Below are 72,089 nucleotides of genomic sequence, written 5' to 3'. Positions count from 1 at the left end.
GAAGAGAAATTACCTTGATACTTAGTTCTACTTTTCCTACAGAGGCTGAACTTAACTGTCCCTACCCATGGGAGGTGCAGCTAGAACAGGCACCTACTTGCTGATAACTACTAGGTCCGTGTACACGTCCTACAAACAGGACGTATGGAGAGAATAAGCCAGGAGTGCATCACCTTGGTTAAAACACTGCTAGCACTCATTAAGGAATGAGAAAGCTTCACTTACATGAGTTCAGAGATCCACTGCCCACTCTCAATTCAGCCTTACTTACCCATCGTCATCTCTGATGATGAGGGTCTTGTGCTTGGGCAGCTGTCTGAGCCTAAAAGATATTTGTGCACAGCCACATGCCTGATAGATTTATAGAAGTTCACTCAGCAAGGCAAGCAAGCCATCAAAAATCCTGAGAAAGGTTATTTAAAAAAATTTAAAAGATAAATAAATAACATTTCAGTAGAAGCCTGTTTCATATTCCCATGAGCTCTTCTCCAACATTACTTTGCAGTAATAAATAAAAGAAGCCAAATAAGTTGTCAAAAAGCTATTTATTCCTACCTGCAAGTACATCTGTCCAACTAATCAAAACATCACCTAAGCCTCTGACCTTGTAAGCCTTGTCCTAGGAAGGAACACAGGGAAATCATACATAAATCATAATCTTCTGTCTCTGAAACCTCTTTCGCATTCTGAAAGACCATTATTAAGGTCAAAAAGCAAGTATGGAAATATGATGTGATTTAGGGTTGGAAAAGTTATGGGTGAATACAAATGGTGGCTTCTTTTATGAGTCTTGGGTGCAAAAGACATACCAGCTCTTCCTGTACTCCACTGCCAGCTGATTGCATTCCTACATACACTTTCTCATTCCTTAGGCAATGTAAGTGCTCCATGCAAAAGCTCCATGTCTTGTCTCAGTGGAACCATAAGCAATAAAACCCCAAAGTAATAAATAACAAAAATCTACTCTATGTCTTCCTAAAGGTATGCTTCTGGAATGGAAACAAGTTTTAGAAATTCTGCAATCAGCTTTATTATATTTTTATTGTAAACCCTCTGCCAAAGGCAATGCTAAGTTGTCATGCAGTCTACATACAGGATGAATACGACCTTGCAATCAGGATTTTCTGATCCTAAGGTTGGGATGAGCCTTGCCTACTTAAGACTTCTTATTACTGCAGACTAAATAAGAATGCAACTTACAGCATATTTTTTAATAACTTTGCACCAAGTCCCCATGTGGATTGTTACCTAATGATGTATGCAGTATATATTAGCCTATGGTAAGAATTACATTTCTTTTCCTATCATCAAGTGAAAGACAGATTCACCTAATGCTGAAGCAATGATGTTCTAAGATGTTGCTGAACCTTAGGAGCACTAATATTGCAGTCAGTAAAAATTACTGCAAGTCCTAGAACAGCTAGGAATTTGTTTGTTAAAGTATTTCTACAAGATACACTTGTTGTGAAGATCTCATGCCTTTGACAGCCAAGGAAATTGTTTGGGTATTTAACACTTACCAAGAATGGTAAAAAAAATATGTCAAGTATAAAGGATAAAGTCTTTTATATATCTACTATTGCCTCTACTATGGGAGAAACTCCTAAGGCCATACAGCAGATGAAAACTGGCAAGGCAGCTGGGGTTGATGGAATCCCACCTGAAGTCTGGAATCGTGGGGGCCTTGCACTCCATGCTAAATTTCACAAATTTTTGGTGCGCTGTGGGGAAGTAGATGAACTACCATCAGACCTTTGTGATGCAGCCATCATCACTTTGTATAAGAAGAAAGGAAATAAATCAGACTGTTCAAATTACTGTGGAATTACTCTGCTCTCCATTGCTGGTAAAATCATTGCAAGAATACTTTTGAACAGACTAATATCCACTATAGCAGAAGACCTTCTACCTGAAAGCCAATGTGGTTTCAGAGCCAACAGGAGTACCACAGACATGGTATTTGTTCTCTGACAACTGCAAGAGAAGTGTAGGGAAGAGAACAAAGGTCTCTATGTAACCTTTGTTTTTCTTACCAAGGCTTTTGATACTGTGAGCAGAAAAGGTCTGTGGCAGATTTTGGAACATTTAGGATGTCCCCCAAATTCCTTAAAACGATCATCTCACTTCATGAGGATCAGCACGGCCAAGTCAGATATGGCAATGCACTTTCTGAGCCCTTTCTAATAACCAATGGTGTGAAACAAGGCTGAATTCTTACACCAACCCTATTCACAGTCTTTTTCAGCATGATGCTCCAAAGGGCCATGGCAGACCTTGATGAAGAAGATGGTATCTACATTTGATATCATACTGATGGAAGCCTATTCAACCTAAGGCGACTGAAGGCCCACACTAAGACCTTAAACCATCTTGTCTGGGAGCTGCTTTACGCTGACAATGACACCCTCGTCGCTCACACAGAAGCAGCTCTGCAGCGTTTAACATCCTGCTTTGCTGAGGCTGCTGAGCTTTTTGGACTGGAAGTCAGCTTGAAGAAGACAGAAGTTTTCTATCAGGCTGCACCTCAGGAAGTCTTCCATCATCCCCATATCACCATTGGTGAATCAGAGCTCAAATCAGTCCAGCAGTTTAATTACCTAGGTAGCCTCATCTCCTCGGATGGTAAGATTGATGGAGAGATAGACAACAGGTTAACAAAGGCATATAGAGCTTTTGGAAAACTCCATAAAGTACAAAGATCAGTGTTTACAGAGCCATTGTGCTGTCTACTCTCTTATATGGTTCCAAATCATGGGTCATCTACCCCCACCACCTGCGACTCAGAATGCTTCCATCAACGCTGCATCCGGACAATCCTAAACATCCACTGGTCAGATTATGTGTCTAATACATCTGTTTTAGAACAGGCAGCAGTTATGAGTATTGAGGCCATGTTGCTGAGAACACAGCTGTGTTGAGCAGGACACGTCTCAAGGATGAAGGACCACCACCTCCCTAAGATCGTGAACTTGCCACTGGCTACCGCAAGAGAGGAGCCCCAAATAGGAGATACAAGGATTCCCTGAAACAACATCTCAGCCTTGGCCATATTGATCATCATCACTCGTCTACTCTGGCCTCTGACTGGGAGGTCTGCAGACATATTATCTATAACGCTGCTGCTTCTTTTGGGAATGCACTCAGGATCACTCTCGAGGAGAAAAGACAACGCAGAAAGAACTGTGTCTTGTCGATACCATCCAAGGAGTCTTTGTGCTGTGCCTTTTGCAACCGGACTTGTCTATCTCGCATTGGCCTTTTTAGCTGCCAGCGTGCTTGTAGCAATGTGAGTAGAGTCCTTCCCAAATCTTTGTTCACGAAGCCTAGCCATGATGATGATGTCTTCATTAGGACTATTGCAGCTCCACAGCTCACCTAAAATTTAATTATGGTCTTAATTATAATGAACAAATTGACCTTGGCAAACTTTTTTCCTTCAAACTTCAAGTCCTGTCAAGGATAGTAGCCAATAGGACGCTGAGCACTGACATTTTCAAGGCATTTTACAAGATACCATAATAATAATGTTTTATCGGGTATGTTGCTCCCACAGACATAGGACAATGCTTTCCTGCACTTGATGTGTACTTATGATCCACACAATGAATCAGCAAAGACCAGTTATGGATTTGTAAGTTAACACTGCAGCTTGTGCACTAAAATCTTTATATTGTCAAGTCCCAAGATTCCAGATGAGGTACACAGAACAACTGCAGCACAGCTGTAAAATGCAGAGGGATCCCTTTAAACTAGTCAGCCTCAGTCATGATATGAAAAATGTCTATATGTAGTGAAGAGGTGAAAATTTGCCTTGTTGATGTATCATATAAGCCTGGTTTGATTTTCAGATGAATCATTCGCCACGGGGAATATCCAAAAGACAGATCACCACTAATGAGGCTAAGAATTTGTTAAAGAAAGAGCTTACTCAAAGTATATACTGCTAAAAAGATCTGCGTACTATTTCTTTTATTGCTTTCCAGAGTGCTTTAAATTATGAAGTTCAATTACTTTTCCAGAAAAAAAATCAGAAACTGAAAATAATTTATCTGTGCGACAGGTTATTTTGTCTTTGTGTAGCTGACAGCACAAAAGGGTCCTTTGATGTTTAGACTGATTGTTTAAAAAAGACAAATCTTATTTACCACCCCTACCCCTAGTGTATTTAAGAGAGAAGGGGACATGACAGGCATTAAAGACAAGATGAAAGTGATTTACTGTAGAAGCTACCATATGTAGGAAAGCGTTGCTGTGAAGAATGTTTGAGTACTCTGAATGCCACAGAAATATTTAAATTCTGAAAGAAAGTAGCATTTCCATGGCAGAAATACAGGTTTATAAACAGGTTAGCTATTTACTAACCCCCTCTATCAAAATACAAATCCATTTTATGGCTTTGTGGTACAGGGTCACTTGTTCAGCTCTTGATGTTAGAAGAGACATTATTCACTACATACAAGGAAAACCACAGTAATGCATAAGATCAAGCTGAAAAATGTTACTCACATAATAAAGCCATCCAAGGTCAATTCAATGTCAACAATTCAGAATGGAAAAAAATCGGTCAGATGAGGAGTTACAGAAAAATAATAGCAGAATAAATATTGTGCCATTGTCACAAAAATTATGTATTGTCTCTTCAAAGATGATGAGATATGGCATTACATTTATTCCAAAGCTGCTGCTGTACAACATGTACTTCCATCCTTCTTTTTTGAAGGGGAATGAGCAACCAATTGCAGAGATCCTCAGCATGAGGACCTGAAGTTACCTGAAGGTGCCTTGTGTTATGATTAGATGTTTAGCAAAGAAAAGTTAAATGCAATATTCTTACTTTAAAAATATACAGCAAGAAGGTGTCTGACATCTTGGCTGCCAGAGTCAATGAAAGGATGATGAACTGAGTCATATTAATAAATGAGTATAGGATTTGCCTAATCAAAACTGCACAGATTGACTTCATGCTGATGATGATGTCTGGTCTCTTTCTTCACCAAAAAAAAAAAAAAAAGGTAGGATGTCCTTCTCTCTGTATCTGTTGAACTTTTTCTGCTCTCTTCTTCATCCTGGGTCAGACAGAAAAATCAGAGGTGTTGGTGAGCTGCACATCTGACCTCTAGCGAAGCAGACAGCTTCCTGCTTCAGCTCATCCTTAGACCCCCAACAGTGACACATCCCTAAGTCATAATGAACAGAGGTGAAGGGATGTCCCTTTTCCCTGCTTCTCCCAGGAAGATGAATACATGGGAACACAGCCATGTACCTGGGAAAAGGCAATATGAAAATGAGTTTAAAAGGAAAGACAGAAGCTAGGAGTGCCACTGAAGCCAGTGAGCCTTCTAGGGTAGTTGAGAGTGAAAAATGGCAGGCTTATGTGAAATCATCATGGAAATACTGGGTTCAGCAGACATGGCTAGGCGCTATGCCTGTACTGATGTACCTTGAACCCAAGGGAAGACAGTTTTTCCAGAGACTGAAAGCCACATTGTTGCAGTGATGATAGTTACAAATGGCAGGACAGAAAAATATCCGGCTGATGTCTCTGCTTCCTTCTTCACATCTCAGGTTGTAGCTATGTTCAACTCAAAGGGGCATTTCTATATTAAAAAGATGTTGGAAGTGATATGATAGAGTTCAAGTAGCTCTGATGCATTTTCTGTGGATGAAAAAACAGTTTCCTGCAGTTACAGTGTGGACAGTGAAGTTGTTCAATGGTGTTGCTACTTTGCAAGCCATAGCTTGAGAGGCCATGCTAATACAGAGATAGTGTTCCCCTTCATCAACAGAAATCTATGAGGTCTCCATAAATCAATGATAGTTAGGACAAAATGTATTTCATTCTGGCAGTGAAGAGAATTTACAATAATGCATAAAAATATCAGTGGTGATATCTATATTATTTGAGGCTCTTCAAGTAAGTTTCTTTGATGAAGGGTGCTGAGAAACAAGCTGAGGCTGGAGGACAGGCAGCAATGCTAAACGCTGATATATACTGTGGCAATATAGATATCATTTATTCTGTTCTCAACTCTGCAACAGAAATAACACTCTACATAATTTCAAATGTTGTGGACAGCTTACAAGATATATATGGACAGTTTACAACAGTTTGGTTCAAATTTTCTGGAAAAGGTTGATTTGCGTCACAAGACATTCTCTATTTTATTGCACCCAATAGCTTTAAAAATCATTTAAATTATTTTGAAGCTGATAAATTTCAAAAACTTATATATAAATTACATATACATGTGTATAAGTAGAAAATACTCTATCATTAAATCTGTCAACAGCTTATAAAAGGAGAAAAATAGTTATGTATTACTAACAGTAGACTATTCTTGTCAAACATATACTCTTAATAACTCCTTAGAGAGTTGTTGCTAACTGAACCTTCAAAAGACCTTCAAAGGACATTGGATATTCCACAAAATAAAAGTAGGAGGATCTTGTGCAGCAAATGCAAAAAGAAATACCATGCAAAAAAGACACATTTTTGTGAAAATAGAGTATATTTGCTTCTGTGTCTTTTCATCATGATTCTATGAAAATAAGATCAAATTAGTGTCAAATATACAACTACAACCCTAAATTGTTTTATATTTGCATTACCTAAATAATGCTAAAACAATCTATTATTAAGTGGAGGAGTTCATAGAAAAATGCTGTATGCTGTAGAAAGGATGACAAGAAGCTTCATTTTCCTTTGAAATAGAAAATGTGTTTATTCAAATCAATTCAGTATCAGAGGCCAGTAGCAGAAATGAAACTCAACTCTTGCACAGTACAATTGTAGTAAGAAACAAGCACAGCTCAATATCACCTCTCATTTCCATTGAAGACCAGGTGGGTTACAGCATTTTCTTGCTAGCAGATGTATTTCTTCCTAACCTAACCATCCCTGCAGTCAAGACACATTGGCATTTGATCAGTCTCTTGGATAAAACCAAAGCTATTAGGAACCAAAGATTACCTTAGCTGCATCTCACATTGATTACCATTTTGGCTTTGTATGCTTTGGCTTTCTAACCTGCACATCAGCTGATGGATCTCTTTGTCTGACACCATACAATGTGTTAATTACTCTTCATTTCTCAGGCCAGTGTTTCTGCTCCAAAACTGGCTGACTTGCTGTTGTGGGTGGGAACTGACACCCACGTTGCTGTTGCCTTGGAGGAGCAGGGGGCTCTGAGACTGAGGACTCCCTGAGACCTGTGCCATGGATCCACACTGCCAGTTTGCAGCCCACCTTGCACCACCCTAGGTGACCCTGAGTGCACCTGTGCTGGGAAGAGCCCAGTGAGGGCCAGAGGCCAAGCAAGGGGTGGTACAGCAAAGCATTGATGGATCACCCCCACAGTGGTGGAGAAGGGCTGTGGTGCATGCTTAAATGGGTACCAGGGACAAGGAGTTTTCCCATGTGGTGCACGCTTAAATGGGTACCAGGGACAAGGAGTTTTCCCATGTTGTGCTTTGGTGGGGATTCAAGACTCAGGCCCCTTTCATGTGTTTAATTTGGATAAGATGTACTTAGGATAACACTGACAAATAGATCCATCAGAGGATGTTTTGACCAGTATGACCGGTTTCTTGCCAAATGTAACATCCAGCTTATTTAATTTCTTTCATAAATACATCAGCTTCATTCTAACACTGCTTGGTTACCTTACAAAGGTTGCTTCAGGATCTTAGCTCTCTGATACATGAACACTTTCCTCTCATATCAGGTCCACTGGTGTCTTTTTCTCCATTACTTAACTGTGCTTCATTATACTTAAGTTAACTTTTTCCTTTGGCTTAAATAAGTCTCCACCCTCCATGATACACTATATTCACCTCTCTAGTCACAGGTTATACATCTCACTACCAATACCAGCAGCCTATCTCTGCCGTCCCTCCTCCAGACTTTTCATTGCTATATCCTTTTCTACAAGTTTTTCCTCTTCCTGTACTCCAAGACAGTAAGTGGAGGTCATTTATAGAAGAAATCCTCTTCACCTGAGACCTTCCTCTTGGAGAAACACACCCCAACTTGATGTCATGAGTTTTTGAAACAGAGGGAACGTGTGGAGCCAGGGACATGGGTGATGTGAGTGTGGCGTTGTCCACAGAAAGGCAGGCCCTCCCTCCTCAGACTACAGCAGCACAACAGGCTGAAGTCCAGATGTGGGACAAATGAATTAGAGTCACTCAACCTGCAAAATGCAACCCCACAGAGGGAGGAGATGGTGGCAAGTGCAGCATCAGGTGCACAGGTAGCAGAGCACAGACTTTCAATCATGAGCTCATTTTGGTGCCCTTAGCCACCTGCTTATATGGTGATTCCCTACTCTGTCTAAAACATCTTCTGACTACAGACAGAAAGTTCAGAAAAACAACTCTGACCCACAGAGAACAAGTACTTGTTGCCTTCTTATCAAGGACAAATTGTTTAGGACTTTCCTATTCTGTGCTCTCTGTTTACTGACCTTTCAGGTCACTATGTCTTCTTTTTAATATCCACAATGACTGTAATATTATTCATCATACCCCTGGGTCCTCCCACAATGTCTAGAGCTACTCACATATCCCACAAAAGAGCTTTGCCACAGATTTAGTATCAGTCATTTTTGTAACTACTACTGCATATAAATCATACCTGATCCCGGCAACAGTTTTCCTTTCTCCTCATAGCAGTATAATATTTTCATTAGGGAATGTAAATCTAGATGACACATGGCCTTGATCTCCCATCCTGCTGCTGTTCTTATACTATAAAAGCTCTTACTTTTATTGGATATGCCAGAGTTCTCGTTTAGTATTTTTTATTGAGGCTGATTCAGTATTCACTGAGCAGGAGACAACCTGATTTTTACATGTTCCCCGGAAAGTCAGATCTTTTGAACCCATGCCATGTACTCAAATCCTCACTTAGTAGACAACTATACAGTCATCCTCTGTTCTTCTTGTCTGCCTTTTCCCAGATGAAGATACCAATCATTTCACTATCAGTTTTCACCACCACCTCAAAGTCCTGGGATTTCCCATTTCCAAATTTTCACCTGCATCTTAACAAGGAAGCACAGATGCAGCTGACAAGTTAGCTCTTGCAAGTAACCATGCAGCTATGCTGTCCTACACAAAATAAAATTTCCACATTTCAGCTGGCACAAAATACTTCATTTCCACCTGAGACGGCATCTTCCAGTTCCTTCTACTTGCCCACTGATTTCCATACATGCGGATTTGCAAGTTGTGGCTGTGCTCATCAGTTTGAGGCATTAACACTGAAATCTGTGCACTCCAGAGAAACTATACACCATTGATAAAAGGACAGTATTAAATGCCTCCTTGGTAAAAAAAACCAAAACCAAACCAAACCAAAAAAACACAAACAAAACCAAAACCCCAAAGCCTACCCCTTCTCACATTTGTTTAACTTCTGTTTAACAGGATGCATAGTGATCTTGTGATGTCACTGCTGTGACTGTGTAAAACCTGTCATCCAGCTCCACATTTAGCGAGGCATTCTTAAAGCATTCCCACAACATAAGCAGCAGCTTAGCACACACCAAATCACATCAACCTCAGTGTGATTTCCATCACCTGTTCTAAATAGCCAAGAGGAGTCCCTACACAATTTTGCAAGCAATTTTCTGCTGAATTATTCTTGAACAAAGCTTCAAGGAATGGTGAGAGCACATGTGGAAATCTGTTTCCGTTGTTTTTGGGGTGACAGAGGTCCTTCTCCCAAACATCTCCCATGAAATTCATGTTTAATTGAAATATCCTGCTGAGCGACGTGCAATTTTGTTGAACACCGTGGTGATCCAAACAAGATCAGATCAGTGGATCGCAAAGATCATCCTGGAAGGCACTATGACAGGTGCAACAGGACTCTTGAAAGGACGGTACCCTAGTTCTATTGGCTATATCATTATTTCTTGTTATTCTGTGGGTAGAGTCTTTCTTTCACTGCTGCAAAAGGAGGACGTATTTTCCCATAAAATCCCATTAAATTCCTGAAATCTAAAAACAATCCATAGACTTTGATATTTACATTGTTGCAAGGAAATTCTGCTTTTTTAAGCTGCCACTGTCCAATAAAACTCTAAAGACATAGTGAGGGGGTTTTTTTAAAGTAATGTTAAAGGTAGGAGCATAGGACAAGGTGAATATTCAGAATAAAGAGAAATCTAGAAATGGCATTTATTTCAACTATGCTTGTTTCCTCCCAAAAGGAAAAAAATCAGCGCCTGCTGTATATTTATGGCAGTTACTAACTATGCAGTTGCTGGGACTGCATTAACCTTGGCTCTGTTTCTGTTGCCAAGGGGAAATGGATGTCTAAATGTTTGATGTTTGTCTCGCCTCTTGCATTCAGAATGTTTCCATAAAATGCCCAGTTCTATCTTTGTCTAACAAAATCCTCAATGCTTCTGATTATTCATGATTAGTCTTCCAGTTACAGAAGTTGCCAAAGTTTATTATTATTTATAGGATATTTTAAATAATTCATCCAGGTTTTGTAACAAGTGGGAAAATGTCACCTGGGTGTAAAACAAGATGTGTTGCCCGAATTGCTGAATTTGTCTTTGGATATATTCAATATTTTGATAGTGACTGAATGTAATGGGTATTCTTGTGTAATTTTCCAAATGGAAAAGAGAGATATTTTGGTATTTGTTAAGATTAAAAAAAAAATAAAAAAATAAAAAAATGTGATTTTTTTAATAATTAAAACAATTAAAAAAAAAAAGTTGAGCCCAAATTTACACAACTTAGAAGTAACATAGCTTTTTGCCAGCAATACAATTTTTTTTCTACTGAACTGTCTGCATCTGGATTTGTAGAATGAATATGAAATTCTCCAACATTTATAAATGTATGGTTTAGACCAGGCATTTTTTTAAGAACAAATCTGATGTGGTTGGGTCGAAAGGGGTAAAGTATTTCCTTCTTAATCATAGCCAAAATTTTACAAATATATTAATATTGATTAATATTAATAGTTTTGTTTAAAAGTCCAAGGTTGCTTATTTGCTTTTTTTTTCAGTTTATAAATAGAAAAACTAAATTTCCTTCCAGTCAAAATGTGAAATGGCTTTCTATATGTCTCCTTTATCCTCACACTGTAATTTAAAGACCAGGGATTCTATAAAAGAAAAGCCCTATAAATAATCTTCAAGAAAAGATAAAGTTTACATTGCCATATTTTTGTAAGTTTTATGGAAGGTTTTACTTATTTGGTACTTCGTTTCTTGGCAAATGGTGATTCTTCATTGCACAGCTTGGTAGTATTTCAGAAATTGCTCAGGAATTCAAAATATTCTTTTTTTAAAAAGAAATTCAGAACCTTGTCCTTCTCACTTTAACCTTTATGGAGGAAGTGTATTTCACTGCTCCATGAGGATTCGGCTTCCTGGGTGCTGGGGGATACTGTCTGCCAGTGGAGAAAACACGGCCAAGCACTTTGGGGAGCAACAGACTCTGACTTCTGCGATGTGCAGGCTTCACCAAGAGCAGAAAGGCAGGAGTTTGCTGGTGAGAAATAGGCTTCCTTGATACTTAAGTTTTAATGAAGTAAAGAACGATATAAGTGTTAAAAATCCCGGTGGTCTTCTCTTTTTTTTTTTTCATTTTTTATTTCTCACTCTTCCTTTAGGGTCAAAAAGAAACTGTCGTGCATTATTTAAATAGCCCTTCTCTACTGCTTGTATGTTCTTCCCATCTTCTTGGCAAGACATTAATTTTTGAATTCTTCCTGTTTTGGATATCAAATCTTTCAATCTAGATACTTCTCAATTTTTATGAGGTAATACGTTACATATTTTTAAATCGTCTTAAAATCTCTGTCATTGGATATTTCCTCAGTGCTTGTCTGATGTTTAATGGCTATGGTTTTCTCTCTATGACAACTGCAAGATCTGTACCCAGCCACTTAGTTGTATAAGAGGTGATTGCAGATTTACCTCCCTTACATTTTTGTAAGGGATTCAAAGGAGGAGATGATATGATAATTAAATTCCCTAATTTCAAGTTTCCCATAACTCTTTGTGGAATATCATATCTTGAATGACAGGTGAAGCTAAAAGCTGTTAATGATATCAGAATTGGGGCACAAGTTTTAATACCTTACTACTGACAAATTTCCTGTGGTTTCTAGAGACAGTTTTCTTGAGGACTTGAAAAAGTTCAGGATAGATAAGCTATTTTTAGCTAACTCTATTGGGGAGAAAAAAAGAAAATGGAAACCATAAAATTAATATATTATTAATAATGGTTTGGGTAATATAAATTCATAAATTGAATTGGTGTGATTTAAAGAGTTGTTGAGGCATCTATGAGCAGGGGAGAGGATGAAATCTCAATCCTTTTGCAATGGATTGAGTATTGCAAAACCTGTACTGGCTTCAGCAGAAGAAAGAATTCACATCCGTCTCAGCAGGTGTTTTGCAAACAACAATTAAGACTCACCTCTTTGAAATAAATGAATGCATCTCATTTTACAGATGGGAAAACTAAGCCACAGAGAAGCTGTAGGATTTGCTTACTGTTGCTTGAAAAGTTGAGTTGAAACCAGGCACTATGTCTCGTAATCTGTTTCCTTAATAACTGGACCACACTTCCTTCCTAAATAGAGTTGCATGAAAAATGTCGTCTGGACTTTTTGCAGAGACATATGTGCCTGGTAAGTCATACGCTGGTGAAAATTCTTCTATGGCACACATACCTTGAAATACTTCTGAAGTCAAAGTAGAATTTATAATACAGATTTGTTTTATTCACTGAATTCTTAGGTTTTAAGGAAAGAATTTTTAATAAGTAAAAGTCAGATATAAACAATGGTGGTGACTGGGTGAAAGGTGTCTGCCTTTAGGGGCTCAGAGGGTACACGTATAAACTCACAGTGTTTGAAGAAAAATTCCCTACCTTACATCACCACACAAAATGACATGGGGCATGACACTGCCATTTGTTAGATGCTGTTTCCCTGCCTGCTTTAGACACCGAAAGATACCATTCACAGCCCACAGCTAGTAGTGACCACTCTAGAATTCAACATCTATGAAATAGACTATGAGTTGACTGGCTCAAATGTCTCATCCTGTGCAAATGTCTACCAATGAATATTACTATTAGAGATTTGCTTTGAACCTTTGATTTGCTACAGTCTGGCCTGCTGGACACAAATCCTAACCTCTTAAGCAATTTCCAGGCCTACTTACTCATGGCTATTGGGGTGGGATCGACCTGGCCACACTGCCAGATGGTGATGCTTGATCCTCCTTGCTTGGATGCAGCGTGTTTTCTGCAAACTTGCAACCAGCAGACAAAAGTAGGAATATCTAGTTTGGGACCAGTCTTATCTCATAGACTATTAAGGGCCATTATCCTAAGTCAATTTAAATAGGACAAATGAATCACACAATAAGGTGTTCCTACATCTCTGTTTGCAATTCAGGAAGCTGAGTGTGCATAGCTCATTTTGCCAGGTGAGAGGGACCGCAGCCCTGGCAGCTTTGATGACTTATGACCATCCCTCTTCACTTGTTTTTAATTCCTGGAAAATATCATGAAGTCCTGATAAACAGTTGATTTTTACCTTCTCCCATGTAGAGAACTGCCATACTAGCTCTTGGAAATCTGTAACTCTCTCCTCTGCTAACCACTAATGGCAGTTGCTACACAAGTGACCCATTCCTGAATAATAATTCTATTTTATTCTCTCCCAGAAGGACAACCTCTTTGCACTTTCATGTGAAGAAAGAGAGATAAAGAGTGAGTCAGAAAGATGGGGACAGGAGCAGAAAAAGGAGTGATAGATAGACCAGAATCATCTTGCAAGCACTGAACTTCAGCAAGGCTGATACAACTTCGGTGGGATGTATTTTGAGGAACTCAGCAGCAGCCAATTCAGTGTGTAGCACAGAACATCCTGGCATTGACAACCCCGAAGTGTGCCCTCCTCCTTTGACATGTTGCAAGTAGACTTATTTCTGCTGATGACCTGGTTAAAGAAGTTGAGACATCTGTCATTCCCAATATAGTACCATTTCATTCATTTTGGTGACTTTTACCAAGGGTGGTTTGTCAGAGTAGAACATCTAAGTTTTCTAAGTTAAGAATCAGCATTTTTTTCCCACTTGACCAATTTCAGGTGTCTTTCTGATTAGATCTGGCAGGAAAGCAAACTTGCCAATCTGCAGGGAATGACATTTAAAAGAAAATATAAGGGCTTTTGAGCTAATGCAAGCCAAAGCCCTTATCTTTTCCTATTGTTTCTTACAAAAAAAGAAGATTGAGAAAATGTGATTTGAGAATCACTGAAACTGTCGTGTTACCTGAAAGAGAGATGTTCCCTTGTTGTTTGTGCTTTGTAACCATAGAGCCACCTTGTCAGCTCTGCCTGGCAGCCTGCTACAGAACCACTGGTCTCAGAAGCCTGTCCAGCACCCTTGGGTGCTTTCTTATTCTTTCTGCAAGGGACCACAGGAAGCTCTGACAGACAGATTATTTAGACTGTTCAGCAGAGACCAGACAAAGTTGTTGCTGAATGACCCTTAACTGTGCTCAAGCAGCAGTTCAATCAATTGCTGCTGGGGAAGTTGTTTTAATGATATCTCTGTTTTGCCCACAAAAGTCTGCAGCACCTCTGATACATGGTGCATTAGCAAGGTAACTAACAAAATCGGAAAGAAATAAAATTGCTTTGTACTTTTGGTCCAGTTTCCTTCTCTGAAATCAACAAGAGGTTTGTCATGACTTCAAAGGGAGCAGAAACAGGTCCTATGTTTGAAGTTTAGCTTGCACTCTTCTGAAGCATTGTACAATGGCTCAAATGCGAGATGAAAATTGAAGGGTTGAAACCTTTAATTAAAAAGAAAATCAACAACCAAAACTCCTAACTTTACAGTCATAAAGAAAAGCTTCAGCTCTAAAGAATTTCATCTGGAAACCCTTCAGAGACAAATTATGTAATTGTTAGCCTTGCACCAATGAGCAGTCATTTCCACTGGAGAGAAAAATAGAAAGCAAAACAAAAGGAAAGAATTTTCGTCTTGATTGTGTTGATTCATCATCATTTAACAGTGAAAATAGAGAGAAAGGAAAGGAAAAAAAAAAAACAAACCAAACAATTTCCTAGCTGCTACAAGGCAGATCTACTGCTAACTTCATTTTCTTTAGATCAGTGGAATGAAAGAAGAGACTTATTTGAAGTGTCCTGGTGACAGTTCCTCTGAAAAGAAGAAGTGCCCCTGCAGGGAGAGAGAGAAGAGAGAAGAGAGAAAGAGAGAGAGAGAGAGAGATATTTTCTTCTTGCTTTTTGTTATCATAATTCGCTTAAAGAGGAAAAGAGAGGAAGGGAGACAGTGTTCCAGCTGCTGTGCTTCTATAGCCTTCAGCAGCAGTGTTTCATGCTGTATTGCAGGCTGATACAGGCTCTCCTGCTCTCTGCCTGTTTGGGCTCATGACTGAGGGAGCACTGACTGACTCCTTCAACATTTTCCTTCTCTTTCTTCCTTCCATACCCAGTGGGAAAAGGATTTAGCAGAAAAGTGTGGTCTGAACATGGGATCAGACAACTGACCGGGGTGGGAAAAATTTTAACACATCTGTACTGACATTGTCTTCTCAGATGTTACTGTATGGATTTTACAAGGAATGACAGAAAAAACAGACCAGGATAAATGGTTAATATTAATGAGGTCCTTGCAGGCAATGCCTTTGACATCATAGGTGGTGTCTCATCTGAAGAGTAAGTCTGTTCATAATAGCTAGGAGAGAGCTGACAAATAGCAACCAAGGTGATAAAACAATTATATAATATTTTCCATATCCTTTGCATTTATTTAGAGGCACATTAAATCATTCTGTAAATTATTAGCATCTCTGAGATAATAAATACTACATGGAGACAGATAAAGGGACAATGATAACACATATACCAGCTTATGAAATATACAGCAGTTGGCATTAATCAATGAAAACACTGTTATGATGAATCTGAAAATATGCTCTTACAAATAATTTTTCACCATTCTTGAGAAATGTGTCACAGCTTCCAACATTCCAGTTTTTTAAAACACAACAGATGAAGTGTCACTGCATGAGTAGTAACAAAGAAGGGCAATTGTTAATTAAATAAAGTCCGAACCACCATTCCTGACACAAGCCCAGTCACCGAACATCTTGAGAAAGACCAAGGACATATGAGACACCCATCTCCTGTCATTCCCTGTTGCATCATCCTTCAAGGAACCAGTCTCCACCTACTTTCCACATTTAGAATCATCCAGTTTGAACACTAATTCCCCTGCATATACCTTTCCTTTTGGTGGGGAGCACGATGACCCTCAAAAAAAACCTCTGCTGGATCCTGGGCCCCATCAGTTTGGAGTGGGTATCCCGCAGGAGACTAAAACTAAACTAAAACTTGAGGACCCAGCTACACTGGGAATATGCTTGGGTGGGCAGAGGAAGAGTTAAGAGTGGTTGTGCATTCATGCCTGGTTTCCAAGCCTGTAAATCTCTGTTTGACTCCAGGATGTGCTAAACAGCAGCCCAGTATGGAGTTTTTCAGGGGAATTTGCTGAGAAACTGCAGAGAAGCAGAAGAGACACAAGTAATTTGCTGTAGAAGACCATCAAGCATCTGCTGAGTGATTAGCTTACCAGCAAATAGATACACTGAGCAAAGATAAGACAGAGGAAACCTTGAGATTAATGGCAAGAAGTAAGGGTAGGGGTATATCTTCTTGCATTTGTTTTTCCTGGATGAAGTATATAGGACAGCTGAGAAAACAGTTCAACCAGTACTGCCATCCTTAGTAATATTATTTTAAGTTAATAAAAATTTAAATTTATGTCCTTTTTGCTACCTCTCCTCTGAAGAGAACTTTCTCTTCCCTTCATATCATTAAGGAAAAAAATTCCAGTTCTCAAATAATTCATTGCCAGACCCATTTTTAATAAATTATTTCCATTTCTTATTCACTACCATCTTGTGGATTACGTCTGAGACTTTACCAGCATCCTGATGGAAATTAGTTCAGGTCCCCTTAGGCACCTTTGAGAATATTAGAGCAGAAGCAGAAGGTAAGATTATTTTAGAAAATATTAGTTATAAAGACGAAAGAGTTGGGGAAGAGAATCTCTTAACAGGGAGTAGAAGTATTATGCCATGACAAAAAGAGAAATATGTTGAGTTTCCAGGAAAAAAAAAGGAAAATAAAAAAAGGGAATCAGGGAAAAACTTGTAAGGTTGCGCAAATCTTATGCTTATCTCCCCTCCAAATTTGAAGGACATTTTCAAGTGCACCCAATTCTGGAAGCAGTTTCCAGCACACAAACACACATTAAATGGTAGAACTGTGAAAAAGAGATCATACCCCATATGATTTAAGGGTATGTGAACCTGGCCCCAAGGATTTAAAGAGAGAAGGTTTAAAGTGGTGCCTTATTTCATCAAGTCTAGTCTTTGGTGCTACATAAATAAGCAAACCTCAGTTTTTCAAGTGCAGGACAGTTATTTGAAGTGTTGGGAGCTACCATATTGACCAAACTGTTTTGTTTGAAGCCACTCTTTTATACTTTTGGTCAGCAAATCTAATCACTTCATCTTCTAGAGCATTTTATCTCTCTCTGGGTCAGACTATTAAACTTTTAACTGTTTCTACCCTGTAGTCAGACTGGTAAATTTATAATTGCATTTATGGTCCTCCACTACAGTCATCTCATGTATGACTGTACTGGTTTCTGCTCGTTTCATGAAGTTCTTTAACTTAGTGTCATATAACAAATGGCTTTTCTGGAAATCAATACGTAGGTTTCTCTTTTCAGAATTACATAACCACAGAATTAAAGTTATGATCACATTATAATTAGTGTTATGTGACTTTTTTTATCTGAAGAAAAAGCAAACAGTTCTTGACAGAACTAGTCAGTGCTTTCAGGTATCTCGATGTCTATCTGACAAAACAAACACTTAAATACATTTTGATTCATCCAAATCAGGAGTATTAATGATTGTCACAAATGGTGACCTGAGTAGGACAATGTCTGGAAATAATTTCTCCCAAATTAAAAACCTTGCTATGTTTATTATTGGCATTAGATTGGTCTTCTATATAGTTGAATTCCTATTCCAGTAGAATTACCACAAATAACATTTTCATCTATGAAATAATACCTTTTTTTTTGTCTTCAGGGTCTGAAGCCTGTCTATACATCTCATCTCCTCTAGTTTTAGGACTTATCTTCTGACAGAATGAAAATGTCTGCTTTTGATGTCAATCTCTGTTTTATCCATTTCCATAAGCATTCAAGTTACTGTCTCCAAACACTACTGTCCTCCAATTGATCTTGCAAAAGGTAGTAGAACCTGATAGCTTTAGCCAGAAATAGTTCCTGTGGAGGGATTTTGTCTTCATACCCTACACAGTAACACAGAAGTCAGACAACTTGGTTTTTATCCACTGAGTTTATTCTTACTCATCCCTTTCACTTTTTTTCTCCAGTGCTTTTTCCATTTCTACACAATCTTACAATGTATTCTTTACTCTCTCCACCATGAATAGTTCATCATCAAATTTTATCTCTCTTGGGAGGATAACTCTATCTATCTAGAAGGATAACTTCTGGATTTTATAGCACCTCCCTGATATTACTACAGCAAGCCAATTATTTACAGCATCCTATCAAAGAATTCCTTCTATCTGAGTGTTTTAGGCAGTTCATTCCTAGTCAACTTTATTTTTGTTCTACCTTTCTTTAGTTAAAATTAATGAAGCACATAGCTACCTCTCCCCCTACTACCCCCCAAGCACTTAATTTATTTATTTTCTCTGTGTTTTAACATAATAAGCTTCATGTCTTGCCAGTCAAGACAATAGATCTCACAATATCTTGACTCTCATTTGAGAACAAAATGCCATTCGTGATCTTCTCCAGCACATCAGTCTGACAGGAACAGACAGGCAGCCTTTTTTTCTTGTAACCCATTCAAAAGAGCAGTTTCATGCAATGGCATGCAACCTTACTGTGAAGCAAAGTCAGAACAGACTAGCATTCTGTTTTCACTAGCCAGTTCTTTACTGTTTCTGAAGCTGGTTGAACTTTTTCCAATAAACATTCATTTAAGGAGAGCTTATATTAAAGTAAAAGGGTTTTTTACATCACATTTTTCCAAGAAAATGAAATTCAATGAAAATTGAATTTGTCATCTTGATCTCTCACATCATATTTTTTCAGTACTAGTAAAGCACTAGAGAAACAGACAAACAAGGTGAAGGGCAGAAATGGGTGTGGAAAACAAAACTCATCTTCTGTAAAATCTCAGCTAAAATTTTGACTGTGTGAGCAATCATTTTCCAGACCTGTGGAATAAAAGAGTTGAATATTCACAACAATTTTTCCTTATTTTTTTACTAGATCCAAGATCTAGATTCTCTGGACCTTGGGCAAAAAATGAGTTAATTCTCATTTGCATATAAGCAGTTTCAATTATAATTAGGTGTATCCCTCAGCCTTTTTAAATGCAAATCATATTTGTTATAAAAGAAAAACTCATTCTGCAGTCAAAATAGCCTGAAAGACAGGCCAGGTATTATTACAAAATTACTTCATTTTCACTGGAAATGGTTACGCCTGGAAAGTCAAGAATAGATTTTGTCAAGAAAATCAGTCTATTCCTAGGTCTGTGAGAAAGATATATATTTCCCTTTTTAAAAATCTTTTCAAAAGTCATGTGATGCTGGTAAATGATTTAGAAGAAAAACATGGTAAAGTCAAACCAAACTGGCAATTGTAGAGCATTTGTGTGCCTCGAAAAGTGGAGAAGGGTGTTGATTTCCCCAAGTCAGCTACTGACCTGGAAGGAGGTTAATGCAGTCCATGAGATGTGCTGCATGAATGAATAAGTTATCCCAAGAAGTTGGGTGAATTAGGCATGGTCAGCACTGTGCTAACTTGTCTACCCTTGGGACTGGTGCTGGCACCTGCAGAGCATTGTCCTGCAGAGTGTAGATGCATTATGTAGCTTGCAGCTGTCTTGGGAATGCTAGACAATGCTTTTGTGTATATGCTAACCAACCTCAGAGCTGCCCACCTTTCAAAATACATATATTCAGCCATTTCACTTGAATTCCAGAACTCTGATGTGATACCACAACTCTAGTAAGTCCTAGTTCACTCAAAATTACAGGCCAAAACCTACAGATTTTATATCTTGACGGAAATTTTTTAACCAACTCTGTGTTCCTCCTGACATATGCATGTCTGTGGTGGATCTGGCTGAGCCAGAATTTATTTCCCAGTAGTAGCTCTGCATTGGTAGCTAGAGCAGTGTTGATAACACACCCATGTTTTGGCTGCTGCTGAGCACAGCACTGTAACACTCCCTCTTCAATCGAGGGCGAGGTTCTGGGAGGGGACACGAGTAGGCCAGCTGACCCACATTGACCGTCAGGGTTGGTGTTTTGACCACTTCCCTGAAAAGCCTGTTCCAGTGCCTAAGTGGATGAGAGAGCGACAGCAGTACACACAAAAAGGTCTGATGTAATGGAATGAAGAGAAAATCCTCTATTTTCTCTTTTCTCCCTGGTTGCCTGCACATTTTCCTTAAAATTGAAGTGCTTCGTGCCTCCTCTTACTAGTATGGCATAAAATAGAGTGCAGGTCTGAGACACAGAGCTATTTCAAATCTCTGAGCTTGAAAGTTCAGTTCATTCTTGTCTGTTTTGAAAACCATATTTTTCAGGAAAGACAGAAAATGTTCCATTCTTATGATAAAGACAGGAATCAAGAGAAATATCTGCTACCATCCTCTGAGCTTTCCTTGTCTGATGAAGAAGCATAAGCCACAGAGTGTATGAACAAATTCAGAAAGATAAACTATTCTTCACTCTTTTATCACAGACTATCCTCTGGCTTTAGCATATGGCCAGGATATCACACAGAACAACAGTTTCTTATTATAGATTAGGAAGAGCACTGAGCCAACTGCAGTTTCAAATCCATCTGCCCATGCAAAAATAGTTTCTCACTGGGATCTTCCTTCTAATGCTGAATTATTTCTGCCCACAAACCCCTTCTTCCCAAATGACTTAGGAAACAATGCACTTTTTAAAAAATATGATTAAAAGGAGTGGAGAGCTCCCCCTACCCAGTGTCCCTAGAGTGGCCTGTCATTAAGCACGAGGCTCACAGTCCTCCAAGGTCCTGTCAGGATAACTTTATAATGCTTATTGCCATTGTGTTGATTCCGTATTCTGTGGATATCCATATGCAGTCTTTCTCCTGCAATCAGACTTTTCAGAGCAGACTGTAGTATCCATGCAGAGCCCCTCTGTAGTCTGTGCATTCAGCATCATTGCAAAAATCTCTGACCTTCCCTGCATCTGCATCCACTGGGCCATTTCTTAGTTTTCCATTGGTCCTTATCCAAGACTTCTGTTTTTAAGGGAAAAAAATGTGCTAGCTTTTTTTGGGTGCTGCTTTCTTTTCCCAATCTGACTGCTTTTTAACTCTGTGGGTTTTTTTTCCAATTTTCCTGTTAATCTTTCCAGTCTTCTGATTTTCCTATCCCAAATTCTTTTTTTACATAATAATATAAAAAGTCTGCTGTATTTTCAGTCTTGTTTAATCATTATCAGCTCAACACTAACTATATTTGCTTGCAACAGAAACAAGACTTCTGCAATTTGTCCTCAGTTGAAATATTTCTTCTTTAAGTTGTCTGATGCAAATATTACCCATATTTGGAAAAGGGGATGAGGGTGTGGGATTAAGCAGTTTAACACAAGTGCTTTCTCTGTTGCATTTTGAATTCAATACTGCAGATCAGGCACTGCACTGCAGCATGCTTCCCAAAACTCACAGGAGCCCAGCTCTCATGTCCCTTGTTTTAGCTGTGCATTGGTTTAACTCTGCTCAAATCTATGATGTTATACCAACAAAAGGTTAGGATGACACACTGGAGAGTCAGGTCTGTATTAACTTAATTTTTATAAAGACAAATCTTTTTCTGATTCTGTTCAAAACATTCAGAATTGTTTCTTGCTATTCTGCCAAATTATTCGCTTCATTTTGGAACCTGTTGCTGAAGTACCTCGTATACAGCTCAGCCCCTTCTGTACTCTTGTTGCATTTTAGTAAAATGCCTATTGTACATCACTTCCAGAATAGATAAAAACCTTTTGGACAGGCAGAAATGAAGCTGTATAAGTGGCTGAAGTGGCTGTACAAAGTTTCTTACTCATAGGTGAGGAACTAGTAGGAAATTGAGGTGGAAATCCAATACTACATTAACAAGTTAACAGCCTATGTAAATCATAGCTGATCATCACACATTTACAAAAGAATATCTATTACGGAATCCTCAGACTTTCAAAAAAAAGTTAGAAATTAATCGATGACTCAGAGTGCTCAGAGTGCTTTTTGGTAAGTAAATCATTGTCTAGATACACATTACAGATACATCAAAGAAGAATGAGATTTATGTTTTCCATTACCTGTTGAAAGGGTCTATTAGATGTTCTTGGTCACCAGAAGGAAAACTTTTGAGTAAATAAAGGTAAATTGCTGCAGGCTGTAACTAAAGATATCAAACACTTAACTCTTCACTGAGTAAAAAACTTGTTGGATGTCCGGGCCCAGAGAGTGGTGGTGAATGGAGTTACATCCAGCTGGTGGCCAGTCACCAGTGGTTTTCCCCAGGGCTTAGTATTAGGGCCAGTCCTGTTTAATATCTTTGTCAATGATCTGGACAAGGGGATCGAGTGCACCCTCAGTCAGTTTGCAGATGGCACTAAGTTGAGCAGGAGTGTTGATCTGCTTGAGGATAGGAACCTCTGCAGAGCAATCTGGACAGACTGGATTGATGGGCCAAGGACAATGGTATTAGGTTCAACAAGGTAAAGTGCTGTGTCCTGCCCCTGGGTCATAACAACCCCATACAATGCTATGGGCTTGGGGCAGAGTGGCTGGAAAGTGGCCCAGCAGAAAAGGACCTGGGGCTGCTGTTGACAGCTGGCTGAACATGAGCCAGCAGTGTGCCCAGGTGGCCAAGAAGGCAAATGGCATCCTGGCCTGTATCAGAACTAATGTGGCCAGCAGGACAAGCCATGTATTCAGTGCTGGAGAGGCTGCACTTCGAGTATTGTGTCCAGTTCTGGGCCCCTCACTACAAGAAAGACATTGAGATGCTGGAGGGAGTCCAGAGAAGAGCAATGGAGATGGTGAATGGTCTGGAGCACAAGTCTTATGAGGAGTGACTGAGGAAGTTAAGAGTGGTTAACCCAGAGAAAAGGAGGCTCAGGGGGAACTTTAACTTTCCCTGGAACTACCTGAAAAGAGATTGTAGCCAGGTGGGTGTCAGTCTCTTCTCCAAGGTAACAAGTGAGAGGACAAGAGGAAATGCCCTCAAGTTGCACCAGGGCAGGTTTAGATTGGATATTAGGAAAAATTTCTTCACCAAAATGGTTGCCATGCAACAGGCTGCCCAGGGAAAGTTGAGTCACCACCCCTGGAGGTATTTAAAAAATGTGCAGATGTGGCACTTGGGGACGTGGTTTAGTGGTGGACTTGGCAGTGATGGGTTAACGGTTGACCTTGGTGATCTTAAAGGTCTTTTCTAACCTAAACAATTCTTTGATTTTTATTCTGGCTTGCTTTTTTTTTTTCTTTAGGGCTTTTAACTTAAATTTGAAAATGACATTTCACTGAAAAAGTTGTAACTAAAACAATTATTAAATATTCTTCATGTTGGGGACATGTCCTGAGATACTTGACAAGGCATGATGCAAGGCACAAGACAATGAATGATGCAGAGGAGTTTCCATGTACTCTGGGATGATGCTTTTCCATTCGGATTTAATGTGTTGGTCTCAGCCTCTCTATGTAATTAACAGACATTTTACAAAGAGATGAGAATGGAAGACATTTTCCTCTGTCTTCTACTCCTCTCCATAAGAACTGAAATGTGGATGGTTTATGGTGACAACTTGAATCTAAAATATACACTAAAAAAAGGCATCAAACAAAAATGTCCCAAGTTTCCCAACTTCCCCTCAAAACAGCTGATACCATAATAATTTTAGCCCCACTTCCCAAAGAAATGAGGATAAACAATCATGTGTGCTGCACGTCAGAAAATCCTTTCACCTACTAAGTACTGACTGCAGTTACCCATAGTAAAATAATTATTTAGGGGAAAAAGCCAGAGAGATATTTTATTCTTACAAATGTAAGAAAACGAGCAGTCATTAGATTGGTGGTAGTGATATTCAGTGCATCAGTATTAAGACAAACATTTCTTATTTTTTTTTACTATGAGAATTTACATAACATAAAGAGTGGAAAATTTTCCACTGAGAATCTTCCACAGTAAAACCAGCAGAAAATATACTTAGATATGTACATTCATGGCAAACACCAGACTGAACTCAAGAGCAAAAGTAGGTTCTGATGGACACAGCAAGGAAGAGATTTGGATCTCTGTCATGCAGGTGGTTAGCTATATTGCTACTGGATTCAACTGGAAGAAGCTTTTAGAAGGCTTCAGTTTCATGACTTATCGAGTACTGCAGTCTCCCAGGCTGCACTTAGTGAATTCTAAAAGAGAGATCAGGAAAGCCATTTGTTTAGGAGAATCAGGGTAAAAAAAAAAAAAGAGAAAATAGGTAAATATTTTTGCCTTAAAACTTGTGTACAGAGTATACAGAACCATCCTCTACAAATGCAGTTTACCCTAATTGACAATACTACAACCATTTTGACCAGCCTTTCAGTGTTTTCTATAAAATTCACTCAATTAAGCACTCTTTCCCACTTTTCCAGCCAACCAGTAATTTCTAAGATACTCATCTTTCGCCTTTGTGATTAAATCCAGTCATTAATGAAAGATTTGCCAGAATAAGAAGTGAACAATTACTGATCTGGACAAAAGTTAACAAAAAAATTCCTTAAAGAGCTAGAGTAAAGTACAGGGGAATTGTAACTATCAGCCTTCTGAAAAATAAAGACCACAGAATCATAGAATCAACCAGGTTGAAAAAGACCTCTGAGATCAAGTCCAACCCTTGATCCAACACTGCTGTGGTTACTAGACCATGGCACTAAGTGCCACATCCAGTCTTATCTTAAAAACCTGCAGAGACGCTGAATCCACCACCTCCCTGGGCGTCCCATTCCGATGGCTGATTACTCTCTCCGTAAAAAATTTCTTCCTAATATCAATCTAAACCTCCCCTAGCAGAGATTAAGACCATGTCTTGTCCTACTGCTCGTTTCCTGGGAGAAGAGACCGACACCCACCTGGCTACAACCTCCTTTCAGGTAGTTGTAGAGAGTGATGAGGTCTTCCCTGAGCCTCCTTTTCTCCAGCCTAAAAAACCCCAGCTCCCTCAGCGTCTCCTCATAGGACTTGTGCTTGAGTGCCTTCACCAGCCTTGTTGCTCTTCTCTGGACCTGCTCCAGCATCTCAATATCCTTCCTGAACTGGACACAGTACTCCAGGTGTGGCCTCACCAGTGCTGAGTACAGGGCAAGAATCACTTCCCTGGACCTGTTGGCCACGCTGTTCCTGATACAGGCCAGGATACCATTGGCCTTCTTGGCCAATGGGCACACTGCTGGCTCATGTTCAGCTTCCTGTCAATCCAAACTCTCAGGTCCCTCTCTGCCTGGCTGCTCTCCAGCCACTTTGTCCCCAGCCTGTAGTCCTTCAGGCTACATAAAGCAAGATATGCACTCTTGCCCATTTTTAATGGGAGGTCTGAAAGAGTGATACAAAGCTCAAGGTTTTCATCTAGGTTCTTACATTCCCTGTACGCTTGCTTTCCTTCATTTTCCTTCTTTTGATACATCATCTCTGTGTGAGGCCACTCCCCCATCGCCTCACTGGCTGCAGTGCTGGCACTGCTTGAGGGGAGCCCTCCACTCTAGTATCTTCCCAGCCTGATTCCAGCTGTTTCATCTTTCTCTTCCTCTTTGTGTCTCCAAGCATTCATAATACCTCTTACTCCCGGGGCTATCTGCATGTTCTGGTTGCTTGGAAACCATTCCTGAATGGCTACATAGGATTTAAGAGAACTTGTCTTCGATAATTCTCCCACCTCCTTTCTCATAGTGGAATACTGTTTTAAGCACTGCAAGTAATTCTTTTTACTTTCATTCTCATTATCTTTAATGTGGTTTTTAGTTTGTTCTCTGTTTTTACATAGACTGTGCTTTCTTTTTTTTCCTTTCCTTTTCTTTCATCTTTATCCTCCAATGTAACTTTTAGTACCATTCTGTAATATCCTTATAATGCAACACAACTGAAAAAGTCATCACAGCCAGAGCCCTGGAAGCAGGATTTGTCTGGAGGTACAATGCAAAATCACAAAGAGAGTCTACTCCTGAAAATGTCATAGGAGCTGCTCCCTTCATCCATGCTAACGTGATGCTGCTGTCAAATGAGGAGGAACTGCAGGGCCCTCCTGGGCTCTTGTGAGGTTAGGAAAAAGAAGTGTGATGAGGTCTTACCTGATTAACACCTGCAGAAAGATCAAAGGCTAAAATAGGTAGCAGAGACAAAATGAGGGCAGAAAAAAGGAAAAAAGGCTCTTTGTCTTCACAATTATTTAAATGGCCAGAGCATAACTCACAAATAGCACTGTAGCTACAGTTTGCTTTTTACAAACACATATGTTTTCTGCGTATTGATTTTCAATATTCTGATATAGAATAACCAGCGTTATATGTTCAGCATGAGATTTTCTAACATACCTTATTAAATCTGTGGACAGAGCTAATGTTTTCAAAAAGACAATGTTTCCTTCACTTTTTGGAACACTTGAATCTATACCCATATTTCCTATAATTCTCTGAGTCAAATACAAAATTCTTAACATTCTTTTGTAGTACTAATAGGTGTCTGAGTCTTACAGATATTCTATCTGATTGTCTAAAAAATTGTATGAAAAAGAATACAATAATTCACTGTGAATGACTGGCTATTTTGATTGAACTAACATGTCCTAGGTAACTAGGATCACAAATAAACTCTTTGACAGTTTAGTAAATAACTGCCCATTTAAAATGGCTGTGGAAATGTTTCCGGTTAAGACCCAGAATAGTGACTATTCATTTGTCACTTGTGCACCTTACTTATCATCCTAGCCTGGAGTCTGACCTTTCCCTGCATGCTGGCACAGGTCATTCCCTGGCACTCTATAATTATAAGTGTTGAAGTGTTTGCAGACCAACAGATTAGAGTGAAGGTACCTGCAAATATATGGTTCTACTATGGGCTAGTGCAAGTCAGGGTTAGAACTCCCTTTCTTTAATGAACACCAAATTAGAGCAATACAGTTAATTAATTTTCTTAGTGATGTTCCAGAAACAAAACTGCTGTGTCAGCTGTAGCTTCAAGAGCTCAGAAATCAGTTTTATATGATTTAAAAAAAATTAGTTTGAAAAATGAAGCTATTGGTGCTAAAACCAGAAGTATGTTTGGCACCTCTCAGTATGACTGCAAAGACCATATCTCTGCCTGGAGGTAGCTATTGCTTCAAGCAAAGACACAGCATATTAAACAGTCATGAAGAGTCTCCCAGACTTCACTTGTGCCACCAAGTTTTCCGTCCTGCAAGATATGCTTCCTTAACCTACAAGAAAATTAGAGAGAATGTGACTCTTCTGTCCTTCCCCTGGTAAGTCATATATGTCTTGCGCTGCAGCAGAAGATCAGGGAACAGACTAGCCCCTGATACAGGAGGAATACCCTTTTCCCTGCCATGTGAACCTAAAAATTTCAGAAGCTCTGAAGAGTTCTTATTTCTAACACTCCTCAAGTGATTTTATTGCTGCATCACACCCCTGTCTTGAAAGTGATGTTTTTAATGTTAAATGTACAATACAATCAAAGTTTGCTATGTAGCATAAATTCAGTCTTTTAAATTTGTTCATAAGTACCAGTTTAAAAGCAGTGAACACTTCAACAGGTCTGAGAAGATTCAAAGGTCACCGTGTTGTTCTGGCCTAGTCCTGTGATCCTCTTATTTCTCTTACTTTGCCCACTAACATTTTGAAGAGCAGTTGAATGATTACATCTTAGTATCCCATATGCTGTGGAAGGAGGGAGAGGGAGGGAAAACCATTTATTTTGCTGTCTTTATTCCCATGAGAACCACTAATCACGTGGGAGTAGAACAACAAGTTCTGCTAGGCACACAGAATCTGCTTATGAGACATCTCTGCATGCTCTCGAGGTTTCATTAGCTTTAAGTGGATTTTTTCCACTCCTCCAGATTATTGTTATTTCAAATACAAATTTATTCAAACTAGGGAAAGACACATCTCCTTAAGTATTCCAACTTCAAACTCAAGCACAAAATGCACTGTACGTATGTTTTTAAACAGTTCAGTGATTAAAATATGCATCATTTACAATAATGGGTTTATGGCAAACTCTTACTTTCCTGCTGTAGGGAATGCTAATAATTAATGTGATTTCTGTCATCTTCCTAAGACACCACTGAACCTGAAATTTTTACAGAGAAATAATTTTTCTATATGAGCTGTCTTGCAATAATAACCAGTTTGTTATATGATCATCTAGAGAGAATGCAATTGTAACACAATAGCTACACCCAATGGCAACCTCATTCACTGCTATGTTTCTAAACAAAAATACTAGGATTTTCTTAAAGGGGACTTATCAAACAAGGTCAAACATAAATGCTTAGGCCACTTTTAACAGTTGCTTTTTCATGAAGATAAGTTTATTTTTAAATGGCAACATATTGAGTAATCTTTCATAATTCAATATTTTCTTGCAATTTATCTTCTAATGATTTTTCCTATTGAAAAGTTAGAAAATGTTCACGGAAGTTAAAAATTTCCATTTTGCTTTCATGAGAATGAAAAAACATACTACAAAATTGCTCTGTAGATACAGAATTATACATCTTGAGTAAAAGTACACTTGGGAGTTTTTCTACAAATTGAACCGTTTTAAAAAAATAAATAAATTGAAGAAAATAATATTTTGAAGTTTTAGAGTCAGCAGTACATGGGAAACAATTTTGACATCATGAAATGAGTGTCGCAGTAAGAACTGAGAAATAAGAAATAAAGCAATGGACTTCCAACCAATGCTTCTGGTAAAAAGTAGAGACCTCCATACTATGACTTTTTTAAATTTTATTTTTTCATCATGGCTACTTTAAGTTTCATGGATCAATTTTTGCTTCAGAAAATGTGGCAAAGTCTCAATTTTCAGTTATTTTTCATTACTGAGAATTTAGGGGTAATTCCTATAAAATTTAATAGATGAAACATAAGAATTTGCATATTTCCTTACAATACCTGAACTTGTACAGTTTATAGATGTATTTTTCAGTCATTTTCTGCACTGGTAGAGAAGAAAAGTGATTCATGAGCTCCATCATGCTTTCAGACTTACAACATACCGTGAAACTCAATGGGTAGCTGATTCCAATCACCTGCTACCCTGAGCAGTTCTGTTGCATGATATGTTGCTTATACATTCACAAAACAAATCATCAACAATGATGCTCCTTCTACACACATAGCAAGAGTTAATCCTCCTCTGGAGCAGCAAAGACTCCAAGATACTAAAAAATATAAAGGCAGAGAAGGTGCAAGGAGATCTTAGGTATGAGATCAGTGATGGAAGGGGAGGGAAGAACTCTATCCATAAGAAACATCTGCATCCATTGAAGCAAACTTCCATTCCCAGCACAAAGTTCAAATTTGGGTATTGTCTTCACTGCATATCCATCATCCAAAACTGAAAAATCACTATGCTACCACTTTCAATGTTAGTAGGAGGGTAAAAAAATCTGCAAAAGCTGGTTTACTTCTCCAGTTCCACAGCTCTAGGAAGAACCCTGTCAGATGACAAGAAACCCAAAATGACACAGAATGAATGGGCACAAGTCATCACTCAGATACACCGACATGTTTTATAAGCTTCACCTGGATAGGCTTAGAGACAGCAAAGCCTCTGCTAGAAACATGTGGATATTTTCCTCTGAAAATACCTTCATCAGTGTAAAGAAAGCCTTCATCATTGACTATGAAAACGAGACACTTTCACTGACACAAGGCATTCTCTCAAGTCTGTCTTACAGAGGATCTTTCTGCACACAGCTTACCATGTTTGCCCAAAGGCTGGCACTGCTATTTGGCTTCACAGGTGGAAGTTCAACCCAGCTGAAAATTCATCATGCAGAAAACTTAAGTCCAAATTTAATTGCTTATTATCTGAAATGCTCTTAGTGAGAATCTGGTTTATTGTACTATTCAACCATATGTAAGAGCCACATCACATTCCTCAATCAAAGTTCTGCTAAAACTAGTTATATTGATTGTAATTTGCTTAAAAGACAGTTAAAGGCTGCTGGGAGGATGCCGGTGTGTCTATTGCTGAAATATATGCATTAAAAGACCAATGTCAGGCAAAATACAGCTGAAAGACCCTAAATATAAAAAGGTGTCACCAGAAATCTCTGTTGGAGCATGGAAATGATAGTGTAAACAGAGTTTTTATTTCCCTGCAGATGGCAAACCACTTGTTACACAGAAAGATCTCTGCAAAGGAGGGTTTTCCTTAAGATTTATCACCAGCAGAAACCTTGCCAAGTGTGGCTGCTCCTCATACAACAGTGTCCTCATAAGCAAAAGAAGCAATTTGGTTCTGTTAAACATTGCTAAGTATTGCCCATGTGGGTCTTCTTCACAGTGTTTGTCATTTATCAAGAAAAATGGGAAGAGTGTCTGATGAGACTGATGACACCTCAATGCCTCTGTCTTAAACACGGAGCACCCAGGGATTACCCTGTCACTGATCTGGCCAGCACAACTTCGCTTCAGGCTCTTTCAGATTCTAGACACTGGAATTCATGCAGAAAAAAGTATAAGAAAAAACATTAATCATCTTTTTAAAGGAGAGGTGGGAAAGTTTTAATTTATGTTCACCCATCCAAGCTGATATTTATCTTCCCCGTAAAGATGCTGATGCCTTAACAGTAGAATAACTTCAGCATCCAAAAGAACAGAAAGGACTCTGAGCTCACTCTGTAGAAGTTTCCCAGCAAAGATGCCATTGTGGTAAGTCCATGTCACTGTCCTTTTCCTACTATCATGAATTAACTTACAGAAGCACTGCACTTAAGTACTCAGGTCTGTTAAATCAAAATGCCCTATTCTTGCACTTACTGAAGACTGACTCTAACTGAGACAGGAATTCTTTGACTCATCAAGCTTCAATATCAGTTTATATACATAGCTGTAGCATATTGCCTATGACTAGCGTATTTGCTGACTCAGGGAACAAAGCAGCAACATGAGCAAATGGCAGTCCACAGGCATGCCCTGGTATTACCTCCTTTTCTGCCTTTACTTCCTTGCACACCTCCAGGTTCATCCTAGGAATCCAAGGCACCCTCTTTCAGCTTTTTTACATGCCTTCTTATTCACAGTGTAAAGGTCTTCAGGACTGAGACCACATCTTGAGATCAAACACTTTCTCTTAAGTTGCAGCAATCCATGGGCATGCAGGGTGTTTTACAAGCACCTGAAGTGACAGCTCCATATCTTAAATATCAGATGTTTTACAGTGGGCTTCACACAATGAGGACCACAAAAGGCAATGGCAGGGTTGGAAAGAGTATAAGATGGGAATTACAAGTGTGGAAGACACCTGGGATGGTCTTGATGGGCTTGATGCTGCGTGTCCACTATGGGAAGGAAGTGTTTGGGAGACCTTGCAGGCACACGTCGGGGATTATTTTTTTTCCCCCACATATAACATAGGCTAATTTTTGTAGCACTCCTCAGTCAAGAGTAAATTAACCTTTCCTTGGCAAAAACTGTGTAGGGTTCACATTTAGCCATTTAATTCATTCACTTAAAAGGTTAATTAATTCACAGATACCACCACATCCTTCAGGGTACTTTTTATCATGAAACTAATATTACTGGTACCATCAAATAAGCAAAATAATTTCCCTGAACTGTTTTACTTTTAAGGTGGTGGTGGGGAAATTGACAGAGACCTGAGTCAGCCCCGAAAGTCCCTTCTGGCTGTTAGATCAGCCTCATTTCATTATTTGTGTTCGTGCCTGGCTGCTGCAGGATGTAACACCTTGCTTTGTCTGGAAAATGAGCAAGCATTCAGAACACATTACTCACAGGCTGCAGCTCCTTGTAAAGTCACCTTCATGCCACATAACTCACAGGTAGGGAACACTGCACAGGGATTGTAGCCGAAGAGGGAACTCCCTGAAAGCACTTGCCCCAACTCCTGCAATATTCTGCTGATAACTACGGGGTGAGATCCTACTCAGGCATAAGTGGGTCATGAACAGGCCCTGTTACTTGTTAGGATAAGAAAGGCCATTACAGCCTTGTGATTTAATTGTATGCCTATCACAGAATATGAAAATGGACAACTTTTCCCTCCTGAGACTACTTTTTCGCTATGCTCCTCTTGTGACCAAGGGAGAAGGAGGCTCCTGTACATGGCTGTAAGTGCAGATTCCTTCTGTACCTGATTCATTTGATCTCTTCTGACTATAATGAGAACCCAGTAAGATTAGCCCCACAACGTTAATAGCTTTTCTAAGGACTTCTTAAGCATGTTTTGTTGTTCATTACTGAGCTCAACAACTCACTGAAGTGAACATTCATTTCAGAACAGCATTTGTTAAGTGCACTACAGATAAGATCATTTGATGTCTCTGGATCACCCAGACATCCTCACTTCACTTTCTAGTCCTTGTAGGAAAATAGGACGTGTAAAATTTTTGGAACATTGGAAAAATGGTACCCTGGAGTGCCTTGAACATAAAGAACCGTTTTCAGAGGTTCAGATGAGATGACTCCACCTCAAACAATGATGAGTATACCACTGCTTCTCTGCTTTCATTATCCCTTAAATTTTATTTTCTTTTTTTTTACCTGGTTGGGGAGGGTTCTGGATAGCCAGAGAATCACAAACAAGTAAAATACCTTTCAATAAAAGGGAGAGACAGAGGCTTCTTGCCTGTGTATCTGTGCAGAGACGCTCACAAACATGAAAAGCATGTTTCATAAATGTGGAAGTTTAAAATGTCAATACACTTTTAAAATAAATCTTATGATTTGCAGGCCTTCCTAATCTTTGAGCAGTTAAGGTTGACAACACTGTAAATAGCAGCTTCTGGCCCAAAACAAAAAGCAAATTTTAAAATTGAATGCAGAATGACGCTAAAAATAAATAAAGATGACCTGAAACTTCTGTCAAAAAGTTCATAAACAAGGTAATCCATTCAGGAGAAAGGACATTTGAAATGTCTGCTTACACCATAAAACAGTCTTTCAGATCCACAAGGCAAATTAGGAAAGAATAGCAATACATTTCCACTATCTGCCCTGGTGGAAGGAAAAGAGAAATACAAGACTTTGTCAACAGATCCAAAAGAAACTCCAGCCTTGCAGTCTGTAAATCAGCTAAAAGACAAGAACTTAAGTCTGGGCTGAGTCTTCAACAAAGTCATAGAGCCGTTGTCATGACCAAAAACCTCTTGCAGGCAAGTTCTCTTTGCGGCCAATCATTCCCATTGACAGCCCATTTTCAGACCCACTCCTCCGGGAGCTGTAGGCTCTTCTTCTCTCAGCCCAAACACTATCCCTAGCCCAAACCCTAAATGAACCGAGTAGACTACCCTCTTTCAAACTCATACTTCCACTCCCTATCCATTTTTTATTACACAATCTTTGTGCAGATAGGATGTATTGCTTCCATGAAGGAGCTGGGAAAGCAAACTGCAACATGTCCAGGCTCAGCTCTGTATTTCAATTGCCCCATGATAGTTACTTGTCATTGGCCTGGCCTTATCTGGCACCAGACTCCTTCACAGTACTTATACTACCACCCTCAGCAGATCCTGTGTGACTCCTTCTCGTATTGTCTTACCTTCCAAGGTTCAAGCTCCAGGTGTGTAGGATCAGTTCTAGAAAGTCCCTGATGTACATCCAGGTGCTCAGCGAATTAGATGCTTCAGTCAAGGTTTTAAGACAATGGGACTAGCTTTAAGGTTCATTTACATAAATAGCTCATCCTGAGAAGGTAGGCACAGGGGAAGTGTTTTCAAACTCACACTTCGAAAGTCATTAATTACGTTCACCAAAGTCTTGCTTTAGAAGAATATAAGATATTTTTTCTCTTTTATTTAGCATTGGCTTGTTATTCATTAGCATGTGCCTAGGCTGTGTTTTCAGGACTTTTCCCTGGAATAAGGTAATTAAAAGATATTTAGAAATTAAGCAAAGTTCGTAATCACTCTACAAGCCTGAAATTTAACATGGTCATCATACGCACAGAATAAAAATGTGTCTTCCTAATAAGTGCATTTATTTACCACTCACAATGAAGGATCAGAAATGAAAGAAATGGAGAAGATATTTTCTTTTTAGATGCAAAACATTGATCTTTCAGAAGTTTACTTTAGCTGGCAATACCAAACCATGACCTTGAATCCCAATGGAATTTTCTTTTAAATTGGTATACTGGCTGCGTTTGGGATGGGGTTGATTTTCTTCATAGCATCCTGTATGGTGCTATATTTTGGCTCTGTGATTTAAATGGTGTTTCAGTTATTTCTGAGTAGTGTTTGCACAGCCTCAAGGCTGCCTCTATTTCCCACTTTGCTCCCCCAGTGAGTAGGCTGGACAGCTGACCCAGATTGACCAACATGATGTTGCATGGCACATAATGTCATGCTCAGAAATAAAAACTGAGGGGTGGATGGTTTAGGAAAGCTAGTCATTGCTTGGAAACTGGGTGGGAATCAATCTTCTCATGGGAGGCAGTAAGTGACTGCCTTTACATTACTTGTTTGTTTTTTTGTTTCCTCTTACATTACCTTATTAAACTCAACTCACGAGTTTTCTCACCTTTTGTCTTCATTTTCTCTCTACTGTCTCACTGTGGGGCCAAATAAGCAAGCAGCTCAGTTGTGCTTAGTTGCTAGCCAGGGTCAAACCACCATAGTTGGGATCAATTTAGTTCCTTCATAGTCTCCACCTCCAATTATGCTTTTTGCTTTCAAAATATGTCAGAAATTGTCCAAAAGTAAAAAAGTTCTGGTTTCTATCTGTTTGTGATGCTTTGGAGGCAGGAACCTGACCTCAGCTACTGTGGGAGACAAAGTCTTACACACAAAGCATGGACTTGGGCACAATGTGAATCCAAAGACATGAGCAAATGATGTTCACTGCCTGCTAATCACAGGCTACTATGGGTACAAAAAGTTGAAGAAAAACTTGTAAAAGATTCCAGTTGTATCACATGGGCCACTATCTACATGAAGCTGGCCAAGTGGGCACTGAGAAACTGCCAGAGTGGTGGCTGTGGTCACAGGGAGGCTTATGAGAGAGGTCAGACCCCACAGAGGAGTTGGGGCAGCTGTGCCTGGTGAAGCAGCCCCGCAGGAAAGCCAACAGAGGCCTGGGGATCTTGAGAATAGGCACAGGAGGGCACCAGTCCCTGCAGGGAGGCAGCAAAGACATGTCCTGCACGAGGAGACAGAAGTGAGGACCATGAGAACTGCAAGGACAATGGGAAAGCTTTTCAAGCTGATGGCTGCCACAGGTTCCCCACTCAGCCAGGGCTAGGCAGTGATCCACACCAGGACAGGTCATGACCCAAACACCCAAGGCTGAGGAGAGCGATGAGCCATTGATGTCTCTCAGTGCCAGAATGGGACCCTGGGGTCCCCATGTTGTGGTTTGTCCCCCACCAGGCAGCACTGGCTGAGACCCATCAACCCCATGGTGTCTCTGCCCTTGCAAGGATGCTCTTATTCTCAGAGTAACGAGAAGAAATTAAATGTAAGGGCCTTGTACCACAATGTTGGTTTTCCTGTGGTACCGTAAAAAAGCTTTACAGTCCAGCTCTGTCAGATGGGCAAAACATTCTATGGAAAAGGGCCCTGTGTCTGCTCCACAGTACGGAAGGACGGGCTCACATTGTGGATGCCATCACTGCACACAAAGGAGAAGGCTTTGCTCCTTCTTGCACACATGAGAGCTGCGTGACCAAAACGGGCTTGCATTTATTGAGAGCTGGGTGAAGAGGCTCTTTAGCCACTTTTACCTTGACCCCCAACACCTAAACTATGTAATTAACATGGCATTTTGTCTATGACTGCAAATGATCGAGCAGAGCTGGCTGCTCTCCCCTTAATCGTGGCAGATGCCTCTTAGCAGACAAGCACAGCAACAGCAACATCTAGTGGCAAGTGAGATGGTGGCTACAGCAGATCAGAAAACAATTAGTGGAGTAAGCCAGGCACAAATGTTCAAGGTTAGAAAGTAGCAACAGAAAACTTTTTCTGTAATAAATTTTATTTCGAAGTTTGATCATGTTTACACATATATATAATATATAGAAAATATATATCTCAAATATAAACTAGTCTTAACTCTTCCTTTGCTTCAAATGACTAACACTCATTACTTCACATACGAATTGATTTGATGACAATATGTTTGTATCCTATTTAGAATGCTTTGATTTTAAACATGCAGAAGCATAACAGCAGAATTTCAAGGGAAATTATACATATAATTATGGTTTTGTTACATACTCAGGCAATGAACAGTATGATGCTTTAGACATGAGCGAAACATCAGATGTATAATAAGACACTCAGGATTCCTGCAAGGACAGGATTCTACTTTGTCTTTCCTGCACGAGGTGCAAAACAGTACTTTTTTTCCCTGTTTTTCCCTTCTGGCACTGGTCCCGTGTTTAGTGTGTTGGACATCCATTTTTCAAGACAGATGATTTTTCAGTTAAAACATGCTCTTAACCTATATCTCCACTGTACTGAGTCTAGCTGGGATGGAGTTAGCTAAGTTTCCCCACAGCACTCCATACAGTGCTCTGGTTTAGATCTGTGACCAAATTAGTGTTGATAACACAGGAGTGTTTTGTCTATGGCTGAGCAGTACTTGCACAGCATCAGAGCCTTCTCTGTTTCACATTTTGACTCTGCATCGAGTAGGCTGGAGATGGGCAAGGAGCTGGGAGAGGACATAGCAGGTAGAGCTGACTCAAACTGACCACAGGGATATCCCATACCATGAAACTTCATACTCAGTGGTAAAAACTATGGGTAGTCTTTCCAAGGCAGCTGCTGCTCAGAGAGTTTCTGGGCATCAGTCTGCTGGTGGGAAGTGGTGAGTGATTGCCTTTGCACCCCTTGGATTGTTTTTTGGTTGGTTGGTTGGTTGATTGGTTTTTTTTTTCCTGCCTCTTTCTTTCACCTTTTAAACTGTATTTGTCATGATCCAGAAGGTCTTTCTTGCCTTTCCTCATTCAATTCTCTCTCTCACACTGCTGGGGGCAGGGAGGGAGCATGCTGTGGGTCTGCTGCTTGATTGCTGGCCAAAGTCAACTCATCACAACCAAGCATACTTTACTTCATACACTGTTCTAAATATGCACATTACACTGTGTCCAGAACTACCAAGTGTGATAGTCCATATATTGCTGCAATATTACTGTGAAGTTCTATTTTCAGAAGTTAAGCTGCATTCTAAAGGAAATACAGTATCATTCTTCAGATCAGCTTACTCTGGACCTTTCTGGTGTCTTGGCTTCTCCATGAATACTGGACACTGTCTTGGCCTTGAATTGATCACTTACAACCAAAGTTTCCATCCCCTAAAATTACAACAAAATTCGGCCTGGACTTCTTCCTCCAAGTCCATTCCTCATCCATGAAACTCTTTCCATGAAGCACATTTTCCACAGATGAGATGATCCACAGCAAAAGATCACCTTGTGCCTCTGTTCAGTTTCTATTAAGAGAAAAACTGTATTCAGAAGCAAGTTTGCTTATGAAATCTGTTATATGTTGGCTGTTCATATCCAGAAATCCGGTGCTTAAATCCAGAGGAGAATATGCAAGGAGCATGTTTACTCCTCTAATAACAAATCATATTGCTAACCCTGTCCAGGCCTTATGTAAATGTTGCTCTATACCTTGTACCAATGAGTGTCACAGACTGTAGCAAAGGAAGGAGAAATATTTCATTTGCTGGGTTGTTTTTTTTAAATTTCCTGCACCCATGATAATTGTCTGTCCCTTCACTCCTACATTTTAGGGCAGAATTACAGGTTCAAAAGTGACTCATCAACAAGGAATTAGAATTTTCTCTGTGCTATATCAGTCCTCAGGAAATCTGAAGGAACTGGGCACTCATTATAGTGAGCAGTTTTATTTTCCAGGAAGCAAACAGAGTACAAATTAAAATTTGTCTTTGTCAAGTACTGTGTTAAACATGGAAAAAATAGTGGTAAAACCTGAAGCAGAGACTGTGAACAGATAAGAAAGTATAAGCTCTTCTTGGCACATTTCTTTCATGGGCAATTTCTTATGGAGTAGGTGTTAATTTATTTTTCCCACACTCAGACATGCAATCCCTATGTGCTCAACAGTCAGTGATTCTATGAAAGAGTTGACTGCCTCAACTAAAAATCAAGTAGATGGCTTATTTCATTTTTCCACTTATGTATACAAGACAGAAGAAGAAAGAAGAGAGAATTATTTCCTTCCTAGAACAGCATCATAGAGTTTTCCAGTCCTCTTGACTTGGATCACTCCAAAGCCAGCCGCCTCAAGGAGCTTGCTGTACTCTGCTGCTGTTCTCTCTTTTCCTTCTGTCTGGACCAACATATTCATCGAATACAGTTGGGTTTCTAAAGGCCCACTTTTATCTTCATTCAGAAGCGATTCAACCAGCAGCACTCCACCACCTGATTGAATGAAGAGCAATGAAGAACATGCTGAGCTCTGAGAAGCTATTTTTGAGCTGTTACTAGGACAGATCCTAACCTTTAGTTTCAGGAAGAAGCAGCCTCTACATTGAGTCATATTTCAGCATCACAGAAGACAATGAAAGAACAAAAGCATTGGACCATGTCTCTGCTTGGCTATGTAGATAGTGACATAACAAGACTGAAGGGGATGCTATGGCTGGGACAGAAGCTTCCCCCAGCCAAAATCTACAGGAGTTTACTGATTTTGCTGAGAACCTGCCTCTGTAGGCAGTGCTTTTGAAGCTCTGAGGGTTCAATATAATGCTTAATGGGACTTTTACTATGATGTTACACTTCTCTAAGGACGCAGTGTTATGGCACATATCTGATATTCCTTGTGAGAGCAGTTATTTTAAAATAAAATACCACAAAATATTTAAGTGTTAATCCTTCTTAATAAAATACCTTTTAAGGAATTCACATAAGGAAGGTACAAACATTGGTAGAGGCATTAGCTAACCACTCTATTAGATTTTATTATCTTGAATAAAAATAAGCTAAAAGAGATGGCAGTTGAACGTGCAGCACAAAAACACTGCAAGGTCTCTTCCTTGGAGATGGGAACACCTCTGAACCTCATCCGAGGTTCAGAGAGTTGATGACAACAAAGAGACAAAGGCTAATGAGAGGTAAGTGATTGACATCACCTCCAGCCTAGAGGTAACAGTCTCAGTGGCCTCTGGGATCCAAACACTGGGAATCTAATCACAACTGTGGTATTTATAGTGTGAGAGGAGTCACTACAGAGTAGCCTTCCTTGGCTTCCTCTTTCCACAGTTAAAAAGATGACAAATTAGAAGCAGAGCCACTAAACCAGGCGTCGGGAAAGCAGTGATGAAACCCTCAAGGGAGCCATATGGCTCTCATGAATCCTGACAGCACAGGGACAGCAGTGTAAGAGGTTTCAGAGAGTCTCTCAACTTAATGGAACTGACTGAAGAGCAGAAGGGAAAGTCTGGCACCAGAAAACGTATCAAGCAAGGCAGGAAAAAATGACAAAGCTTCCATGTACGCAAGGGGATAAGCCACTACTCACACAAATGAGACTGTAGAGAAAAACACTGCACTTCCCAAAGCTCTCACTACCCTCACATTTCTTTTTAACCCACCTATGACAGTAAAATTCTCCCTTTATTGCTGACAAGATTATGAGGTATATCCTGCTTTCCAATGCTGTACCTGTCATACACTATAGGAGTTATTTTTTCCTCTCATAGCATGTAGAGGACTTTTCAGAGCCTTGTTAAAGAAGATCTACTGTCAGTCAAATCCCAGGTCACAGACCTGCCTGAAAGGGGAAAGATCAAATACGGTAAGAATACGTGTACCACATTTACTCTATACTGACTTCCGACCAGCAATGAATTTCAGCATTTCTTTTCAGCATTAGTTTAATTTGAAAACATTCATTTTTATATCATTTAACAGCTTAGTTACACTGCACTTAATACATCCAATGAGACAATTGTACATTTTGGACACCATGGCAAATTGTTGGTTCATACAGAGCTTACCATTACCCCAAACTCCCAAGATCCCTTTCTGCAGGGCTGCACTCAAGCCTCTTGTACTGCAGTCTGCAAGTAATCCAGGATTACACCATCCCAGGTGCAGGATCTAGAATTTGTTCTTCTTAAATTACCTATGGTTGGTGATTGCCTAGTGCACTAATCTATCAAGATATCTCTGTAAATCCTCTCTACCCTCAAGGGAATCAATGCTTCTTCCTAATTTAGTATCATCAGCTACCTCATTTAGTACCACTGGCAAATGACTTGGTAACATCCATGAGAGGGAAGACACATTTACCTTCAGTAAGAACGTGGTTGAGATTGCTTTTCAAAAACATGACAAGAATGTGAATTTTGAAATCACTGTAGATTGTTAATGAGGAAAATTAAAACTGAAATTGAATAGAGAAATTTTATGCAAATGCACATACACACAGGAAAACAGCATCAGCAAACATTAAGGAAATTGAAACTGCTCCCTGTCTGCCTTAATGATATGCTGTCTGGAAGAGAGTCATTATAAGACACTCTGTATTCACAGTCCCTTCCATCCGAAGGGACATAATATACAAATGTTATCAAACTCAGCTGTCTGCATGGTAAATTAGGAAAGGGAAGAAATAGTTGAAAAATCTTGTTCTTCGTGTGGTATAACAAGCGGAAAAAAGCCAATTGAAGTCAGTTCTCTGTTTCTCAAACTCCAGAAATGAAAAGTGGGAAGAAATCCCACCCCTGAAGAACCTTCCACATTTGAGGTAGGCAGATAACAAATCCTCAGATGTAAACCTCTATGTTTTTAAAACTTCATGAGGAAGCAACATCTACTTGTCCAAGCTTCCAAAGGTCAGAGGGGTCTCAATAAATGTTAGGTCCATCCTGAGGGCTAGATCTACCCTAGTTGTTTGGTTTTGGTTTGGTTTTTTTTCCCCTTAGACTTTTATCATTCTTATTTCAAGCCCAAAGTCGGTTTAGTATGAGGATGCTTTATTATGAACTATTTGCCTCTAGGGAAGAATGCCCTTGAGTATTTCAGTCTTAGACATCTATACAAGCCTGAGTTATATGTCTTACCTTTAAGACTAAATATGCACTGCTGTATTGCACAAATGATTTGAGGATAGTCAAGGTCTTCTGTAAAACCCGTCTTTCTGGACTGAGACACAGATTCCCTGGCCCTCTTAATTTAAATAAGCTTCTTTCCACAAAGCACAAAGCATGCCAGCTGATCCACTTAATCTTATTGCTTGTGAAAAACACACTGGTTACAAAATGTGTTAGAAGAGTTATATGGCTTTGATGTGTTTTTCTATCAGATTTTTTTCTTCCATCATCAAGTCTAAAGAAGCCGTGTGGATTAAAGATTGTATTGTCAGTTCTTCAGTCAGTTAAGACACTGGTACTTCAGAAGCACTCGAAAGCTTGTAACAAGCAAAACAGGAATCAGCACAGAAGAGCATCAAGAACCTGAACTCAGCGCGATGCACCAGAGTTCATAAACCAAAGCGGAGTCTTACCTGGGACTTGTTCAAAAGCAGCTCTACTGTACTGATCTGGCTTTTGATGCGGGAAGGCTTTGCAAAAGTGAAACAGAAGGTAGCAAGGGATAGAGCTTAATATAAAGAACATCTCTATTGATCAGGCATGCAGCTTGGCCAGACAGGTGTGGTGAGCAGCAGCTTGCAAAACATTATCAATACATTTTATCTCACCTTTTTTCTATTTCACTGGGATGGTTCTTCCCCTACCTACCTTGATTCTTCAATTTTCCTGCCTTTGACCCTTTCTCTAAGTATTCCAAGTTTATCAAAAGCCCCACAATAATTCCCACAACCCCACTTTAACTTCACATGATGTTTTCTCTCTCTCTTAAGCCCTTTGATAATTTCATTTCTACCCTTCTTCTCAGTTAAAAATATCTGGCTGAACCTCTTCAGGGCTTTTTGGTCTTCCTCCAGTGGACCTCTACAGAAGGGCCAGGGAGTTCTGATATTTGGCACTGTGCTTCTCAATGCTTGTTTGCTAGCTTTTGTATGTAGGTGTGGCTTCTTACTGCTCCTGTTTCTTAACTTTGTCTGTTAGGCTGATTACCTTAACCATTTGTCTTAAAAAAGATGTTCCTACATTATGGACATCTACATGTCCTTAACATTCAAAATGTTCTACTATATACAACTCAGAAACAGTACCTCTTTTCTGGTTTCTAGTATCACAGGGTCTCCTGTGTTACCAGAATACTAGGTCTGAATATGCAAAAGTTAGACCAAACGTCAAATTGTAGAAAATGTGTGACTCCTCATCCTGGACAACATAGCCCAGAATGCATTCAGCTTGCATTTTACAATGCACCGTTACTCTGAAGGAAAGGCCTGGACAACAAGTTTCAAGAACACAGCTACATTCATAACGGACGTCTTCCCCTACTATCCCCGCCTCAAGGATAGTGCACAATCTCAGTTTCTGTTTAGTGTCTTCCATCTGCATGTGCACTAAACGAAAGCTTGAAAACTTCATTCACTTGCCCAAATTTAGACCACCATTTAGTGAACACATTACAGCTTTTTCAGTTCCTCAGATCCATTCCAAAGACAGTTCTATGGAAAAGAAATCTCAAAACATTTTCACTCTGACTTTTACCAAATAAAGTAGGAAACATGGACATCACTAGCACTTTCTTCTGCCATACAATTCCTGGGACTTCTAGCCTTTATGTGACAATGGTGATCCACAAAACTGCAGGGAGGACTTTGTCTGAGGATGAAATATCCTTGATTAGGCACTTGCCTGGCAAGTGGAGGTTACTGGCAAGGGTAACTGTGGTGCTACTACACCATTATCCCTCCACGTTGTCCTACAAACAGCCTAGTTCCAAGGACAGCACTGCTAAGCGTCCTATCCAGAGCAAGTCGAATTCACTTTGCAGCTGCCGCAGAACATATGTCATTAGCTTAGCTAAAGATAAAAATAGAGTTCCAGGCAGGCAGACTTAGTCCTGAAAAGTTTTAACCTACAGCTATGGTAAGGCATTTGCTTGAGCTAATCTACAAATTCATTGTGAGGTAGCAAGAGATGTATACAGAGGATAAGGCATATGAGGGGATACCAGGTCAAATGGATTTCCTTTGCTCTGATTAAAGATAGAATGTTGCATGCAACTTCAAATTAGCCTCAAGAACACTACCATATAAAGTACAAAAATATAGAGGCACATTTCCTTTTAACAATAATCAAAAATGCTCACACGTACAAATACAAGGACCAGTGGTTTCCATTCTGCATACCCAGTTCTGAACAAATGCAAACACTGAATAGTTTGGGTTCATTGCTGTTTTACATTCTCCTTAGAGGCATCTCTGCAATGGGATCACACATGGACACCTGAACTAGGCTGTTACACAAGTCTACATGTATCCAAATTCAGCCTTACATTGTTTCTATCCACCTGTTGAAGTTATCTGAAGTGGATCATGTCTGATTTCAATTTGTACTCCTGGGTCCTCTGGTATTCTGGGCCCTCTGGTACTATTTACTTTGCCTGCATGCAGCAAAGCACTTGTTTCAGGTCCTCCTCACAGTGTTTGTTATTTAGAAGGAAAAGAACCCAAAACCCCAACATTCCAATCATGCATGCTGTCCCACCATGTCTCTGTAATTGTGATAAGACTGAAACCTTATTTCTGCATATGTACGTGTACTGAGGCTGCTTTCTCCCAGTGCTCCACCTACAATGGTAGTAGTGGGAGGCTCCTTTAGATGCCAACTGAGAAAACTGTCTCAAGCTCCTCTACTATCCAACTTAATGGGCAAACGCAATTAGCACTCAAGAAGCAACTGCAGAGAATGACTTTCTGATGCCTTCTCTAAATGTTTCTCACTTCAGTAATCTCTTATTCTGCTTCCAAAAACTGGGTGGATAATGGCAGTCTGTGCTTGACCAAATGATTTAAAGGAATAGCAGGAGGCATGCAGTAAGGACTTCCCAAGTGCATAACAGAATGACTTTGTTGCATCATCCTCCTGGCAACCCTGTAAAGAGAATCCCAGGGCTTCAAACAATCACTAAGGTACAAAATTATTTTTCATAAATGAAATCAAAATCTAGAGGAAATTGAAAATTAATATCATTATTTCATGCCAAACTCCTCAACACTTAGATAGGATTTCTCATAGGACTCTGAAAAGACTAACCAAAAGAAGACATAATTTGGTCTGGTTTTATTATATAAATTCCTCAGGAATAAAAATTCATGTAAGAGAGTTCTGTACAGGAAACAGTTTTATTTTGCAGGAATTCAAGTACAAATTAATCTCTGCTTTTGTCAGATACAGTGTTAAAATCAGAGAAAATGATAAAATCTGAAGCAGACACACTGCACATTTCTTTTGTGTGTTTTCTCTTGTGGAACAGATGTTAATTTCTTTTTCTCCCTTCAAGATCCAAAGACAAGCCTGGTCAGGCTGCCGGACTTGCAGTACATGCACATTCAAGTTTTGTCATTAGTGATTCTTCTGTCAATGTACCAGCTTACAAAAAAGTTGGCTGCCTTAACTAAAAGCTATGTTGATGATTCTCCTCTAAGAGAATAGCACATTTCCCCACTTATTCTGTCTTGCTAGGTACATAAAAGGTGTACTATTATTTCCTTCCTAGAACAGCATCATAGAGTTTTCCAGTCCTCTTGACTTGGATCACTCCAAAGCCAGCTGCCTCAAGGAGCTTGCTGTACTCTGCTGCTGTTCTCTCTTTTCCTTCTGTCTGGACCAACATATTCATCGAATACAGTTGGGTTTCTAAAGGCCCACTTTTATCTTCATTCAGAAGCGATTCAACCAGCAGCACTCCACCACCTGATTGAATGAAGAGCAATGAAGAACATGCTGAGCTCTGAGAAGCTATTTTTGAGCTGTTACTAGGACAGATCCTAACCTTTAGTTTCAGGAAGAAGCAGCCTCTACATTGAGTCATATTTCAGCATCACAGAAGACAATGAAAGAACAAAAGCATTGGACCATGTCTCTGCTTGGCTATGTAGATAGTGACATAACAAGACTGAAGGGGATGCTATGGCTGGGACAGAAGCTTCCCCCAGCCAAAATCTACAGGAGTTTACTGATTTTGCTGAGAACCTGTCTCTGTAGGCAGTGCTTTTGAAGCTCTGAGGGTTCAATATAATGCTTAATGGGACTTTTACTAACTCCGCAGGAGTTAGCAGCTTCTTTTCTCTCCTTCCCAGGCTGCCCAAGGTCTTTTAGTGGATTCCTGCATTATCTCAGAGGCCTCTGGCTGAGCTGCTGTTTCAGGGCCTCTAACTGGAACACCTGTTTGGTTCCCTACAATGCATACTCCTATCTAAACAATATCCAAAATCCTCAATTCTTACACCTAAGTGCCTTGAAAGAGGAGTCCCCGTAGAGGAGACAAAAACTGGAAGCCAGACAAAGAGATCTTAGACCTGGCCTTATTTGGCTCAGTTTCACATGGATGGCTTAGGAAAGCAAAAGACCAAACCAAGAAGCCCCTACACTGAGACTCTGCCACCCCAATTGAGAATTAAGAGTGGTGTGCTTTCCGTTACTGATAGGCGAGAGTCTCTCTGCTCTTTACAAGCTCACACCTACCAGGTTTGCAGGCTTTGTAGACTTTTGCCAGTAGTTGTTTGCACTTGTCATCATCCCAGTCATGCAGTATCTTGGATAAAATATACAGTTCAGCTTCAGGAATTGAATCATTAAAGAAGTCTCCTGTAAAGCAAGAACCCATAAGCAAATATTTTCAGTTCTGTCCAGTTCTGGGCTTGCCATGTCTATCACACATATCAAACAGCAATGGAATTACCAGTTGGAGTCCAATGTTGCACTGCATAGGGAATTTTACTCTTGTTGAGCCTCAAGATATGAAACATTTAAAAGCAGCAGCTCACCCCGAAACAGCCTTTGAGGCAAAGGAAAGTATTTGAGTTTAGGTTTTCTCCAGTGAAATAAATTCAAATTCATAAAGCACTAAGGAATATGTTTTCATGATTTCTGTCATGAAAAAAAGGAAAGAATATTCCCTTATCTAAGAAAATTTTCAAAGACCTTCAGTAATCAGAGAGTTACCTCATAAATACATAAGTTAGAATACATACCTCTCACCTCCTAGCACTAGCTTCATCATCATGCCTTTTATTTAGTACCTGGTGTACTGCATTCAGATTTTTCTCTCAGCATTTTACTTCGTCATTTCTTCTCCCTTTTTGTTTCATCTTTGTTTTTATACACTTCTTTCTCTCCTCAAGGTTTCTTTTCTCTCTCTGAGCATCAAGCAACATTAAGCCATTCCAACACTTTGAAGGCTTTTGTACACATTAAAAATAATATCTCCCTACACGCATTTTCATCATAGATGAGAATGAAAATGAGACGATGAAGGATCAATGGACTGGGCAAGAGGAATATGAGCTAGCTCATTCACTTTTATGGTCTGAAATGTCGTAGGACTTGAAAGTCAATTATGATGAGACAAGGAAAACCCCTTGCTCAGAGCAGGCCTGGCATCTCTCACATCTGCCAAAAGGTTTTCACAGGAGGAAAGGGAAGTGTAAGGAAAATTTATAACAAGGTATGGCAGATTTCAAAACTGCAGGATGCTTTTTTTTGTTAATGTACCCTTGTACTGAAAAAATTCAAATAGTTATGTTCAGCAATAAAGAGCTTCTGTGTTGCTGAACAACTGAGTTGTGCCTCTGATAGCTACAGATGCTTACCTGGGACAGCTGCAGACCTGGGTTGGGGAGGCTGCAGCCTGGGACACTCAGCCCCCATAAGGGGCAGCTGGAGACATGAGCCTCCGGTGTGTTACCTCTGAGCAGAGCTGAGGGGCTTGAGAGCAACAGCTGTGGCAACACTACACCACTGTCCACACCCACCTTCATGGAATGCGATCTGACGCTCCTCAGGGAAAATAAATTGCTCTTTGACCACTTGCACAACTTTTGGTAGATCATAAATTGTGACTGTGGAATTGGGATACAAAGAAACACACTCCCGGGCCAGAGCTCCTCCGCCTCCTTTGGGGAGAGCAAAAGAAGGTTAGCACTGACACAAAAACAACCTGTTCAGCAACACCCCCATGAAATCATGCAGGCAATGGTGGATTCAGCCTCATGGAACCTGACAATGTACATTGCTCCCCATGTGTTGCTGAAAGGGAAGATGGAGGGATGGTAGAGGCCACTGGTGCCTTTTGTTCTGGGTCAGCCCCACCCTTTACAGCTCTCACACACCCTCCCCGCCAGACCCAGCTCCGGGTGCTGGAAAGTGAAAAATGATAAACAACCACTAAAGCAGGTGCTGGGGAAGTGATGGAGGTGGATCCTGACCCATCCCATGAATCCTGGCAGCATTGAGCAGTGCTTGGAGAGCGGGGTGCTGCAGGATAACAGGCTGTAGGCAGTATATCAATGACAGCGACTGAAGAGGAGGGAAAGAGCCTGGCACTGGAAGAATGTATCAAGCAAGGCATGAAAAATTGTCAAAGCTGCCACATACACAAGGGAATGGCTGACTGCTCACATAACTGAGACTCTGTAGAGAAAAGCATTCAGCTTCCTTGCTCTCATCACTCTCACATTTCTGTCTTTAACCCAACCAAATCAGTAAAATGTTCCTTTTATTGTTGAAATACATTCTGCTTTCCATTGTTTTGCCCATCATATAACATAGAAGTTATCTTCCTTTTCAAAGCTTGTAAAAGACAGTTTAGAGGCTAGTTAAAGAAGATCTACTGACACTAACCTCCCAGGTCATAGATCTGTGTGAAAGAAGAAAGGTCAAATGCAGCAAGAACATCTCTGCCACATATACTCCATACTGAGTTCTGGCCAGCCATGAATTTTAACATTTCTTCTTCTGATCTAGTAATACAAAAAGACATAGCACATAGAGAAGGTTACTTATCACATTCTTGGTGATTCTTATCATATAACTTATTAAGAGCTTTAACATAAATACTAATCTCTGCTTTTATTGACATGAAATATGTTCTCTTTGCACATAAACCTTCATTGAATTGTACTGTATCAGGAGTGTACAGCTGTGAATTCATGCATTTAAATAGGGAATCAAGACTAGTGAAATCTACCATTTAACATGTATTTTACTTCTAATTCTCAGGCTTCCAAGGGATTTTTTTTTCCTTCAACTACCATTGCCTCTGTCAGAGATTTGGGATATGTTTTTCAGATTAGGAAATTATATACTTCTATTCGAAATATCAGACAGTGTCTTGGTAATTGATACTGTTGAGAACGGAAAACATTGTATGACAGTTCTGATGAGAGGGATTCTCCTGTCAATATATTTAATTATCCTGAGCCATAATTAAAAACATTATTTTTATCTACAATAAGAAAAATAAAATTTTTATAAATATACTAATAGTTACCTGTACATTGCTCCAAAAGGATCTTGAGATGAAATGCCAAAAGTTCTTTCATATTGGTTTCTTCCTTCTCTAAAATAGCAGTCAAAAATGCATATGAGCATGGATGTCTTTTCTTTTATCCCAAATACACCTCAGGGCTGTAGTTTCAGCTAGAGCATCACCGTGGAAGGTGCTCAGCTTTGTACAGAATATATGTCAGTCTGTTTGCACTGACTCTAGAGGCACCCTCACTTACCGTCCCAAAACATGATGATGTATTTCTCAACCTTTCACAAGAATGATTGGTTCTTTTCGAGGTCACATTGGGGTGACCCTTTGAACAACCTGACCTAGTGAGTGGTATCCCTGTCCATGGTAGGAAAGTTGGAAGGAGATGTTCTTTAGAGTCCTTTCCAACATAAAACATTCTAGGAAGCTGTAATTTATGGGAACACAACTCAGGTAAAAGTACAAGACTGGTGCAATCATCACCATCATACACACCATTTTTGGTCATCAGTTGCATGGACTGGAACAAGTAAGACTTCAGACACATATTAAACTACTCCTATAAACCTTTGCAGCAGAAGCATTGTTAGCCATCATTACTCATTATTTACTTTGGTGATACGCCCTCAAGTAAGAACCACTGTAATGATAAATTGTTTTCCTGAAGGTGAAATAGACAGAAATCTGATTTCTAGATCATCTCTATAATCAGAGGGAAAAGGAAAACAAGAACACACACAAATGGAAAACAAGTGTGTGGGGGGGAAGAACACATATCAACCATGTTAACAGCTGAAATTACCTACTGGTTTTAACTTCTGAGAACAAGCCAGCATCTTCATTGAGCCCTTTCTCAGAAACACACCACTCAGAGCAGCCACGCAGATGCTGCAAAGCAGGCTGCAACATACAGCACACAACACTCCTCCTTACCTCACAGCTTCAGTCAGGTGCTGCCAGCACAAGTAGACTGTATTGGAATAATACATCATCATATGATACTGAGACTTTGGGCTTGATTTTGTAAGGTAGATGTTGGAAATTTCTGTGTTTCTGTAGAGGGCTAAAGGGTGAAATGAATATATTTACTAACATGTGTGATATATCACCTTGCCAAGTCTATTGTACAGCATGGTATTTATTGCCAGAAGATGCCAAAGACACAACCACATTACTTCTGCAATCAAATCCTTCAACTGCAATGAGCAGTGGGTGAGGTCTGCTGAAATTTGTGTTGCCCCATTCAGTCTGAGTAAACAGTATCTCCCTACACTCAACTGCAGAACCAAACATTTCTTTCCAGAAGTGCAAAAAGAATGCCTTACAAGTGCCGTTATCTACCTACAGGCTTCTGTGCTCAGAGGAAGATTTAAGTGTGCTCTATCTAAATAAGAACTCTTTGCATAGAAGTCTTTTTCTGATCATCAAGGTCAGCAATTGGGAGACAAATCCCCAAAACAGCATGTCAGCTACACCTACCTTCTTTCAGTTCACTAGGGCAGGACCTTCTGCAGACAGAAGAATGCCTAAAGGACTCACAGAAATCTCCCGTTTCCTCCAATGCATCTGTGATGGCATCACTCACCCACAGGACTGGGATACCAAAGGAATATAAAAGACAGATCCTACTCTCCCTAAACTCACTGGGCAACAGCTATAAGCCCTAACCAAGAGCATGGCAACACAAGCTAGAGCAGGGGACACAATTTTTAAGACTTTGGGTAGCCCTAACCAGCTGACTGGTGGCCAGAGATCCCTTCTTTCAAGTGGAATCAATGATTCTCATGCAAGCACAAACTTATGTTACCTCTCAGTTTTGATCAAAATAGTTCATACAATGGTAAAAACTCAAAGAAACCCAAAACCTGTTTCTAAATCATGCTGTTGCCCATCCACCCTAGGATTTTGTTTTAAAGTTTAAAACTGTGCCCATACCTCAGAGATTTCTTGAGACCAACTCTGTATAGATCCTGAATATTGCCTCCAAGGTCACATGAGGCTCTTGCACAAAGAAGTTTAGGGATATAGAGCCCTTCACCTGGATTTTACCTTACACCTGTGATTATGCTGACATTTGTCACTTCTCTTCCAGCTGAAGTGTGAATCCCAAGTGATTTCCTCCTTCTTCCAGCTACATTAACTTACCTAATATTAGGTATCATCTTTGCCTACACATTTTACCTCATTTAAAAACCATCAGAGGTTTAAATCTTTTAGTTTATTCCCCTTCCTCTGCCTTTATTACCTCCTTCTTCTGTCACCTCTACTGCCAAGAGCTTCAGTCCCACACAGGCCTCCAGCAGTCTTTCCATCCCAGTGGTGCTGGTACCCAAGCATGAAGCAATGGAATCTGAAGACAGAGGTTCTCCTGACTCCAGCAGAAGATCAAACACCCCCAACTCACAGGCAGTGAACATAACCTGGGGGTAAGGAAAGGTGGGACTGAGGGATCAGGTGAAATCAGTAAATCCTACTGAATTTCTCAAACTGCATTATTGGAGAAAATATACACAAAATAATATTTTTTCCATGTAAAATTTTATTTCATACAAATAAGTCCAGTTATTAAAATGTAGTTGATCTGAGCACCGATATAACATACAGGGCATGCAATGCACTTTTTGTTCATTTTTTTTTTCTTTTTGGGTGAAACCAGTCAATGCTTTTGGTTCACAAAAGTCCACATTTAGAGACGAGGTTTTGGGTATAAATATTCCTTCCTCTTCCCTAGTTTTGGAGCACATTTTCACAATATCTCTTGCTTTTTACCTGGAAAGAACAAGGGTAAGACTGGATGGTGGTGGTTGTTCTCTGTTTACATTTTTGTTCTTTAACTAAGGATCTAATGCATGCTCCACTGAACCGTGGAGTGGGGAATATCCCACTCTATGGACCCTGTTTTCAGGGACTGACGTGAAGGTGGTCTCCCAGAAGCAGGGAGTCTCCTCTCAGCCAGAAGAACTGCTTCATTTAGGCCAGCAAAATCACCCTGTCTTTCCATAGAGAAAGTGTGAAACTTCTCCAGCAACAACCTGCAACTTTCAGACAGACATAGCTAACTATACATAAGAAAAGCATTCTTCTTTAGCTGTACACAGTCAGCTTTACAAGTATTACTCTGGTCACACAAACACTCCTGAGACAGCAACAAAGGCATTAACTCAGTTGACTGCCTGTATATACAATTTGATCTACAATGATACCTATGCAAAGAAGCTCATTTTACTCTGAGTAAAGCATGGCTTAATCAAAGATGAGATCGTTTCTCAAAAACATAGTACCATGTTAATTTGGAAAGCCTTGGATGCTCCCCTTTCTCGGAAAGTAAAGTAATTTTTCATTATCTGTTTTTCCTCTCTTTACTGTCAGCTCCATCTTTTAGGAGCATTAAGATGCAATGGTATTTGCACAACCCAAGGAGCATTCCTTCTCTTGCCGTGTTGGCCATAGGTGCAGAAAGGGACAATAAGAAGAGTAACTAAATAGTACATTAAGGAAAAAATTTGTCCATTTCACTATATATTATAATTTTATGCCCATGTGCTTACACACAGAGAAAGGCAAATAACGTAAACAATATGCAGAATGGAATTACTAGTTCTACCTTTGTGCTGTAATAAAATGCCGGTTGGAAAAACAGTCATTATACCAGACACTTTCTTTCACTTCTTCCAAAGATTTACATTCAGGACCTAAAGTGAAATCCTTGAATATTTCTGTCAGCATTGTCTTTCTAAGACTGAGTTATATTTCTTACCTTTGAGACTAAAAATCCACTGCTGTATTGCACAATGATTTGAGGGTAGTCAAGGTCTTCTGTGGAACCCATCTTCTCTCTGGACTGAGACACAGATTCCCTGGCCCTCTTAATTTAAATAAGCTTCTTTTCACTAGGCACAAAGTATGCCAGCTGATCCACTTAATCTTATTGCTTGTGAGAAACACACTGGTTACAAAACACGTTAGTTGAGTTATTTGGCTTTGATGGGTCTTTCTACCCAGTTCAGCTGTTTCTTTGGATCTTCCATCATCAAGTATAAGTCTAAAGAAGCCATGTGGATTGAAGCTTGTATCGTTGGTTCATCAGTGAGTTAAGACGCTGGTACTTCAGAAGCACTTGAAAGCTTGTAACAAGCAAAACAGGAATCAGCACAGAAAAGCATCAAGAACTGGAACTCAGCGCGATGCACCAGAGTCCATAAACGAAAGCAGAGTCTTACTCATGACTTGAAACTTGCTATGAAAGGCACAGGTGCAGGGGACCCTGGGGCTGGCAGTAGGGTAGACCCCACCCCTAAGTGCAGAAGCAGCCAGTTCAAAGAGAAGCTGAAAGAATCTGTTTGCTGCTTTGTTGCTGTGACTAGTTTGCTCTGACAGTGATCACTCAGGTGAGGCCTATGAGGAATTAAGTCTACTTTTGTTACTTTTCTGTATTTTCCAGGTCCCTCCCCCCATAACAGCTTAGAAATCAATACCTCTTTGATAGCAACACCACAGCAGGGGTGACCTACTTGTGCTTTGCTGTGTTTTGGCAGAACAGGGTGCTGAGGGATGACAAAATGTTCTACATTTTCCAGCTGGCTGCTGCAGTCTTCCTCACCTTCTCTGCAAAACTAACCATGGGCATGCAGAAGGCCCTTGGGAAGAAACAATGAAATGACTGCCAAGTGCAAGATGTGGTGTAGACTTCAACTTCATGCAGGACATACCTCATAGGTATTTCATCAGAAAATTAACCCTCCGGATTACTTTTCTGAGATCTTTCTGCCCTGCTGTCCATCTCTCCAGCTTGTAAATGCCTGAAGTCTTGCCCATCTTAACTTTTTGGGCAGATGTTGCAACTCTCAGGTGAGTAAGGAGCCTTTCCATCAAGGAATAGACTTACAGTTTTTACATCATACCTTTAGAGATCCTTCAGGCAACAAAGCTAAATGAGACTTGACTCAGGTAATACAGTGATGGCAAAATGTTACAAACTAGCATTTTTTCAGTGGCAGCTTTCTCCATGCTTCAGTGATTAATGGGCTAAACTTCAGCAATACAGAGATCAAGATGTAGCTCATCATTTTTTGTGCATCAGCTTAGTGTACAGTTAAAGAGTGCACTTCATGATTTTATCCCAACACAACTTTTTCATATTATCTTCCTTCCTAGGAAGTGTTTATATATTCCTTCCTAGGCTTGTGTTTATATAAAGAAGCTGAAGGTTAGTCCTGTGCTTCTCTTTTGAACCTGCCTCATTCTAGAAGAAACAGGCCGAGTATAAAGTTGTCACACATTCTTTCTGACCATTTTGTGAATGCAGTGAAACTTTTTCAACTGAAAGATTCCACCGTATAATCCTTCTGTGAATCTGAATTTTCCATTCAGATCCTTGCATTTTAGCCAAAAGAGGTTATATTTCTTTTAGCCAGTGGTGAAGTAGCAACTTACTTGAAGAGCTAGTTGTTAAACTTAGCCAAGAAGATGTCAGCCTTTTTCCCCTCTGTACACAAACTCAGAAACAGTACCTGTTCCTCCAGCTTTAACACCTCAGGGTCTCCTGTGTTACCAGAGTAGTAGCTTCAAACATACAAGAGTTACAGCAAACAACAATCTGTAGAAACATGTAGAGCTCCTCATCCTGGCCAACACAGCCTATAAATATAGGGCTATTTTCTTGCTATGCACCAGACTTCACTGTTCAGAACAGCTTAGACACTAATATTCTGTGTATTTTGTACTGTGGAGATCACAACACACCTCTCTGCCAGAGTGACTGTGAATCTGTGCAGCTTGCATTTAACAAGACACCAAAGGCTTCAAGAACACAGGTACATTCATAATGAACACTTTCCCCTGCTATCCCTACCTCAAGGAGAGCACATGAGCTCAGTTATTATTTAGGAACTTCCATCTGCATATGCAAAAAGCTAATCTGAAGAGTTCATTCACTTGGACAAATCTAGACCCTCTCTTGGTGAACATGCTACAGATTTTTTAGTGCCTCAGATTCATTCCAAAGACAGCTCTGCAGGAAAAGAAAGTTTAAAAATTTCTCATTAAGTCTCCACCTGCATGAGTAACCAAGTCAACTTATTTCCCTCAATAGCTTTCCCTCTCCTCCAATGAAAATAGAGAAATAAATAGTGTGATTATTCACACATCAGTAGCCAAAGATAAACATTGTTAGCGAAAAAGATTAGAAAGTTGTAGGAAAATAAAAAAAAATATTTCTCTGCTAAAGTCATATTCTGCCTGATACTGAGAAACAAAATGCAATGCTTGCAATTCCATGCAAACTGAGAAATTTCCCACTCCTGCGATCATAACAACTATTCAACCCCAGACTATCAACCATACTGGAAGCCAAACTTCCCCACACATTTCTCTTCTGTTGAGCTAAACAAAACAAGTCTAAGAAGAGCTAGATGCTTCTCACCAGCTTACAGATCACTTTCCTCAAATGACTCAGCCACAGAGGGTAATCACATATTTCAGTGACATTTAGTACAGTTGCGTTACAGATTCATAAGTACAAAAATGCTCAACCCTTGATTCTTGTAGTTTTGACTAAATAACAGACCATTATGTGCACTGTTGCAGACTAGCACACCTTAACTGGCCATAAACACGTTCACTTAAGGCAAAGTTATAGAGTACAAGGGTCTCCAGTAAAAAAATGACCACCCAATTAACTAAACTCACTTGAAGCTCTTTCTCAGTTATGACTAAGTCTGTCTGTTGAGAACACTAGTCATAATCATCTAATGGGATTACTACTGGTAGTGAGACGTAGGGGTGGAGGGTTGCAAATAACCCACACCAGACTGATGCAAAGCCACATGCAGTGTGTTCTGTTTCCAAGTAAATTATCAGTGAGGCTTAAATTTTAAGCTCCTTTTAAGCTACAAATGCATTCATGAAGATGGAATTGTAATGGCTTGCTTTCTCTGAAAACTCTGTGTGCAGGTTAAAACCGTTACTTCACCTCTACAGTTCTATTTTGGTGATACATTTTCCTTTGCCTAACTGACTCACTACAGACAAATGCTACACAAAAATAAAAAATCATATCATTTTGGCATAACATTTGAAAGTAAGAAATTATCTATGAAAAAAGGACAACTGTGCCTCACTATCATTATTAAGCTTCTAAGTATACCCAGTTTATAAGAGATGGCTTGGAAATACACTAAGATGATACAGTTTGTGGCCTTTTTTGAAACAATTCTAAAAAGCCAAGATGCTCAGTATCATACTTTTTATTTGAAATGCAAAGTCTCGTTTTAACAAAATGCTCATTTTCTTCTTTGCAACTTCTAATTCTTCTCACATGTTACAATAGATGTATTTTCCTAGTAACATAACTATCTCTTCTATCATTTTTTGACACCAACTAATTTAATTCTTCTCCTGTTTACATCACATATACTACTTGCAAATACTTGGAGTGGGCAGGAAATCCTGTATTTTAGATAATTTTTTAAGCAAACACTCTATTCAGTTTCACTTTCAGTAAAAACTCTGGCTGAGAATGTCTTTTAAAGTCCATCTTAAGCAATCCAGAGTTGTTCTTGGTTTAACTTGTGGCCTGCAAATAATCCCTCAATGAATAATTCAACCAAATAGTCATTGAGATCTCTGTCAGAGGAAGGTGGCAGTATAGAAGAGGCATAGACTCCCCGGGTATAACCAAGTTCACTAGCAAAAAATGGTAGATGCTTTAAAGAGAGAGAGAGATGCAAAAAGAAAACTAAGATGGATAGCAGCTAAGGTAGGCTGATTTCAGAAATTACTTGTGCTCTGTCAAGCATCACAAAGGAAAACTCTGGACAAGCGACTGCCTTGTACAGGCCATTTTAGAGGCTCAGCTTTCCTCGAGATGAGCCGAACACCTGCATGCTCATGGGAAATGGTGAATGAATTCCGTATTTTGCCTTGTTTGTGTGCGCAGCTTTTGCTTTACTTTAAACTATTTTTATCTCAACTCATGAGTTTTCTCACTTTTACCCTCCCAATTCTCTCCCCACACCACCAGGGGGGAATCAGTGAGCAGCCTGGAGCTGAGTTGCCAACTGAGGTTAAACCATGGCAGCAAGCCATGTGCAATTGCAGGGAAAATCTAGTCTGAAGGTGATTAATTCTTTTTCAGACACTTTGTTGGCAGTGTTTGGGAGTGACATATTACTTCATATTGTCCTACAAATAGTCCAATTTCATGGACAGCACCCCTGTACGTCCCATCCAGAGCAGGAAGAGCTCACTTTACAGGTGCCATAGTGCACATGCAGCCAGATTAGGTATCAATTAGAGAGCAATTCCAATCAGCCTTAGCCCTTCAAAAGTTTTATAACATATTACTATGCAAAGCATTAGCTTGAGCTAATCTGTGATTTTTTTTTTTTTTTTTTTTTTGTGAGGCAGCAGAGGTACTCAGGGGTGCAGAGGGAATCAGATCGAATTAATTTTCTGTGCCATCTAATGGTATTAAAGAAGAAAGGATGGTGGTGCGGTGTGTACCACTTCTAACAAGCCTCAAGAACCCCATATTAGATTAAGTAAAAAAAAAAAATTAAAAATGGAGGCACACTTCCTTTTAACAACAATACTTGTTCACATAGGAACATAGGTTACTCCATAGATCTCTTCTGTGCACCCAGTTCTGAAGAATCAACTGCAACTAAACTGCTGCTTTATAGAAACACTAGAGAGAACTCTACAAATTTATTGTGAAGCAGAAAAAAACACATTCTGCAAATAACATGTTCATGAGGTGGGGGAAGGGCCAGATCAACAGAATGCAACATAAGCTTAATGAAATAGGTGTTGCACCCAGAATAACCAAACCTCAAAGGCAGGATATCAGTTCAAAACACAGATATATATTTCATCTTTAGTATAATAAAGACAAATTTGCTTTGTATAGTAATACAAGACATGAGTGGTCAATTTTTCCCACCCATTTACAAAGTAAGGAATTTGCCAAACTACTAGGCTGAATTATTGTCTTATATAAAATCTAACAACATCTCTACCTCTGCTGTCAAATATGAGCAGCCACAATAGTCTGTTACATGATACCGTACATGTTCAAGAACTGCTCTAAAGCTGACACTAGTGTGATGACCAGGTGTTACAATCTGCTTGAATGTTGCAGAAAGAACTTCAAATTTGAATATTCCCTTTGAGTAAAATTAAAATTCACACAAGTTATCTGCTGATGCCGAAACTGATTTTATTGATTGTTAAGAGATGCAAAGAGAAAGAGGAAAAAATAAGAAAAGTTGGAAAATGCTAAGATTACTTCTAGAAACAAAGATACTGCCAAAACCACCTTTCCACTGAGCTGGCCTGTGGGCGGCCGGGGTAGAAGCTGTTTCTGCCTTTTTTTTTTCTCTGTCTCTGCTGCTTTTCGATGTTATCTCTTTACTGCAGGGGTGGGGGGCGTGGGGGGGTGGTGTCCTGACAGCTTTGGTTCTCTGGAATGCAGCCAGGATGAGTTGTTCCACCACTCAAGCCGAGAGCTGTGTCCCAGGCTGGCCGTGCAGGGGTCCCGGTTCAGCCGCACCTTTCAGCCCTCAGAAATCTGGTCAGGGTGGAGGGATAAGACATAACTCACGTATGTTGCACGGTGATTCTCAGTCCTCTCCAGGCCAGCAAGGTTCCAGTCTCTGGTGACAGGTGGGCAGTATGCAGTGGCAGAAGAAAGGTGAGGGGAGAGGTGGGGATAGATTCTCAGCCGCAGTAGCCAGTTCTCTCTCCCACGCCTCTATCCCCTGGTTTTCCCAAATTTTTCCTCTACTTTTATAGTGGTCAAAGGAGGTTGTATGTGATTTCTTGGCACGTAGCCCTATTCAGATGTTTGAAGAGATGTGATAACCATAAACAATAGCAGGATCTTTTGGCAGGAAAACTCCAGCAGGAAGCTCTGGTGAGAACTTCTGGCAGAAAGCTGACAGAGAATTTTTGGTAGGAAGTTTTGATAGGCAGAAACAATGGCAAAACATTATTTTTGGCATTTCTATGTTATCTGTCTGTTACACCAGGTAGCCCTGATCAATAATCAATTCTCATTAGTTTGTGTTTATAGCCTCGTGGCACTGAATCCTGCTCTCACAATTTTGGAAGCAACTGCAAAAATTCCCATTTTATCTGTCAGTTTTAAGGATGACGCTTCCACATAACTTATCAGATCTTTTTTATACGCATACCTAATTATGCCTACGTCCTTATTCTAGGTCACTGAATAGATTGCAAAGATAGAGCCAACTAGAAAAAGATTATGGATATGGTCACAGCTTTGGTAATCATTTGTTACTAATATCAATTACTTCCAGCAATTTGACTCGAATGTTATGAAAATTACTTTCCCAGAGCAGACAGTAAGCAGATGGAAAGCATCACAATAATCATACTAAAGGGCTTTGCCTTGCTCTTGTGGAGAAGCTCTAGCTTGAATAAGCTGCTTCCTGAGTCACCTAGCGCGGGCTGAGGCCAGGAGACAAAAAGAAAATTGCAGGCCAAAAGGCTTTTAAATACAGAGGCTCACTGGCCCTCACACAGATACAGGAGGAGACATTTTTCTTTAAGGACAAGAACAGGAATATGTGGTAACACTGTCCATAGCAGGAACTTAGATGTCTTACCCTTTTGAGACTCATGTTCTTCTTTGCTTCACAAGGCCTGGAGGAAAACCACTCCTGGTTGCCACTGCCAACAGCCACAGTGAGGCAACCATGTGCAAAAAGTGCACAAACCAGCTCCTGCACAGTACAGGGAGGCTCAGGAGCTTTGGCCCACAAACCTCTTACCCTCCAGCTCAGACCTTGCTCGAAGCAGTCTGTGATAAGCAGGGTTCTCCTCCTCAAACAGGAAGAGGTCACATGCTCCCTTGTATTGTTAGATGATTAATACACTCCAGAACCCTACACAACCTCCAGAGCAAGGGGGTTTCCCACTCCATCCTATTCTCCTGGCACCTCTGCAAGGACAAAAGGGATACATGGTGACAGATGTGAAATCTCTCCTGGTACTGAGTGCAACAAGAGAGGTGCATCCTCACAACTGAGAAAACTCTCCTCCTGTCTCCTCATGTGATTTAAGACTCAAGAAAGGAGGCAGAACACTGGAAGAAACCCTGGGAACTTCTTGGGACTCAGTATGTGGAATAGGGTTCAGGTCTCTTCCACAGCTGCCAAGGCTTTCCAGCAGGCATGAACATACTGCTGGAACATGAAGTTGCCCAATCCATGGCTTAATGGAATATACACCTTGTATTTATACTACAGCAGTCATGCTTACGGGGGAAATAAGTTAAGAGTTAAGAGTGAACCTAAGCCTTCCCCAGCAACAAAGCCTGATTTTAAAGTAAGCTTAAAGTTGACAGGTATGGCTGCCTGACACAGGGCAAGAAGCTGTGAACTATTTGAGTTCTTGGCTTTGCAATGGCATAGGAAGAGCTCCAGATTTTGAAAGCAGGACACAAAAGAAATGAAGTCAAATGCATGGGATAAACTTAACACTTTCAGAGGAATGACAAGTACTGAAGTCTTCCACCATCATCAAGGATTTGACTACCCTATACCCTTGGGGCTGCCATCCATTCAGTCAAGATCAACACTTATCAAGATCAACATATTCAGGCTTCAACTTTTCAAACAACAGTCTAATGGAGAAGTAACAAAGACTTACAGTTACAAGAAGAAACACCAACTAATTTTACCTCCTTTTACACAGGTCCTGAAAGTCAGTCAAGCAAATCCAAGCAATCAAGTAAGATTTATGCAATTAGCATCTAAACATGTTGTGACCCACCCCAGAATGGGGAAGGTAACCCACGTTCTTATTAATAAATCCCTTTGGGTGGATTAGAGTGAAACAACACCAAAAAAATTGGTGTTTGAAAACATACATATGTAGGGTTTATTTTAGAACAATTTTGTTTCAAAGGTAAACAGATATGTTGCCATTTTGGGTATTATCATCTATATCTGTCATGTATAGCAATACGGCAAAAAAATAACCTTTAGGCAAAATGCACAAGGGAGCTGCAGCACCAGTGTGCTCCTCTGACACTCAAGGAAACGGACACACTTCGATTTCATGCATCAGTGTGAGGAAAATGGCATCTGAAGGCTGTAGATATAGAGCACGTCCTGCTGAATTAACAGCTGACATAGCTGTAACATAACAGGGCCATGAAGAAGAGCAGCTGAACTTCATTATTCAAATGTGTTGAGTGATGTTTTCAACAAACAGGTTCTTCTTATGCAGCACTTTGCAGATTTTAATATACTGACATAGGAAAACAGCAACTTCAGTTCACTGGAAAGTTTTCTTTTTAATTTTACCATAAAAATGCAAAATAAACTCTTTCACTGTAATGTTATAGCTTTTAATATTCCTGAGCTGCATTTTAGAAGCAAAAGTATTCTTAAATGGATTTAACAAGAGACACTGCAGCCTTACTTTTAACACGACAAGTAAAAATAATTTAGCAAGAAGGCCCCTTTTTCAAGACAATGTATAGCTCTTTATATACCTGAAAAAATGCTTCAAGTAGCTCTATGCCACCTGAAGTAATTACAAAGCCAAATGTCAACAAAATATTGGAACAACTTTCAACAATTTTACCACTGCTTCTTACTTCCTACACCAGTGTGCCTCTCTTACATTGGAAGTATAATTATACAAAGGCATTACACGTCAGAATAGTTTGGGCCACAAAGCTTGGCATCATAAAGACATATGAAGGAATCATAGCAATTTAGAAGGTATCCTGCATATCTTTATAGTCAGTTTTAAGAAAAAATATGAAAGTCCTGCTATCCACCTCAATCAGTAAAAACTCTACTTTGTTAAACATGTTTTCATTGATTAAACCAGAAAACACTTCAAATCAAATCTGTATGTAATAGCTTGTCACCTCTGTAGTTCCTAAACTGGCAGCCATGTATTTTTCAAGCCAAATTAGGTGATACAGAGATAAAAACTTAACACACTAAAATTAAGCTTTAGAAAACTGAAAGTGAAGAAAATAGACTGGCTTTTAGCACAAGCACAGGTGGTTATACCTACATTGTGGTAGAAACATAGAAAGAGACAACAAAGGTCATAAAAATCAGGCATCTATGTTCTTGATTTCAGGGACTAGATGCAACCTAAGCATTGGTGAAACAAACGTGTTTTCTATAGCAGTCACACCGATGAGGTCTGGTTTACAACTTTCTGGCCCTTTTGTCCAATCACAGCCTTTCAAAGGAGTCAAGGCCTCCACTACCCACTCCAACTACTCCTTCGCTTGCTCCGTGATCACCTCCGGTGCCTTCGTCTCCTGCTCACACTTCTGCGACTACGACTTCTTTCCCTTCTGTCTCGTCTACGTTCCCTACTGCGAGTTCTCCTGTAGCGTGAACGCCTGGGGCTCACACTTCTCCGACGAGGACTACGGCTTCGTCGAGGGCTGTAACTTCTGCTAGAGCGCCTATAATACCTCCTTTCTTTCCTGCGTTTCTCATCCCGGTAACTCACATCTCTTCTGTGTCTGCTGCTCCCTCGTTTACCCTTACTGTCATCACTATTTATGCTACTACATGAACGGCTCTTTCTTCTCCTTGGCTCTGTGCTACGTTTGTCCTGCTCACAGTGCGAGCCCTTCCTGTGTGTATTCTGGTCACAGCTAGAGAGGCTCTTCTGGTCCTGGTTATTGGTGGGAACACATGACAGTATCCCTGAACCTCTTTTCTCAGAACACCTCTCAGAGTTTGCAGTATGAAGATTCTGACCTTCTTTGATGGGAACTTTGTTATGAATGTTGCCATTTAAGTACTTGCACTGAGTGTTTACACTTTCAGGGGATGCTACTTCTATTTGAGAGCCGGAAGCCAGTTTGCCAGTAACGGCCTGTCCTGAGGTAGAAGTGATGCAGCTGGATGACACAGTGTGTGAAACACCACTAGGGTTTTTCAGTATGTCAGAATGAGATGCTTCAGGTTCTTCTTTGTTTTGATTAACTGCATCCATTTTCTTGCTCAGAAGATTATTCAGTAGTTTCTCCCTCAGTTCCTTTTCTTTCCTCTGTAACCCCAGTGCTCTCTCTTTTTCCTCTTCCACACGTTTAAGCTCAGCCTCCTGGAGCCTCCGTCTCTCCTCTAGCTGCTGAAGACAAATCTTTTCTTCATTCTGTTCTTGCTCCAAAAGCTTTACTGTCTAAAACAGTCAAAAGGAAGATAAGAATAAACAAAAAAACATTTATATACCTGCTCGTGCTTCCAAGTTGTACCATAACAGAAAAGCAGCAATATGGCAAGAAAATAAAATCTAACAAACAGAACTTAGCCATCCCAAAATAAAATGGGGTTTCCTTAAGGGAAAAAAACCTCAAACCAATCAACCAACAAAACCCACTAACACACAACTTTTTAAGGTGAAACATTATTGGTTCACGATTCTTGAGTGTTAATTGCTCCTAGCTGTTTCACACAGCAAAACCAAAGCTTGGTCTGTATGCCTCCTTAATATAACAACAGTAACAAGAGCTAGAACAATGTGAAATCTGCAATATTGAAATACATTTATCAGGGCCAACACTTGAAGGTTTCAGCCAAATTTAAAAATAAAAAATAATCAGTCAAATATAAAATATTTTAAATTTCACTGAAAAGACTTTCTCTTAGATGATTGCAATCTGCAGTTTGTAGATGACTTTACAATGAATTCATAAAAACCAGCAGAAATATTACGTATTTATGTATATAAAACAGACAAATATTACATAGAAACTGATTCCCATTTTGTCAACCACTTTAGAAACTGATGATACTGAAAAAGACAGTTTAAATATTTTTTTATACTGACCCAGCCAAACAGCTTAGTGTAGACCTTAGAATTCCCCAAGTGACAGAAACACACTCCCTGTTTCATCAGGCAACCTTTCTATTCTGCAGCTACAAAGTTTAAAAGCCTGCCAAAAGCATTTCTCCCTTCTACTATACAACTGGTCTGTACATAGCACTGTATGAATTCAAAAACACTCCTGAGGCACACTGGCATGAAGGAAAAAAAAACATGCTTTGCCACACAGCTTTCATTTCTGCAGAAAATACTTAGCATACATTACACCCTGACATGACTTTATCCAAGTCTTAAGCTTCAATGTTTCAGTGAAAAAATAACAACACTGTTAGAGACAGGACCTAACATTTAAATCCTTTGCTGACAGTTCTTTTTCTACAGAAAAATAATTCTGTACATTTTCAAATATCAACTAATGAAAGTTTATTCTTTGAAATTGCAAAGAAGAGTTAACAGAATTGCTGAAAGCCAGATGGGTAACAGCATCAAAACTGGAACTAAAAAAAAAGGAGTTTTGCATCTTATCTTCCACCTTTAGTTCACTTTATCAAGCTCACACATTCTTTTACTGGACTTAAGGGCAAGCCTGCCAACTACTTTTCAGGTAAAAAATGTTATTAAGAACTACAGTTTCAAGTTCACTATTCCATTTACCTATACGTGCATAATTTGCCAAGGGAGAAATACTGTTTCACTGTGCTTTTCTGATTTTTTGTGTAAGGAATAGCATCCAGAGAGGTAGTAAACCTATTGTTTAATGAACAATCCTCCCCACCCCTCTCAAGTCAGGCTTTGTTCTGCTGCTTTCTTCATTAGCTTCTGAAATAAATATTGAAGTTACCTTTACTCTGCTTAGCAGTTCTGCAATTAATCTAATGGACTGCAGATTTCTCTGAGCTAGCAGGAGCTTCCTTTCTTCTAGCTTTATCTTCTCTTGCAGTTTTTTCTGTTCTTCAGCTTGAAGCTTTTCAAGCTGCTTTTTGTTTCGTCGAACTTCACGATCTTTCTGTTTCTGTTCTCTCTTGCGCAACTTCTCTTCTCTTTTTCTCTCTCTCTCATACTCTTCAAGCTCTCTCTGCTTCCTAAAAAGAGATGAATATTTTTACCTTATCTAGGCCAGTTACAATTTTAGACTGCTATGTAAAAATACCTTTTATACTTTAAGTAAATTTCTTTTTAAGTAACTCTTATTGATTACTGAAAAACAAAAGTAGAAAACTGAACATTTTAACCATTATTTGCAAGAGCAAGCAGTCATCAGCCTGCCATTTTTTATAAACAAAGACAAAATATGGCTGCAAACCTATCTGACCAGAGACAACAACCATGCATCAGGCAACCAGGCAGAGAATTATCATCGTGAGAAGTAAAATACCAAGCCAAGTAATGTGTGCAGGGGTGGTGGTTTTTATTGCAGTCATTAGGACAAAATGGTAGCTTATGCTAAAGGCCAAGGGTTTCTGAGATCGGGTGTCTAACAGTACAATTTTTGGGAAATTGAGTATTTTGCAGGTTTAGAGTTTTGAAATGAACATAAGTTATAACCAAAATAACCCCATTCAGAGTTAAGTGTTTCACTTTAGCTACAGGAAACTTGTGTTTAGTTATTTTCTATCTTTTGACGCTGATATGAAGGAGCAACAATAGTTTTGATATGCCTGATAGTTAAAAATATAACTAAGCAAGAAGCAATAAATACCTTTCTTCCTCTTTTTGTTTTTCCTCAGCTTCTTTCTCTTTACGCTTTTGTTCTTCCCTCTGCTTTTCAAGCTCTTGAAGCTTTTGCCTTTCAAGCTGACGTTTCTTAATTGATGCATCACTGAGGTGTTTTGTTGAGTCAAAAGAAACCTTTACAGGATACAATTGAAAACAAAGAGACAGAATTAAAAATCCCTGACAACCTACCAATTTTAACCTAGACCTCAGTGTAAGTACAATCAGCAATACAAAACCTTTTTTAAAAGAAAGAGAACTTCTCTGTGTACCCAGAGCAAACACCAGCTACTGTAACCAGGTAACTGGGTATTCAATGACTGTGCACTAGCAAGATCAGATACCAATTTACACTTCTGTGTCCCACAAGGAACATAAACCCCAGTTGTGGCTTAGGCTGTGGCTGCCCACTGTTTTCAACATGTCAGAACAAGCACATACAGAACTCTTAATATATGCACGCTGTTAGGGACTGTACAGCATTAGGTAGAAATTGGTCTAAACAGGTCCATTTCTGTTTAAAACTGATTCTTAAATTTAACAAATGAAATAGTTCTACAACATTGAGCACCTGGTTTAAGCAAGTGCCTTCCCACCAGTTTTAACACCAAGATTGTCAAACTGAGGTACACCGGACTGAGGATCCCAAGTTATGGGAACAGAACAGAAAAGGAAGATACGCACATCTGATCAATGAGACCTCAAAAACACTAAACTTCTAGGACACATCAACACACCTTGGCCATGTCCAGCTGCACGTTGGAACAGGACACCAGAAGACATCACAGCCCTGGTGTCCTTATCTCTCATTCTATGTGGAGCCAGGTGTCTCTAAAACATCCCCCCAGACCCATGGTCACGAACCATGGGGAAGAGAACAAGGGGCACACGCTCTGCAGTTTAATTTATCCAGGCTCTACGTAAAATGATGTTTCACTAACAGGCTGAAAGGACAGATAGGTACAAACACACAAGGTGCTGTGACCTTGTATGACAGATATCTGCCCTGACAGGGCAGCTGCCAGGAAGACATGCTTCCTCTTGCACGGCCAAACTAAATTTGGGAACCCTGATCCTCTGCGTGCAAGTGACAGTTTGAATTTCACTGGGCCAAGCCACAGTTTTTATGCTGCAACTGACAAGCTTTGATAACAAGATAAAAAAATTACAGCATTTTACTTACACTGACTAAACTTGCATAAATATTTGCATGTTCCCACATTACACACAAGAATACTCTAGTTTTTTTCCTGAAATGCAGTTTCTGGTTTGATGAATGATTATTGGGCATACTGAAACATATTGGCAAACACTCAGCCAACATGTAAATGCTCAAACCACCTCCAGAGTAAGTTTTCTTGAGGCCAAGCTTTCACAGATACTACATCTGAACTGACTGTCTTGATCTCTCCTATCATAGCTGTAATTTCTAAGACAAATAGGTTACAGAAAAATAGTACTGGAAAACACAGTACACAAATACAATAAATTAAGCCTAGTGCATTCACAGGAAACTGTGCTAGAGATCACCACTCCCATTTAAATTTTTGGGGGGCCCTTCTGTATGTGAGGTACACTAATGATTAACTGTGCATTCCCCAGGCCATACAAGCCATTAAACTTCACAGTTCTGACACTTGTCTGGTAGAGCTCATTGTCAATACAGGGACCAAACACAGAGGCTATGAAATTTCCACCCCTCTCCAAATTCCAATTTGTAGTGAACACAAGAAAGAACAATGCACTTTAAAGTCAACCTTTTGGTGAAATCTGTCTGAACTTGTTCAGAATTAGAATTCTAAGTGAAATCAGAAAATTTATAAACACATGTTATTTTCTAAAACTATTTAGAAAGTGATGTTTGAAAACTTGATCCTTCCATCAGCAGTTCTCATTTCTGGAACTGTCTTGTAAGGGAAAAGCAAAACTCCTCTCACTTTGCTCACACAGTCTAACAACACATTTTTCTGCCAACATTTTCTATTTAAAATTGTATTAGGGCTGTTCCATGAAGCTACACGAGTGCTGTCAATGTCACCTGTTGTCATCACTACAGTACACAGAGGTAGGTTTCAAGCACTATGGAAATAACATTTATTTGTATTTGGTCTTTCATATGGGTTCCCATAAAAAAAAAAAGCTTGCAGTCTCTCACCTTGATATTGCAAGCCACTGCTTTGCCATCATCACCTTTGTACATGAGCTTCATCCCTCGCAGAGCGTTCATGGCCTCGACGAAACCCGCGTACTCCCGGTACTGCACATAAGCTTCGAAATTTAAATGGCCTCCAAAACTGAAAGTGTGGAAATTTCTGCCAGTCATTTCTTCTCTGTAAGGGTCCAGCATAGGTATGTCCACATTACGGATTTCTCCAAATTTCTGGAAAACTTTTATCAGGACTTCTTCGCTTGGCTTTTCCGAGCCCGTCTCCTTTGCTGCAAACCACTTGCAAGGTAAGCCCTCCAAGTGAATGGTGTCCGGCCTTTCCCCCGGCAAAGTTTCGTTCATGTCCTTTGCATCACGGAAAAATGAGTCCCAGTCATGTCTGGTAGGAAAGTCAATCTTATACTCTGCAGCACGCACTTTCAAAATGTCAGAGAAGCCACTCAGCTTTATTGTTTTGCCATCAAGGCATGCCAGGAAAGATTTAACCAAACTTTTGTTCTCAACCTCTCCTTCAAACCGAATGAAATCCATTGTGCTTTTAGAAATCCGCAGAGTGGAAAACTGGTGAGTTTGCACCATCCCCTTCAATCTTTCCATCACTTCCCAGTTCGAAATGGATTTTCCCGGTTGCTTCAGCTGAGGAAGGGCCACACTGATGGTCATTTTTGTAATGGGCTTAAGGTATAACCCACAGGGAGCACAGAGCTCTACAGCTTCTGATGTATCATGAACTATTGTTGCAGCAGCCATAACAAAGAAAAAGCATAGGATAAAAAAATAAAAGATGCAAGTTTAAGTTGCAGGCCAACAGTAGTCACATAAAATAGCCCTTATCCATAAATAATTTAATTCTTTGGCGATTTAACCATTCCCAAGTTAAAACGATGTCTCTTAATACAGGAGTGAACTAGATAACTAAAACCGAGTAGTACAAACATCTTAAATTACTTTATAACCGCTAGAGCCTATAAGTAATTAAACCTCTGTAAGGCCTCAGAATAGAAAGTAAGAAGCTGATGACAATCTTAGGAATACATGAGGTTGGTATGTGATGGCTCAGAAAGCAGCTACCCTTTCTCAGGAGGGAGGGAAGGGACTGGCGGCGCGATGTCACACCGCTCCCAAGTCTACTTAACAACCAGTGAACCCCAGCAGGCTGGCGCCGAGGCAGATCTCACGTTCTCCGGAAGGAAGATCTGGAAAGTGTCTGCAACGAGAGAAAAGCGTTCTTTTGATTTAAGAGCCCGAAGCCGCACCGCCCCGTCCCTGCTGGCAGCGCCGAGCGGCCCCCGCAGGACAGGGCGGGGGAGCGCCGCGAGTCCCTCCGCAGGCAGTGGCCACCCCCGGCCGCATGGCCCGCCGGCACCTGCCCCGGAGCGGCTCCGCGGGAAGACCGCCCGCCGGTCCCAGGGTCACCTGCACGCCCCGCCGCCTCCTCCTCGGCGCGCTCCCTGGCAGTGGAGCCCAGCTCCGCCTCCCTCTCTCCGTCCCTCCGTCCGCGTCCCGCTCCCAGACAGTACCCCCTCCCGCCTCACCCACAGCCGCCGGGACGCGTCACGCCGCGCGCGCCGCCGGGATCGACATCGCTTCCGCTTCCGCCTCCTCGCGACACGGTGCCGCAGCAGCCGGGAGGGGCGGGGGGGGCCGCGCTCTATGGTAGCGCCTCGCCAAGGCGGGAGGCGCCGCCTGGCGGCGGGGCGGGAGAGCAGCGGGTCACAGAGGAAGTGTTTCCGCCCTTTTGTGGGTGGAAGCCGGGCCCGCGTTTGGTGCTGTGCCACAGGGACACACAGTGCACAGCGTGGTTAGCGGGCACGCACCCAGCGTGTGTGGGCAGCTGTGTTTCCTAGTACGGCAGTTTCCCCTTTTCACAGAGTCACAGGTTGGAATTAGGTCGGAAACCACTGAGTCCAGCCCATGACCGAACACCACCATGTCAACTAGACCATGGCACTAGTGCCACGTCCAGTCTTTCCTTAAACAGTTCTAACGATGGTGACTTTCTGGACAGTCCATTCCCATATCTAATTGCTGGTTTTGTGAAGAAATTCTTCCTAATGTCCGGCCTAAACCTGCCTTGGCACAGCTTGCAAATATGTCCTCTTGTCCTGGTTGCTTGGGGGAAGAGACCAACCCCCACCTTGCTACAACCTCCTTTCAGGTGGTTGTAGTGAGTGATGAGGTCTCCCCTGAGCCTCCTCCTCTCCAAGCTAAGCAGCCTCTTAGCTGCACTCCACAGGACATGCTTTCCCTCTGTCAGCCGGGGACACCAAGGGCACAGCCACCCTGCCCAAGGCCACCCCGTCTTGGAAGGCAGAGCAGGGGTGACTGGGGTCACTGGCGACTGAGGGAGATGGGCTCTGCCTTGCTGCTTACCACATCTTTCCAATACTTTTGCTGTGTTTGAAAACAAACCCAGACTCTGCATTTGTGAAAGAAAAACAAAAATCGACAAATACATAATGTAGTTCAATAGCAGGAGTGACTAGTGCTGTTTGAGGTACTGTCAGATATCCAAGATATCCGTACAAGGGTCGGGGAAATATGCCATGTGACCAATAAGATTTGACTATTCTGTCAGATGAAAGTTGTGCTGGATAACATGCAGCATCCCCAGTGGCAGGGAGCATGTGAGTTAGACAACTGAATTGAGCCTCCTAGATCATCTTAGGGGCATGGGGTCTGGGTCCTACTGGGCTTTCAGCTGCCACATTAGGAGGGTGTGAGTCTTCTCAAATCCTGGGTTGAACCTACTGCTGCACCTCAGCTACCATCTCCAATTCCCTAAAGCATGTCCTTAGACTCCAACAGCAGCTGAATCCTGGTTACACCTTGGCAGCAAACTTGAGACTTCTGCACAACCACTTGTTTGGCATCAAAGATTACCTTTTTTTCTACAGATTTGACACAGAGTTAGGGTCTGAAAAGGAGTTTCTATGAGAATAGCAAAGCAATATTTTGATCCTCAAGTCCAGTTCTTAAATGATCTTATACTATTTTGCAGTTAACTCATTGGACCTTGTCACTGCAGCTTTATCATCATCAGATTCCTCATACTTGGGCTTACAGCAAGTGAAAGATGCAGAAGTTGCCACATACGTACTGGTTTCATTACCTGAAGATATGTGTGCCCATGTTCTCAGAGAACCCAAGTTTCAACACTGTGGCTGTAGTTGCATGCCCCCACCTACTTCTTTCAGTTTCCTGCTGCTTATCCCTGCCCCTTGAGCTGTTCCTACTACTGCTGTCAGGTTCGTAGCCTCATCCAGTGGTTCAACCACTACAGCACCTTCCTGCCCCTGCTCCAGCATTTTAAAACAGGCACCAGGCTCCACCTGGGATAAACTCCCACCCCTTGAGAAACTGTGAGGGCAGTAACCTTCAGCAGCAGACTGGGTGGAAATAATGACTTTAAAGAGTCATTGACCTCAGTGCAGGAGGTCACCATCAATCCAGCAGCTGCAGTGAGACCACAGCCGTTGCACAGAAGTGCTATTTCACGTCACAGATGCTGGTAATTGCTGGTCCTACTCTGTCTCTTTTATGGTTAAGTAGTAGTATAAACACAGAATCAGGAACTACAGCTACCACACAACTGTTAGAAACAGCGTGTGGTTTATGGTCTGAGAGCCCCTGCGTAGTATGTCGCCTTCTGCTACAAACTTCCACTTGGGAGCTCACAAAGCTGACCTGAGTAGGTTCTGGAGAGTTTTAGTAGCAGCACAGCGAGACGCTGCATATGGCAACAATTTTGAATCCTGTGCGTGATAGCCCTACCCTCTGAGACTCTGCCAGAAATCAATATTCTGTATTTTAAACTCAAAGACTAGGACAATGCTCTGAAAAGTTACAGGATACCAGAATTGCGGTTACCTGTGACATGACATCAGCCACAACCTTGAGAGCTATCATAGACTATTTTTTCCAATGTGCTGGAAAGAACTGCTACAAGCATTACATTTAATAATACTGTAAGATAAGAAGAAGCAGTGATAATGTACATAACTTTTAAAAGATGTAGTCAAGCATCAATACTGCAGTGCAGCAAGTGTAAACAGTGTATCTGCTGAAATGCAGTCTTTTGCCTTCGGCAGATGTGTTATTTTTTCACTGTAGTGAGATACCTAAATAAGTAAATGAAATGTGTCCCTTTGGCTTTCAGAGTCTGAGGTCAACATCAGTAAAAAAAGGATATCACACCTACAGGGAAGAAGGATGAACTAGCAAAGTAAACATCAGCATCCAAGTGCAACTGTGTATGTAAATCTGTTTTTTTACTGTAAGACATTGACTCTCCCCAACTCTGTCAAATACATTGTACTAATGACCTAAAAAACCTTCTAGTATGTCTAAAAGCTTGTGCCTTTTTTCTGACTTCAAACAGATAGTCTTGTAGAAGATCTCACTTCTACCTATAAACTTTCTCATCTGTATCTTCAGTAGTTAAAACACCAAATCCCAGAAAATCTCACTAGAGGGAGCACTTGTTATTTACATTTATGTAACAGATCTATTCATAAACACAATTAAAATAGGCTATAAGCAGCAGATACTAGGTTTTGTATTCATGTCATAATACTGATCATTATTCCTTTCT

General features: G+C 40.2%; 2 protein-coding genes across 4 annotated transcripts; both read right to left on the bottom strand.

Annotated features, from left to right (window-relative positions):
• Window positions 1–44,638: 44,638 nt before the first annotated feature.
• On the bottom strand, window positions 44,639–53,415 carry ASMT (acetylserotonin O-methyltransferase). The gene is made up of 8 exons (XM_032680228.1): window positions 52,538–53,415; window positions 51,026–51,200; window positions 49,714–49,843; window positions 48,793–48,861; window positions 48,144–48,262; window positions 47,276–47,416; window positions 45,987–46,109; window positions 44,639–45,215 (listed from the first exon to the last, which is right to left on the bottom strand). Exons 1-8 carry the CDS (start codon window positions 52,607–52,609, stop codon window positions 45,004–45,006), a joined length of 1,041 nt encoding a protein of 346 aa, XP_032536119.1. The 5' UTR covers window positions 52,610–53,415; the 3' UTR covers window positions 44,639–45,003.
• Window positions 53,416–61,082: 7,667 nt separating this feature from the next.
• On the bottom strand, window positions 61,083–69,095 carry AKAP17A (A-kinase anchoring protein 17A). 3 transcript variants are annotated; one of them, XM_032680226.1, is made up of 6 exons: window positions 69,031–69,095; window positions 68,567–68,702; window positions 67,484–68,226; window positions 65,315–65,463; window positions 64,457–64,697; window positions 61,083–62,970 (listed from the first exon to the last, which is right to left on the bottom strand). In XM_032680226.1, the coding sequence occupies exons 3-6, from the start codon at window positions 68,156–68,158 to the stop codon at window positions 62,074–62,076; spliced, it is 1,962 nt and encodes a 653-aa protein (XP_032536117.1). In that variant the 5' UTR covers window positions 68,159–68,226; window positions 68,567–68,702; window positions 69,031–69,095; the 3' UTR covers window positions 61,083–62,073. The 3 variants fall into 3 exon arrangements, with proteins under 3 accessions (XP_032536117.1, XP_032536118.1, XP_032536115.1); XM_032680227.1 differs by having other exon boundaries at window positions 68,627–68,702; window positions 69,031–69,090; XM_032680224.1 differs by lacking the exons at window positions 68,567–68,702; window positions 69,031–69,095 and having other exon boundaries at window positions 67,484–68,554.
• Between the last annotated feature and the right edge of the window lie 2,994 nt (window positions 69,096–72,089).

Source organism: Chiroxiphia lanceolata, chromosome 2, assembly GCF_009829145.1.
Source record: "Chiroxiphia lanceolata isolate bChiLan1 chromosome 2, bChiLan1.pri, whole genome shotgun sequence".
Classification (NCBI taxonomy): Eukaryota; Metazoa; Chordata; class Aves; order Passeriformes; family Pipridae; genus Chiroxiphia; species Chiroxiphia lanceolata.
Note: the sequence above shows the minus strand (reverse complement) of the source record. Positions and strands in the feature narration are given on the sequence as shown.

Coding starts and splice junctions, on each gene's coding strand:
- ASMT (XM_032680228.1), bottom strand. CDS start 52,609: ATGGGTTCCACAGAAGACCTTGACTACCCTCAAATCATTGTGCAATAC. Junction 51,201..52,537: donor GTGGATTTTTAGTCTCAAAG/GTAAGAAATATA, acceptor CCTTACCCCCAG/GTTATGTTCACTGCCTGTGA. Junction 49,844..51,025: donor AGAGGTGACAGAAGAAGGAG/GTAATAAAGGCA, acceptor TTCACCCTTTAG/CCCTCTACAGAAACACAGAA.
- AKAP17A (XM_032680224.1), bottom strand. CDS start 68,245: ATGGCTGCTGCAACAATAGTTCATGATACATCAGAAGCTGTAGAGCTC. Junction 65,464..67,483: donor CAGTGGCTTGCAATATCAAG/GTGAGAGACTGC, acceptor TATCCTGTAAAG/GTTTCTTTTGACTCAACAAA. Junction 64,698..65,314: donor AAACAAAAAGAGGAAGAAAG/GTATTTATTGCT, acceptor ATCTCTTTTTAG/GAAGCAGAGAGAGCTTGAAG.